Consider the following 72089-nt stretch of genomic DNA (forward strand, 5'->3'; position numbering starts at 1 on the left):
ACACATTTCAAAATCAAAATAAAGGAGGAGGCATGGAGGTGCTTCTGCAGTTATAGTAAAGGGCTCACTGGCCCACATAAAAAGGCTGTATCTCTTGTATTCCTGTTGGGCACTACATAGCATATCAATTAGAGGTAGTTGTATAAACATGCTTTAAGCAAATAAATCAAGCTTCACAAGAAAGCTTCAAATTTCCTTCAGTGCAGTCTCATCAGTGATAATGTTGATAAGATAAAATGCATAATTTATACTCCTGACATTATGTAATAAAGTCCTGATATGTTGCCTTCTGAGACAGCCATACAATGGGCAAGTACATTATGTAACATGCACATATCCTCAGTGCTTAATTTGTAAAAAGAGAAGTGCCAGGGCCCAATATTTTCGAGCACTGCTGTGACACTGTGGGTGGGCAGTTCCCCACCAATGCAATCACCACCCATGACTGCACCCCACCGCATCAACATATTTGGGGTTACACTACTGCTTGCTCCTGCTCATTGCAGTGGCAGAGCCAGGGTGGGGGCAGGATGGACTGCTGATTTGCCTGGGTCCACCAGTGCATGCCCAGTGCACCTCCTACCTTCCCACTGGTACCCTATTGTCTGCCCCCCCTTCACAAAAAGCTGCCATCGCCAATGGCTCATTGTGGTTGACGGATGTACTGACTATCAGCACTTCATAATTAAAGTGAGTCTGTGGTGCCGGGGGTGCTAAACTCTGGCAAACTCTCCCATAATTATGCACTAGATATCTGTCTCCTACATACAACAGTGCTTTCATTTCTTAGACTCTTCCATATTCCAGGAAGCTAAGTCTCATGTCTCTCATCATTATTTGAGTGTGCTGTGATATCCAAGTACATTTCTAGGACTGGAGTCTGTTTGATTCTCTGATACTCTACAGATAGGTGTTTTGGGCACATGTGCCCCAAAGCTCTTTCAGGAACCCCTCCTCTTATGGACCAAAGACCACAGACTTGAGGTATAAACCATAAGTACAAATATTTTCCTAGAGACACGAAACCCAGTTTTGCAAACATGTCCTTGATGTAATTGATCAACAAGATTTTGATTGCATCATGTAAAGTTGAAACATCATGCAGGGCTTCAAAGCAAAGGCTCAGTTCTGGAATATTACATATATGTTGCCAATATAATAAATGGTTTAGTTTGACTGTATATATTACACCATAGATGTTCAATTCAGGTTTCGTAGGAACAGTCAGAGCACTGCTAGGTATACCCAGAAAGTGCTTAAGGAATGTGTTCTCGCTCTAGTCTGCTTCAGCTATGTGGAATGGCCCCAACATTCCCTCCCATAAGGACTGGCTGAGATGGCCTGCATTTTATAGACCTCTTTGTGGGTGAAGAGTGTGTCCACCATATCCCTGAAATAATTAGCAACAAGCATGCCTCTTTGTAGTGACTTCTCATTAACGTTGTCACACTTTTACCAATTTGATCTGCCCATTTTTCTATTTTTAGAAAACATACCCCTACATAATGTTGGGATGCACGTACAGTGTCCCAGCCAGACAAAAAGGTTCAGTATGAGGAAAACCTATTAGAGTGCAAGATCGTGGGCGAGTCAAGGTTGTGCAACGGACAGCGCATACATTGTCTTAGTTAGGTCTGAAACATATTAGATATTCACATAAAGCAACACAGAGAGAGTAGCAAATGTATCAATGTTGTGGTTGCAGAGGTCATAGATAGGGCAGTATTATAGGTGTGGTATTTAGTTAATGTATTGTAGTGACAACGTACAATGTGATGTGCGGGAAGAATTGAAATTAGCGGAAGATGGGGTCAGCAAGGTAGTATGGTAGAAGCAAGATTGGTGTATTAACCTGACAGAAGCACTGCTATTGTTGATATTAATGCCTACTATACGATACACAGTAGAGAACACATGCCTTGGTGTGGAGCCATAGTTCTGGTAGTTCAGCTCCAAAAACAAATCCCCTATCTTATTTCCCAGGAGAGAAGCCAAGGTTAGAGACACCTGTAATGCACAGGTAAGCACTAATTATATGCGGCTGTGGGGCCTGGAAGTGTTGGGAATAGAATGTTAGTTGATAGAAGAGCAGGAAAGGATGCGTCCTTTGAAGGACACATTAATAAAAATAGAGCATGAGGCTCTGTGATGCCAATACGTCAGTCGAAGATTAAGAACACTGCTGCCCTCACCCTATGCCACACAACCCATATCAATTACACATAGACACAAAACTTAAGCAAACAAATCCTCAAAATTCAGACTTGAGAGTGGTACACTGGTCACATTATTCCTGGGCACCTGGGACTGGGAGGAGATAAGCGGGGAGCCATGTCTGCAACGCCTTGTGATTTGGGACAGAAGGAGCAGAGGTGCTGCCAATAAATTTAGCACAAGGTCGGGGGCACAGTTTGGGTGCGCCATAGCATCTGGGTTAATGAGGAAGCCTATTATTTACTCATTTTGTATTGGTTTTATTCCCTGCTGTTTGTGTTGCCATCCTTTTAATTTGACACCCCGACATGATCCCAGACTCTCCGTGAGGTCAGGGGTGCCCCAGCCGTGCATCACCAATCTGCAGCGACCAATCCTGTTCATGACTTAAAGAGAGGTTTGCTGGCACTGAGTTGCCAAAAGGCCTGTTTGCTCTTTGCAGTGTGGCACTGCTCTCAAATTGCACAGGCCATTGATGGGATTGGAGGAGTGTGAAGTGAGTTGATGGGGAGTGAGTGAAGTATGACAAGACCATTGGCTGTAAATATTCATTTTGTATAAGGTCGAATAATGCTATAAGTTTGCTTTATATTATGTGATAAAGATGACAGACAAGTAACAGGAACTTGTCCGATTGTAGAGGAAAGGCAGCGCTCTGGAATAAACTAAGGAGTGAGGTCCATTATATGGATGACCTGGGAACCCTCCACTTGGCACAAAGGGGTTGTGAGGAAGTAAATTGTGGTTTCCCGAGGCAAGGGGAAAGAGGAAGGGCCTACACCATTGTGTAAATAAGTGTGATTCTGTTGTGTAGGTCCATTATTTTGTGGACCTGGGATCGCTTTGCCTGGCAAAAGGTGGCGTAAGGAGGTAAATGTCCTCGTCTCAAAGTGAAGATTGAGGAAGGCTCTAAAGCATTCTGTCTATATATGTGGTTTATTGATGTGTAGTTTAAGGTGTTATTGAATTGTTGTGGTATGTAGTAGTTGTTGTTTTTAGAATGGTGTGGAGATTTGTTTGGGGTATTCAGTGTGTGGTGAGTGTTGCCACAAGGGAAAGGAGGGGTAACTGGAAGGGTGGACAATAGAGTGGGAGCAAGATTAGTACCAATGGATTGGTGTCTAAGAAGTCTGATAGCATTATGTGGTCAGGCTAGGTTACAACATGAGTTCCCTGCTACCACTCAAATATATGTCAACAGCACTTCCGCTGTACCAGGAAAAAATAATTAAAAATCACAAAGAGGGGGTTGTTGATAAGAATCGGGGGATGTATAAGCCCTGCCCGAAGAAGGAACAAATAATGGAGATGTTTTGAGTCTCATGTACACTTAATTGGGGGCAAAATATAAGGGGAAAACATTGAGGAATAGAAAGTAGATTTGCGAGCTCTGGAGAATGGTAGACAATTTGGAAGATGTCCCCAAGGATCCCAAAAGAGGAGAGGTAGTTATACAAGTGCCTTGTGTCATCCCTGCTACTCCCAGTGTCACGCCAGTGCCCTGTAAGCAGCCCTCACCACCCAAAACGCCCACAACCTCCACAGTTCCGCTGACTCTCAGAGGAATGTTACGCCATGCAAGCAGCTGCAGGGTATATTAACCCTAAGTATGTGCCCCATGCAACTCCACGACAGCAAGCGCCCACAATTTATGATAATGTCCTGCATCCCCTTGCAGAGAGTGCCACCCGTGAAACCCATTAGTGATGGAAACTGAAAATAGGGCACAAAGAGATTTAGGAAAGGCACTTCGAAGAACAGAAGCAGAGCTTGTGCGAGTTTAGCAGGAGAGCAAGGAAGAGTGAAGAGTGGCGATAGGTACTGACGAGTGGAGAGTGGGCAATATTTGTTTAGAATTGACAGCCCTGCGATTAGAGTTTTACATGTTGAAATGTGGGATGCTGATCGCAATGATGAAGGATATCGGGGAGGGCGACCGCAAGCAGATAGTTTAGAATTCTAATCCATCCAATCAGATTTTGATGCAGGAGTAGTGGGGGAGGGGGAAGAGTGGGGGACAGATGAAGAGCAGGGAGAATAGGTGCAGCCTAGAGTGATGTTAAGAGTAGAGAGTTTGCGGTGCAAAATATTAAGGGAATGACCAGGTCGTATGACAGTGGAAAAAGGGAATCTAGGGGTGAAGAAGTTATCAGTGAAGCAGGTGGTGACACAGTTTTCATTGTTACCTAAAGGCTCTGGCTGAACATAGCATATGCCCTGCCCACACAAGTATCGAAACAATTTGATGAAGGCGCTGCCCTCGCTTGCCGCAGAAGCGGGAAAGTGCATATATGTGCTCGAGAAACAGTCTGCAGGTATGAAATTGTCAGTAAGAGATAAGAAACACTTGTTTGCCATAGTATTGGAGGATCAAGCAGATGACATTTGGAAGAAAGCAGCATATCCAGGGGTATGAATGGATGGCTACACTCATGACCGGGCACACTTTAACAATTGTCGGGCTAGAGTATGGGCTGCATTGAGAACAGCATACCATGACACTCCAGACATACATTAAATAATGGCACACACTATGAAGGAAGACACAGATCCAGCACAGTACATATTACAGATTCAGGAGATGCAGAAGGCTAAGACAGGTGAATCATGGGAGTAGACACTAGTGATATTTTATCACATGTTATAAAAGGGACTTCCAAAGGAAGTACAGAAGGATTTGGATAAGGTAGTAGGGACTGAAGCAAAGGGATTGGCAGAAATGTAGGCAATTATAGTGCATCATTGTAAAAGGTGGTAGGAAAAGGAAAACAAAGTAGTGGATAATGCGTAGAAGGCTATGGTGTAGTTAGTACAAAATTAATTGACGAAATTGAGTATAGAAGGAACAGTGATTACAGTTTCACGTGTACAGCAGGTGGAACAAAGAATGGCTCTGGTAGAGGTGAGAATGGCACCAGAGTGGACAGATAGAAGGAACAAAGGGTATCTGGAAAACCTAGGTTATCAGGGAGGGTGCCAGGGTGGTTATCAAGGAGGTTGTAGAGGAGGATATATGGGGGAAAGAGGAGGATTTCAAGGGGGTGGTGAGGAACAGGAGGAGGCTTTGGCAGGATGGGGCAGAGTTTCAGTGGATCAGGAATGTGTTGTTCATGTGGGAAAGTGGGTAATTTTGCACACGAATGTAGGAGCAGACAAGTTTATGCATATAATCCCAGAGCATATCCTTGTGGACAGGCAGCAAAAGTTACATATCAAAAGGAGTATTAGATGATGTCCCAAACATTCTGTATGGCATGATGTCTGTGCAAGCACCACAGTAGGTACAACAACCCTGGTATCATTATCTATCAAGCACCCGTACTCCAGCAGATTCAACCTCCAGCACCCAATAATGCACCAGTGTTTGCACTGCAACAGACACAACCGCCAGCCCCACAAGTTGGGACAAACATACTTTGCCTCTCAGCACAGTGACATTGCACACAGGGAAACGTATGGTGGGCACTAACCCTTTCATATTTCCAGGGTCGAACACTTATCCGAACTAGGGCAGCCCACAGAGAGCCCTGACCTGCCCAGTCCTGTAAGTTACTACCGACCCAGAATCACTTATTTTTTTTTGGTTGACAGAGGTGCAACAACCTGATGTATAAAGGAAGGGTGTTTCCCCTTATCAGGAAAAGTAATGGACATGCAGGTAATCTCTGGGGCATTACATTCTGTTCCATTAACAGAAGACTTAACTTTCAAGGTAGGTAACCAATAGGCATTTGCTCCACTATTATTTTCATAGGCGACATTTTTGGGGAAGGGATCTGTTAAGCAAATTGAACATGACCATTTTATCTTGAGAGGGAGGAGTAGTGTGTTCCACACTAGGAATGTGTTACTGTAGGGTCCAGGCAAGAACAAGATCATTGTTCATTGATGGCGCTTCTAGTGGAGTACCTGTGCACCCAGATTTGTTTAGTTGGGTGCCCGGGTGTTAAAAACAAGCCATGCCAGAATTGTTATTTAAGCCAGCAATTGCCCCTAGACCATGTCCCAGGTACTATTATCACATTACATTTGGAGGGGGTGTTGATTGCAGATTACACACTAGTGATCATAGAGACTGACAAATAGGCAGGTGAGTAGCGAACAATTTTGTGTATTGACCCAGCTTAACCATTGAGTGGGGTGTCGGATGGATAGTTGTTTGAAGATGATGACAATGATGTCAAAATGATCTTAGAGGTGTGTGTTCCCTGTCAAATAATGATTCAGCATAGGAATGTCCCATGTACTATAATTATTGCTAAATGCATGTCTGCACATTTACAAGATGACTTGTCACAGATCCCAAGAACTTTATTCATGGACAAGCCTCTTGACGTAAGGCCCTTAAAGAGCATATGAGCAGTACAGTACGTATAAAGTTGAAGTAAGAAGCAGTGTTACATAAAGTGCAACAGTACCCATTGTCCAGAGAAGCAGATGAAGGCATACATTAGATGATTTTTGCACTATGGCAACAGGGCATGATAGTGACCTCAGAGTCACTGGGCCTCATTACGAATAGCACCATGGCTGCCTCCAAACCGGGCTCCATTACCGGGTTCCTTCAATGAGGAATAACCGGGTCATTCCAACATTGGAGGACCCGGTAATTCCTCCTTGAAGGAACCCTTCCCCATTCCCAATTGAGCCCCCATAGGGCTCAATGGGAATCGGGAGGGAGTTAATAACGGGCACATTACGAATGACCCGTTATCACCTCCCTCTTCCCCTCGTGGGACCCGGAAAAGATGTTTGGTTTTACCAGACGTCTGGTCCGTGTCCCGCAAAGGGAACCTCGTAATCGGCGCTCCCGTAATGAAGGGTGCCGGTCCCGTACTGGCACCCTTCATTATGGGAGCGCCACCCTTGTAATGAGGCCCACTGTCTAATACAGCAATATACCCTGTCAAAAAACCAAAGGGGTCCAGTTGTAGGTTAATTCAAGATTTACTCTAAGTGAATAGCATAGTGGATGCAGAGTTCCCACTTGTACTGAATCCCACCACAATTCTTTGCAACATACCAAAAGAGGTAATAAATTTGAAAAATGCTTTCTTTTCTATCCCATTACACCCTGATTCTCAATATCTTATTGTGTTTATTTAATGTGGGCAGAGATTTCAACACAACAGACACCCACGTGTTAGGGAGAATTCTCCAGAATGGCTCTTACATGTGTTTTGCTGTGTGTGTTTAACATTTTCTTGTGTTCATAGGCTGTGGAGCCTCACCTTCTCCATAGGCATCATCTTTTTACTGTGTGTTACACAGCACCTTCAGTGCAGTAACACAGGGTTGTCTTTATCAGACTTCCAAACTGAAACTCCACTTTCTAGAACTGACTGCTGTCTCCCAGAAACATGTAAAGTTGCCATTGACTTTATTAGTCTTTTTAAAATCACAGACACAGTACAAACTATCTTACATAGAGTTCTGGAAAGGGTTAATAGCTATCCCTTTTTGTCTGTTTCTCATGGAACATTGTTTTGTTCCCTTTTCATTAAGATTTAGCTGGTGGCAGTGGTAACTACCATATTTTCCTACTGCGGTTATTTTAAATAGCCTCGGTATTGTTTTAGGCTATCTTAGTAGCCTTGAACTTAAACCCGCTGGACCATATACATTTTTATACGGTTCCGGCTTTCTTTTTGTAAAAGTCTTTCTCGTGTTTTGCTCTGTGCGCCAAACCAGGTTTGATATCTTTGTTCGCCGACCCTTTGCGGGCTTCTGCACAGAAGCCCTCATTAGGCACCTGAATGTCTGAGGGGGACAGGATGTGAGGGAGGGGTTTGAGACTCCCTGCACAGGGTCTCCTTGGAGACCCATGTCACACTCTGGTATGATTGGCTGTGGTGGCTGGCCCGGCGGGACAGCCACCCTGCTGTGTGATTGACAGCCAAGCTGTGTGAATGGGGAAAACTGCATAAAAAGCAGGGGCCTAGGACTGAGAAGGCAGAGTCGCCACTGGATCGAGAGAACCGAAGAGAAACGGACAGAAAAGGACCTCTACCACAACTGAACCTCCCGGTGCAGCTCTGCTGTGGGTCCAAATCTCCAAACTTCGATGACAGGGAAGATCAGCAAGGAATCTTCTCCCCTTGAGCTGGTGGGACCAACCAGTTTGCCAAACTACAAGCCAGGCCTCCCTCCTCTGGTCGAATTTACTGTGCACAGCTGCAGTGAACCGGGTAGCCAGGAGGAACGAACCCTGCTTGGGTTTTAAGGAGCGCACCTTTTATTCATCGCTTTTCTCCGCTGCTAGTTTCTTCCCTGGGCACTCCAGTCTTCCTCCTTCTTGTCAGTCTGACAGTCGCTTCATGAACTGTGAGCCTGCAGGACCTGCCAGGAACATCTTCCTCAGCTACAGCATTCTTCTGCTCTAAAGGTACTGTGCTAACCCGGTTGTTCATTTCGTCCGACCGCGGTAAAAGTGTGTGAAATCTTTCACCAATCTGAGGGCTTGTCATTCTCTATTCTTTTAAGTAACTTTTCATCCGACCAACTTTGTTCTGAACTCTTGGCAAAGACTTAATCGTGAACTAACCTGAATTGTGCGATCCTCTGCAAAGACTTTGGTCCATTGACATTGGCCCTGGCCTCTTGATTTGATTTCTTCACTGTAGTTCCTTTTTTCTAGATTGCCCTGCTTACTTACTTGTTGGTGCTGCTCAACTTCTGTCTAACTTTGTCTTTCCCTCCCTTTTTATTGCTGGAGTGCCATTTTGCGCACACTTCATTTTGAGCCTAACTTGTCCAGAATCTATTGGGTGTGGTTTAGTGTATTAGAATCGTGATTTTTCAACTGCTTGATAATAGTGAAATGTTTAATAACTGATAAATACATGTATATTCTTTTACTCAGAAACCGTGATTCAGTGTTTGTTTGAATCATAGTATTGCTGTCCTTTGTGTAACTATTGATACTGCTCACTTTATTCTTGAGATAAGTCTGGCTGCTCAGTCATCACTATTACTTTACTGTGTAGTACAGGCTTGTACCAAAGGTGAATTTGTACTGCCACTTGTAGTCCTAATCGAGAGTGGTGTTCCCAAAGGGTACTGCATATAGTTCTGCCTAACACACAGGGGTACTGTGAGTCACTTAGTATTTTTAACAGAGTGTTAGACATTGATATGGGCAATATACATGTACTGAGCATAATCATTCAGTATGTAGACAATCATTTAATATGTAGCACCATGGAAGAGATGTGCAAAGCAGATTCTATTACACTATTTCCATTTCTTGTAGAAAAAGGATACAAAGAAGACAAGGAGAACATCCAATATTGTCAGAAAGAGGTTGTGTATTTGGGAAAAACAATATCATCAGTAGGGGAAAGAGTAACTCCAAAAAGAGCTGCTGCAGTGCAGAATACACCACAGCTGACGATAGTTAATTTCTGGTTTTGTTGTAACTACTGTAGAGCTTGGATTTTTGACTATTCTAGTCACACAAAAGACAAACTCTCTCCTGCAGGGTCACAAAGAAACAGAAGAGGAAGGGTTCACTGACATGGACAGGTGAAATGGTGACATGTTTTGCAGAGTTGAAAAATGCTATAAGTAATGTTCCAGGACTGGCATCCCTTGATTACACAAAATCATTTAATTTATTCTCACATTCTAATGGACAAGTAATGACTGCAGTATTGGTTCAACAAACCTCCCTGGGACACAATCCCTTAGCATATTACAGTGGTGTTTTAGCTTTAGTAATGTAGGTCCTATTTCCCTGTTAACAGGCTTCGGCTGCTGCTTTTGAGAAAAGCTCAACCATCACTATGGTGTGCTCAGTTACATTATATGTAGAGCACACTGTGTTTGCAATACTGGAACAATCAAAATCCACATTTAACACACAGAGGCCCCCGCATATGAAGTAATTATGCCCATCCCATCCATTCCCATTGTAAGATGTTTCACAGTGAATCCTGCCACGTTAAATGCTATACCTGTTGAGGAAGGAGAGGATGTGCATGATTGTGTCACTTATGAATGTTCCGAAGATGAATTGGTGTGTTCACAGGAGGATGCACTGGAGGAGAGGGAAGTCCTCTTTTTTGATGGCTCATCGATGATACATCAGGAGACTAGCCAGAGAGACATGGTGGTGTGTCTCATACATTGGGAATATCCAGTTGTTGTTCAAAAAAGATTGGCAACACATTATTCTGCACAGGCAAAATCTTGCCCTGCAAATTATTGCCCGATCTCTATCACTCCCTTCCTGGGCCATCAGTCTGGCTTTAGAGCTGCCAGAAGCACGGAAACTCTCCTGAACATCCGTGAAGATCTGCTCTCCAACCTTGACTCTAACATCCCCTCTGTCCTCATCCTACTTGATCTCTCTTCTGCATTTGACACGGTCAAACCATACCATCCTGCTCATCCGTCTCCGTGACAACATGGGTATCACTGATCAGGCTCTGACCTGGCTGACCTCTTTTCTATCTGATTGACTCTCCCAAGTCAATCTTGGGTCCTTCCTTTCCTCTTTCTCTCTCTCTACCTGTAGTGTTCCCCAGGGGTCTAATATTTCACCCTGGCTATTCAACCAATAACTGGCAAATCTTGCCTATCGCATTGTCATTTTCTGCTCCAATTTTCAGTGCTATGCGGATGACACTCAACTCATTTTCAGGCATCCCTCGGTAATCTCTTCACCTGCTCTCATCTCTGATTGCCTGTATGCCCTTCAAGAGTGGTGTGCCACTAATGATCTCTGCCTGAATGCCAGTAAGACTGAGATACTCCTCATCAGCACACCCTTACCCTCCTTTCCTGCCACCCTCTGACTGGCCTCCCTTGGCCCTCACCTTACAACCACCTGGGGGGCTAAGAACCTCAGGGTCATCTTTGACTCCACGCTTTCCTTTTCTGCCAGCATCTCTGATGTCTCAAAAAAGTCAGACATCCTACTGCGCCTCCTCAGAGGTATTCTGCCTTTACTCTCCTTCCCCCAGAAGCTCACTGTCTCTTCAGCCCTGGTTCTCTCTAGGTTGGATTACTGCAACAGTCTTTTTCTAAATCTTCCTGCTTCTGCTTTATGCCCTTTCAACCCATCCAGAACAAGCCTGCAAGACTTGTCCTTTGCCTCAAGCCCTGGGATCGTATCTCTCCAGTCCTGAAATCTCTTCAGTGGCTGCAAACATTAAATTCAAGACCCTTTTAATAGTCCAAAAGGCCTTCTTGGTCCTGGGTCTAAAATAACTTCAACTTTCCTGCCGTAAACACCTTCCCTCTCAAGCTCTTTGCTCCTCCACCTCCAACTCCCTAGGGGTCAATCGTTTCTCAAAGAAACGAGCTGGGGGTAGATCTCTGTCTTCAGCTGGGGCCTCCCTCTAAAACAGCCTCCCTGCCACTCTCAAACTTGAGGAGAACCATCTCTGGTTTCCGGAAGCACCTCAAGACCTTCCTCTTTGCTTCTGCCTTCACTTCTCTTCTCCCCTCTTGATCTGTTCTGCTTCGGCATCGTGCACCTGGTTACCCTCTGATTTCGGGCCCAGGTACTTGTTCACCCTGCCACGCACCCGCACTGCCTCCTGGCAACCCTTGCACTTGGGTCAGTATCTGTAACCCTAAAGACCCCCCTTTTTTCTGCACTTATCAGACAACCTCTGTCTGCATCTTAAACCTAGCACTTGCCACTTGCTGGCTGCACTACCACTTTGTTGTTATTACTTTCCCTTGCATAGCACTTTCGACTTTTCCTCTGCCTCCTGCACTTCCCCCTCTCTCATGCACTTGCACGTTCTCAATGTCACTGGGTCTAGTAAGATTGTTGTTTTTGTTCTCCCTTGTTCCCCTCCTCTGCCTCGTTGCGCTCTGAAACACCTGTGTATGAGCGTGATACAAATAAAATATCAATATCAGGCAGCAGAGCTCATTGCCTTAATTGAAGCATTGAAGGCATCTCAGGTGTGCTTGGTGACCATTAACTCTGATTCGGCATACATCACCACCACTGTACATTCAGGGTTGTCCAGGTGGAAAAGGAGATTTTTTTTAAGTCCAACCTTACACATGTACATCATCCAGCCTTTTTGGAAAGATTGATGTATGCTTTTTCCAACCCCTTGATAGTAGCAGTGGTTAAATGTGCTGCCCACACCCAGAACATGTATCCAATTTCATCAGCAATGATGCAGCAGACAGGTCCGCCAAATAAGCAGCATATCACAGCAACCAAGCGGTCACAGCGTATCGTGAGTTGACAAATCAGCAGTTACAGTTACCTATTCAATTAACTGCAGAACATATAACACAAATAATTGAGTTGCAGTGACGGGCACCCCAAGAGGAGAAAAATCTGTGGGTAAAGAGGGGCTGCTAGTGGTCCCCGATGGACATGATTTAGAGGCACAATATAACAGGTAGATGGTAATCACACCAGAGTAGCTAATAGTTGCTTTTGAGCAGCTGCACTGCCCAGCACATGTATTGAAACAGCACAACACAGCAGATATTTCAGAGGACTGGTTTGTTCCCAATTTGCAAGAATTTCTCAACATGTTTGTGGCAAACTGCAGAAGGTGCCATCCCTACAACACTGCCCAGACACTCAGGATTATGCGTGGCACATTGACCCATCCCACTGGGCCATTCTGGGAACTTCACATTGACTATGTTGATATTGCTAACAGATGCAATAATTGCCATTACCTTACTGTTGTAGTATGTCCGTTCTCTCATTGGGTTGAGATTGGCCCCTCCACACACCCAGATGCAAAATCTGTGTCACAATTTCTAGTACATGTGGCATTTCCTCATTGGGGGGGGGGGGTGTGAGGTCCTAAAAACTGATAATTAAACTCACTTTTTAAATCATTTCTTTAAGGAGATTGCATCTCTATTGGGAATTCAACATAAGTTGTGATCCATATACCACCTTCAAGCCAATGGGATTGTGGAAAAGATGAGCAGACTTTTTAGGAGCAAACTGTCTAAGTTATGTGTAACGTTAAGCAGGAAATTGTTGCAATGTCTCTCTCTAGCTCTGTTTAGGCTAAGAAAGCAGTCCAGCAAAGACCTCCACTTGTCCTTGCACAATATAGTGATGAGGAGAAGGATGCGCACACCTCTAGGAGTTTCATGTGTATTTGCATGATTTAACCAAACACATTAAAGTGCCCATCCCAACTGGGGCTGGGAGGAGTTAAGGAGGGAGTTGTGTCTGGAATGTCCTGTTAATCGGGACAGAAGGAGCAGAGGTAATGGCAATCAATTTAGTACAATGTTGGGGTGCAGCTCATGTGCTCCAGGGCGTCTTTGTTAATGAGGAAGCGTTTGTCTCATCAAAAGCAGGTTTGGCCTCGTCAAGTTACTGTGATTGTGTCTGGAACAGTAAAGTGCACTTCACGTGATTGTCCCAAATTTATGAACCTATTGATAAGAACCCACCAATCATATACCTGGGTATGATAGTGATGATGTAGGGGACCACATTTCTAGGGGAATGGGGGTAACTTAGATGTTGCCAATCATTCAAGGGATTATAGGGGGATGAGCATGTTCTATAAGTGGTAGAAAATGAGGGTGGTGGGATTATGCTTTACTCATTATTATGCATTGTAATGTTAATTTTCAGAGATTTCATATGAATGGAAATCCTTTGAGATAAAATGAGCTCTGCATCAGTTCCGTTCTGCAGGACTGTCTGGGACCCTTTTCATGTAATACATCTTGCTTTCTGTTGCAAAGAGGTGCAGTGAATATTTTCTCATTTTGGATTGCTTTTATTCCCTTTTTTTTGGTCTGCCACCCTTTCAAAAATGATAGCTGTGAAACTCCTCGACAACAGTCTCCTTAATTGTGTCTTTATATGCCTTGACAACTTGTTCCTAATTTTAGTAATACTAATTGCTAAACCTTTCTCTTGGCATGTGGCAGAATGTTAAATTGTTGCTTTAGGCCAATCAGGGTATTTTTTATTCATGTAGTCTCAGCTGCTAAATTAGAAAAATAAGCCCCATTGTTTGATCCTTGGGAATTAGCTTTGATGTTATTCAATTGAACTGTGATGCCATAAATATATAATGAAAACAACAGAGGGCAATGTTATCAAAACTATGGCATCAGTATTGACCCCCTTTAAAAGCCAAATACATCAAGATAGACTGGAGCATGTGTCATGCCTTCTGAACTTCCTAGGAGCGTCCAGCCCAGGACGTCCCAGTGAAGGGTGGAATAGTGAAGGGTGAAGACAAGCTTTTGAGCAGCCTCTTTGCCTCTTAGCCTATGAGCATTAGCTCTTGCCTTTCTCCCTGTTGCACCTGTGAGTACCCAAAGTTTCCAGATTACTGTGCGGTCTCACTTCACTATGCTACGTACCTATAATGCATTCCCTTCTGCTCTTTCTGCTGCTCTTCCTCCTCACCTTTCCCTATGCATTCTACAATCATGCTACAACTTCCTCCTTTCCTATTCCTATTATAAAACTCCCAACTCGAAACTCCCACTACTCCATTTCTCTTCCACCTCCTTCCAACAAACAAAGCCGATGAGCTACCCATACCTCCTCTTATACCTATCCACATTGATTTTCTTCCTCTGAGACTCAACTTCTCTTCTCTTCCTTACCTCATCAACTGAACATTGCACTCTGAAATGCTCAGTCTGTATGCAACAAAACTTCCTTTATCACTGACTACTTTGACTCCAGCTCTCCTCCCCAGTCTTTCGTACTATCACTGAAACCTGGATTTCTGCATTTGACTCTGGCAGCCCGACACAACTCCAAACTTTCCTTTGTTCACCCTCCTCTACTGAATGACAGAGGTGGAGGTGTTGGACACCTACTCTCTTCCTGTCCCAATGCCTCACAAATCTCCAAAGCCACACCCTCTCCTGCCTCTTTTGAATTCACCTTCTCTAGTATTGCTCTGCCTCACTTGGTTCACATCATCTCCATACATCACTCTCCTGGCCCCACTGGACCATTCCTTGATGACCTTGGGCAACTCCTTGATTCTATTTCCACTAAACATCACCTCATTCTCTTGACTTTAACCTTCCCTCTCAAGCCACTTCACAGAAATCTGAATGTGTCCACAGAAATCTGAACGTCAATATTTTCTTAGTGTCCACTCTATCCATAACGTACCTACCCACACACGGGGTAACTATTTGGATCTCTTATTCATCTCCACCTCTCTCCCATCCACTAATACTACTGTCAGAGAATCAATTTATGATCACTCAATTGTTTCCACCACCATCTCCTTTCCACCCTCTGACCTTTCCTCACCACTTGCTTCACCTATTACTAAAAGGAAATGTAAACCTTCTGCCATTCCCCCTTTCCCTCCAACCTACAGTTCTCACTCTACTCCTTCACACCTGATACCTTTTCCACCAACACTGCCTTCTCCAGCTTTCAATCCCTACTATATGGCTCTTTCTCCTCTCACTTCCCACTGGTTATTTTCACCCTCAGGTCTCAGCATCTTCAACCATGGGCCACCCAATCATAAGCTCTCTGCACAGACATGTCTTGGCTGCTGCGCAAATGGAGGTGTACCCACTCGCATGATGATCTGCAACTCCAGCTCTTCGCCCAGAACTCTCTCAAGTCCACTCTTGATAGAGCTAAATGGGAATTCTACCTAACCCTCATTGACTTTCACTCCAAACATCCTCGCCAGCTACAGGGCGCCCTAACCTACCTCCTCACTCTGTCTAAGTCTATGACCATCAAATCCCACCTCACAGCTAATGACCTAGCTAAATACTTCACTACAGAAATTACCAAAATTAGAGACTCTGCCCTGACCTTCTTCACGCTCCCTCCTCCTACATTTTACACACCGCCTACTGTACCATTATTCTCTTCTTCCATCTCCCATTTTAATCACACTAATTCTGATGAAGTGCTATCTCTATTGATGAAGGCTAACCCATCTTGGGCCCCATAAGACCATCTTGCTCCTCTGCTAGACAGCCCTATTGCACCTATAGTGGCCTCTCACCTCGCTGAACTATTCAACCTGTCCTTCAACACCACTAGCTTGGAAAACAGCCAGTCATTCCTCTTCTAAAAAAGCAAGGGGATGACCCGAACCTACCAGCTAACCTTCACCCTCTGTCTCTCTTTTTGCACTACTCTGTAAGGGATTTCAATCAGGCACACACCCAAGTCTCGCCTAGCATGTAGTGCGCAAATGAAACCCTTGTTTTATTTTTGTCTATAAGTTCAATATTCTGAATGATATACCACTCATATCACACCCTTCTCAAAATACCCACCAGGTCACACTGAACCAGGAATCAAGCTAGTTTGTAAAGGTAAAGATATATGTATTTATTTAATATTCAATCACACATAGCTTTAATATAGATAGATATGGGGCAGCAATCACCAAAAGGGTGACAATACAATTGCGAAACATAAGCAAAGCAATTGAATTCATTTATGAGGAGGCAAAATAGAAAACACAGGGAAAAAGAACAGTTTGTTTTGCACACAGATAGCATTTAGGTTAATGTTCCCCCTGCAAAGTTTTGTTTAAATACAAAGGAGCAATCCTACACCAATGTGAGTAATCAGCAGGTTTTCAGGAATGAAATACAATGTCTAGAGTTATAGGCAATCCTCCCTCCAAAACAAGAGAGAAAACCTTATTTTGGCAAATGACACTTTGAAAATGACAGGTGAAAATGGCTTTGAGAAATGCTGCAAAAGGGTGCAAAAATGCTTAAATGGATAGAAATTCTAAGAAAAGCAACACTAATCAGGTCCTAACATACATGAGCTATAATATAAACAACAATACACACTTGAGTTTAGGATGGGATAGAAAAAGCTTTTTGAAAAGGGGAATAAACACGTGTAAACTTGTGAATTTGGCAAATTCGCAGCAAACTTTTACTATGCCATATTGAAGAAAAACGGGTCAAATACATTGTTAGTTGTGGAGATAGCTAAGGATCTTAGGTATCAGTGTGAGTTGAAATGTCGTTTCTATCTTTAAAACTGAGGCACAAAATTGAAAACAGAAAGTCGCTTTTGAAAATGACAGATGGGTTTGATTACACTATATTATGACTATGAAAAAGAGAATACCACAGATGGATCTTACAGTCACGTGATTAGCGTAACCCGTCCTGTTGTGGATACTCTAATTCTTCCTGGGATTTACTTTAGTTATTCAGAATCACTATGGAGTTATGGTTTTGGAACACAGGTAAGACAATCAGCGCAAGAAGGATTCTAACACTACTGGAGTTCTGAATTAAACATGGGATGGGTTGAGATGGAGATAATACAATGCAGATATACTAAGGGTCACTGTCCTTCCTGCACCTCTATCGGAATTGGATCAGCAAGGCGGTTCTGATCAATTGGACTGCACCTCGGCCTGGAATTGGAAGTGCCTCTTCTGGTTACAGGTTACTGGTTACTGGACACGGTAGATAGCAGGATGCAAGTTTTCAGCGGGTCAGCCTTAGTGGTAGCAAGCCAAGCAGAATCAGAATTAAATCCCTTCAAGTTTGGGATGTTTGCGATTGGGTCAAGCTAGAAATAATTTTGCAATGCCAGAGTCTGGATTCTGTAAAGAAATCTGGATCTTTCAAAGATTCTGGAGTCAGCTACAAGTTGAAGAGTTCTGGAATAAGGTGCTGCACGGATATCTGGATGGGTTCTGAAATCAGTGTGTTCTGGAAGCAGTGTGTCCTTTGTGTAGTGAAACATCTATATTTATACATTACAAATGGCAACCCCCAGTTTATGGTGAGGGCAGAACTTCAAAACACATCCCCATGCCTGTGAGTGGCTTCTGGCGTGTGCTTTGTCCTGGTTGGCAGTCTAAACAGAGCTGTCATCTTATGACAGGATTTAGGAAGTCCCACCTGGATTTTTACCCAAATCATACTTTTGCACAAATGTACATTTCTACCATTATGCACCCTCATAAAATTGTACACATATACTTTATACTCGATTATCTACATTTAAATTCACTTCCCATCTTTGTGAGAGGTGTATTGGTCATTCTATGGATTTTTATCAATTCTACCCATAACACTTTGGATTAATCATTTCTAATTTGATACATCTCCGGGCGCTGATCAGGGGATCATGTACATACAATTTTAAGCTTGCAACATTAATAGTGTTGGCACAATCAGTGTTTTAGTGTATCTTTGGTTCATTATGTAGTAAGAACTCCTACCACATCTTCAACTGTCTAGCATGAGTTCAGATTTATAAGTTTGTATGTTTCACTTGTCCACTTATCTTGGATGTCATGCTAAATGTCATAAAGTTCTAGAGCAAAAACAAGGAATTTCCATTCAAAATCCAGTCCAGCTTTTTTTTCCTTACTTCCAAGAGAGAAAATGGCCAGTCCTTTGAAGTTCACTGAGAAACCTCCACCACATCCAGCCCCTCCTTTAGGAAGATGGGTGTCCAAGCCTTCCTTTGTCCTTGGGTCGGCTAGGAGACAAATGTCTGAGGCTTTCTTTGTTTTCATTATGCGGGAACCATTAATAGCCATTAGCCTTCCTGTTCTCAAGGAACTGTCAAGCAGAGATGTCAGTTTTCCCAGGCCAGGCTATCAGATCAGAATTACATAGTGGATTGGTCCCAGACTGGGCCCTTTGACATTAAAGTTATTTAATTTCCCATATAAAATATAAGCACAGTTTATAAAGGATTTAAACATTTGTAAAGAATTAGCCCTTCAACAACGAAGGCGATTTTTACCATTTTAATCAGGGAATAGAAACAGTTTAAACTGGGTTTGACAGCTAATTTTGTGATGTAGCTGTCATTCAGTGAGGCCTGGATTCCTCTGACTGCCTGGAGAATCCATGATTTCAGCACACTTTCCTTTCAATAATTCACTGGGGAAAATGACTGAATTTAGCGCCAAAACGGACTTTGAAGGTTACCATTGATTAGGAAACTGTATTTAAGAGCATTTTCAGATTTTAGCCCTTCTTTGGCCTTGTTTCAAGTGACAGATGACAGCAGTGATTCCTGTTTTACACCAACTTTGACTGCGTGTGTGGCAGGGTGTGCAGCGTTTTGGTGGTTTTATGCACCATGCACAATTTTTCTGATTTTGCGCGCACAGGGTTATTTTCTCCATTTTTGACAGTTTTCTTTCCCCATTGGAAAAGGGGTGCAGTGTGGCGCAGTGGTGTGGATAAAAATATTCCACAAATCTAAAGTTCCTAAAGGGTTGTGTTGAACCATTGTACCAATTTCTTAGACATTCACAACCTTCGGGAACCCTTACAAGCAGGTTTCCACTCCTGTCAATCAAAAGAAACTGCTCTCATGAATGTGTGCAACTTCATGGCCTCTGATAAATACTCAAACCTATCCTCTATCCTACTTCTCCTTGATCTGTCTGCTGCCTTTGACACTGTTGATCACTCTGATCTCCTTAATACCATCTTCCTTCTTGAGATTTGCGATCAAGCCCCTGCCTGGATTGAATCCTACCTTGCACTGCACCCATTCTCTGTCTCTTGGAGAATGGGTCCCCTCCTCTTTACACTCTACACTTCTTCTCTTGGGTGCTAATGTCCTCCTTTGGGTTCTCGTACCAACTCTTCATGGACAACACCCAAATCCTGTTCTCTTTTCCTGAACTCTCCTCCGATCCCTCTGCCAAAATGTCCAACTGTCTCTCTGCCATTAAATATTGGATGGCTTTGCAATCTCTGATGTTAAACTTTACCAAAACAGAGGTACTCTTCATACCTGCCAAAAGATCTCCGGCATCCCATATAACTTAGTTTGCCTATCCAGTTCCCAACTGACACTCTCCCCTACTCTTCTTCAGCTAGAAACCATACCATCTCTACTTTCATATCCAAAACTGGAACAGCAGCTGACCTCGACCTCCTAAATATTAGGAAAAGCAGGCACCACCTTCCTTTCAAGACCAATAAGCAATTCTTAACAAGTCTTGTCTTCTCTAAACAGGATTACTGTGCCAGCATCCTCTTTGGTCTCTCCAACAAGGCTTTCTGTCCAAGATCATTAACTTTGCTATCAGGACTCTCTTTGGACCCCCTCACTTCACATCAACTTCCTCATATGGTCAACAGGCTGGATAGCTGATGATGCAAAAGAGGGCCAGATTTAAATTTCTTCTTGTGGTTCACAAATCTATCTATGGCAAGGCACCACTGTATGTATCCGCCTCTATACAACTCTATAGGCCTTCTTGTAATCTCTGCTCTGCCTCCTCGACTACCCTTGTGGTTCCTCACACTCCCTGTGCTTCCTCTTGCTTCCGCTCTTTCTCTCTTCTTGCTCCACTTCCATAGAATTCTCTTCTCCAGACATCCAAGAAACAGTGCACACAGATTTGTTCAAAACCAAACTAAAATCCTACCTCCTCGCCTCTGAGTTACCCTCTTAAACTACCTCTCATCTGCCTGCTAGCTAACAATTATTCCTCACCTCTAACCTGCCTCTGTCTCTCACTTCCTGTGTCTCTACTCTAGCACTTCACTTTTCATGGTCATGTCCCGAGCACAGCAAGCCGTACCGGCTACCTGCACTTAAACATGTCCAATTTGTTTGTCCTTAATCTATGTATGTACACTTATGATTTGTCCTCAGTGACAGTTCCATTTACTCCCCTCCACAACCTGTTCAGAATGTTCCTCAAACTGACCCCATTGTAAGAAGCTCACTACTTCCCATCAAATCTGATTTCTTTCCATTGTATGTTCTTTTGTGATCAAAAGAGCAATGTTCATACTCAATGTAAATAAATACATTTACAAAAGGATAACGGGTTAGTATTGAATGTTCACCTCTCAAATATAGATGCACGCGTGGGAGTGCTACATGCAGTTTTGGACCTAAACAACATAATGCACTGCCCGCTAACAAGTCTCATATATAAAATCTCCACCACAGTTGACAGTTGGAATGAAATATCACATTTGCAGAGACCGAGTATTATCCGAATGAGCAAGAGAAAGCTGAGATGACGTCCCTCGACAATCCTGGCTTGAGGTGCTGAATGAATTGTCAGAGTGCCGTCTATACTTTGACCATGGTGGAATATGTGGATATTTTCCAGCTGGCTTGTGCAGTGTTCCCTCTCTGCTTACGGCCCATCATAGTAATGCAGTCACCTACCCAGAGAGAGTCACTGCTGCATCGCACTTGCTCCTGATACGTGGATTAGAACTGAATGGTCTCTATGGCTAACAGAACCTATGCAATTTCACGGCATGGTAATGCCCGGGCAATGGGCAGATAATGACTATTGGAAGAAGACGCCGCGCAGAAGACATAGTGAAAGGGCTCATGCTGAATTGAACAGACTTTTTACTCTGACGGACAGTTGCCACTACCCCATTGAAAGACTCGAGCATGATGTGAATGTTGTGCTTGTTCCTCAGACTGAGGGACATGAATAGTCTTGGCCTGCAGAATGGAAAATCCAAATGTGCCTTATGTGCACAATTCATTCTGACAGGTCTTCCTTATTACCACAACGATTTGATCATTTCATAGATTTGCTGACCCAGATGCAGAAGTTTGACAACATTCTAAACTAAAAAAAAATATATGTTTTACAAGTGCCATAAAAAGCTGAGAAGAATGCTTTCAAGTTAGCTCATACAGTGTCCATTCTGTACCCCGAGTGATATATTGGGCTATTTCACCAAAAGCATATCTTCGTACAGATCGACAAAGGTGGGCAATCTATATATTCAACATGAAAGCCACAATAGTTGCATTTTCATGTGCTGACATTGATGCAGAACGAGCCACACTGATGTGTTCTATATATAAAAAGATATAAAGAAGTCCATGTTGCTAGAAAGTATTACAATTGATGCCAATAAAGGAAAAACAAAATGATTAACCCAATGAGAAAATTGCTGCAATGATGAACATTTATTTGCTAACCATGATTAAACATTTGAGACATGGGGCCTCGTTACGGGTCCAGCAGTAAGAAATCGTAATTACCGGCATGCCGGTGCTAGTGTGTCCGTGAAGTATAACTCAACTAACAGAAACAATGGCTGATTCCGTGTTGGGGTTCACATGCATTCCAGGATGCCGGATACGGTGGTACCAGCATGCTGGTAATAACACCAAACATCCCCCAAAATGCACACCACCACCCTCGATGCTGGTGACTCCGAATCTGGCATCACGCTCCCAGGTCCAACGGGACCGGTAACAATGGTGCCGCTATTAACGTGACCTGAGATAAAGTGTTAGCCGGAAACTGGAAATGGAGCGGCGGCCATTAATAAAACACAATCCATTACAATCCTCAGAGCACAGGACTCACACCCATATCCTGATCACTGATATTGCCAAATTAAGGATACCTGCAACCCAGAGGCACAAGCCACGCTTTGGCGAAGCAGAACTGAACATGTTGGCAAAGTGAGTTGGTGCTGCGGAGGCCGGAGGCATGACATCCGAGGAGACTGGTGAATACATGTATCCCCGATGTCACATCAAGCTCCCTGTCCACCCTGCACAAACTAGAGTTTCAAAATACGTCAAGTGCATTGTGAACAACACCAATACAGTCCCGTCGGCCCCCGCTGCAACCTGGTTACACACAACAACATACACCTTCACCCCAAACCTCACTCATACCCCATTCACACATACAACATATCACAGGCACCCTTTATTGCCATCATAGCACCTACACCACCCACAAATGACCAGCGTCACACACCAAGGAAACATGTGACTCTCTCGTCCCATTCTGCCCAACCCATGATGACAAATGTCCACTGATGCAGTAAGTGCCACAGTCAGCAGGCACATGGGGACCACATCCATTGCAAAACCCTCCACAACAAAATATCATACAGCTTGTGTGCCGCACCCTTAACACCCTAACAAGAAATCACACGTACACCACAACAGTTTCTCCGGCACTGCACACACCATGTAGGCACATCCCATCCACCCGCACAGTATCCATGACACACGCATGTGTGCACCATGCCATGTCCCCCACCATGTCCCTGACAAAGTACTGTCACCAAAATTCCAAAGCATTAATGCCTGTCTCATCAATCCACACGCATCACTGATGCCCTGCCTTTCTGACTCCCTGAGGCACATCATCTGTCAATGAGGATGGCCAGCCCAATACATCAAGGGGCACCAGGCGTCGACTCCGAAGGACCACCACCACCTCAACCCAGGACACCACAGCCTCAACAGGCAGACGTCCAACTGCTACCCTAGCTGCATCCATCCAGCAACCACATGCCCCTGTGGCCCCCCACCAATGCCACTGTAAGCCACTGTATCCCCTCCACCACTTCAAGCCCCTGTGGCAGCTCCACCCCCTGCCAATGCAGGCCCCTGTGGCACCTCTACCATTGCAGGCCCATGTGGCACCACCACCCCTGCTACTACAGGCCCCTGTGGTACCTCCACCACTGCTACTGCAGGCCCCTGTGGCACCTCCACACCACCTCCACCACTGCAAGCCACTGTGTCAACGCCACCACTTCCACCACAGGGCCATGTGGCACCTCCACCATTGCCACAGTAGGCCCCTGTGGCACCTCCACCACTGCATGCCCCTGTGGCACCTCCACTACTGCCACAATGCCATGCATATGGGTTTTTGGAGAGAACTCAGCGGGCGAGGGTGGTCTTGAAACTGGCGACACAGACCAGAGCATTGATGAGGCCCTACCCTTCAGCCCCATTGGCCCAATGAGCCCTCAACCTCCACCCTTCCAAAATGTGAGGGATATAGAAGGCCGTCTAACCAGGATGGAGCAACGGCAGGATGCACAAACATCCCTTGTGCAGCAGCACCTTCAGGAGGCACAGGTAATGCGAGAGAGCATGCAGGCCAGTTGCAGACGAAATGCACAGGCACTTGGTCGATGCACAAGTGCCATAGTCCAAATGTCATAGAGGGTCTGGGAGGGCAACAGCATGATGTCTTCAATCGCTGAAACTATGGCCATGCTGCTCCAGGCTTTCCTGGATGGATGGCCCCTGGCCCTACCAACCGCTCCATCAACAAGCACAACATGAGGGAGTTCAGTGCAGAGCAGGCCAAGGCAGCGCTCCATATGGCTGTCTCGCCCTGTACACAGTCGCACACCAGAGCCTGTTACCGGCATTGCAACTTAGACTATGCCGGTCCTGAAAGAAGTGCCAGTACGGAACTACCGACAACGCTATTTCCGGACAGGCATACTTATGTCTGATTTGGAATTTCCCTGCACTGGTAAGGACAGGAAATAAGGCGCAATTAAGGGTCTGAAAAGGGACAGGATTTCCTAATACATGTAACAATTATACTAAGTAGAAAATCAAAAATATCATGAATTATGTGTGTAAGCAAAAAAAGGAGGGAGCTATGAATATTGAATACTGAATGAATATGTTAATTTTTTCGATGAACACTGGGGCAGCTTGTCACGAATAGGACAGCGCCACAGCCATGAATACAGATAGGATGAATCTGACCCATGAGAAGCCAGGATTGGCTGGCAGCAATTGCACAAGACCAGAAGGCTGTGTGGTGTGATGCAAACCCCTGTTCAGAACATAGCCACAGCTAGTGATGCAAAAAAGTGACACCTCATATAAAAAGGCGAGGCTTGGTTTTGACTGAGAAAAGGAGGGGATGTCACATGAAATATTAACTACCAAGATGTGACTGATTAGTTTAATTTAATTTAATTTAATATTTATTGTGCTATAGTTTAAACAACAAACTTTACACAAATTTAACATTAAATAGCATAATAAAATACTGACGTGTTTCCAATATAATTTTTAAATACACATAATTTACAATACAAAATTCTAAAAAACAAATGATTCATGTTATTCACAGATATATATACATTTCATACCTTCCATCTAAGAATTACCTTCATAAAACCTATTCCTCTACAGAGTTATACCCAGTCTTCTTTCAATTTGTAACCAGATAGTATACAGAGCTATTAATAAACGTAGACCATTAGAGTTGAGGCAATGGTGCCAAAACAGGGCTTCCCCAATATGTGTGGTTTCATGCACATAGCTACCAAGAAGGGGAATAAACGTATCAGTCATCTCCAAGCACTCAGTTAACAAATGTTTTGCAGTCTCCAACTGCTTATGTGCTTTACATAATCGACAGATACGTTCCTCGACGGCCATCCTATCTTTTCTCCCAGTGTTGTTTAAGGTAGGTAGCTGTTCTAGGCAAAGCAGTAATATGAACCGTCTAAGTCTAATAGATGGACAGATATTCAAGTATCTCTGGGGTTTCCTAAATTCAAATAGTCTATATTGCACAAACTGGTAGCTGCTCAGACTCTTAAGATGTTCAAAATTCTCCAGCCAATCCCAGAGATCAATATGTTTGCTCAATGCTCTATTTACTTTGTCTGAGTATATACCATCTCTGGATTGCCAGCCTATTTCAGAGAGCAAATTGTTCATCCGATCTACAATTGTGGTGGTCGAGCCTTCCTTTTTTATTTCTTGGTGTACCACAGTTAATATATCATTACTAGTATCACGAGTCATTCTGATATATAATGCGGCTCTCTTCTTTAACACCAATGCCTTTAGAGAGGTTAGACCCAATTCTAATCTAATGATGGCCACCGGGATAGAGGGAGATAGACCAAGCACACGTCACCAAAATTTACCCTCTAAGATCTGTAGCCATCTAAGGTCAGTCTCTAATAGAGCTTCCAGGCCATATATTATTGCCGGGGCGAACACCTGTATGTAAAGTTGCCTTATACCCCATAAAGTGAAACCGCTATGGCTGATCGTAAGTCTATAAAATAAGGCAGTCAACTGTGCAGCTTTAATACAGCGTATTTGTTGACATGCCAGGTAATCCCCAGTATTTTCAAAGTCAATGCCTAAATAGCAGTATCGAGGGACATATGAGATGTTCATTATCCCTACTGTGAGTTGCACGCGGGAGACCTTTTTTTTTGTATATCTCATAATTTTTGTTTTCCCTAAATTAATGCTTAGGCCATTCTCTTCGGCGTATTTCCATAATGCGACCGCAGATCTTCGCATCCCGCCGATGGTATGGTCAAATATCACCAGATCGTCGGCATATGCTAGTACTGGGCAGCTAGCTTCCCCAATTTTCGGCGGGCAGTTTCTCACCTTATTTAATACATCAGAGATGTCATAAGTATATAGATTATATATTAAAGGAGCCGTTACGCATCCTTGCTTAACACCCCTGTTTTGTATAACCTATTGGGTTGTGTGGCCTTCTTGGTCTAATTTCAATTTAACTGAATTATTTGAATGTAAGAGTTTTAGATAGTATATTAGGCCATCAGGACAGCCCATTGTATACAGTTTATTCCATAACTGACTACGGGGTATGGAATCAAACGCCGCTGTAAAGTCTATATATAATGCATAGAGCGGGGCCGATCCAATACGTAAGGCTCTGGTTCGCAGAATATCCATGATCATGATGTTATGGGCAGTGGAGTAGCCTTGTCTAAACCCACTTTGGAATCTAGACAATACTCCTTTGCCTTCTGCCCAGGCTTGTAACTCATTGAGCAAAAGTGAGGCAAATATCTTTCCAGTAGCATCAAGCATAGAAAGCAACCTATAGTTGCCTGGGTCGAGTCTATCACCCTTTTTAAAAACTGGAATTAATATTGCCGTCTGCCATGAATAGGGTATTTTACCTGTCTTTAATATTTTCTGAAACAGGATATTTAGCAAACTTGCCCAAAACTCTGGGTATACTTTCATGACAGCATTAGCCAAACCATTGGGTCCCGGTGCTCTTGATGATTTTAACTCTTTGATTTTATTCAAGATGAGCTCGTACGTTACGGAAAATGGGGCCTCACAAGGCGGCCTGCCTAGTATTGTCGTTTCCTCACCCACCATATTTCTGTTTTCAAGAAATGTGACCCACACTCTTGCTTCAATGGGGTAACCAATGTTCCTCTCTGTGTACCCTGAGCCTCACTCAAGAGAGACCATATGTTTCGGGTCTTCTTTTCACATATGGTCTTCACTCATTTTTGCCAAGTAAGAACCTTGTCCGCCCTTTTTTTCTCCTTAATGGTCGATCTATATCTATTTTTAATCGCTCTAATTGTCTGATTGTAGGCTTCCCCAGGGGCCATTGATTTCTTAGCTCTGCGAAGCTCAGCTCTACAGTTACGCTTCATGTCTCTAATTATTTTATCGAATGGTAGTTTATTCCCCACACTGCTTGTCATACACCCCATAGGGGCCAAAGCATGTTTGCCTGAGAAATCATAGATCCAGTCTTCTATGGAGTTGATGGACATATCATTAAATTTGTGTAGCTCTTTAAACACTACTCTTCCCAGAGTTTCTACCGCAAGAGCGATATTCTTATCTGACCAGGAGATCCTGGTTCCTGTCTTATTGACTTTTACAATACCCATATTGCTAACTGAGGGCTGTTTTCGAGGAATATTCATCGTACATTTTAATGCAGCACGATCGCTCCAAACATTGGGCATAATTATCAAGTCAACAATCAGCTCTTGAAACTCTGGACATATATATATGTAGTCCAACGTGCTGCTAGCAGCACCGTTGGACCAAGTGTATTGTCCAGGGTAATCACTAGCTGTTCTGCCATTAAGCATTATCATGTCCCAGGATTCAAACAGGGGTTCCCAGGTACTGCCCTCAATATCTTTTTTGTTGTGGACCATGATACCCTTCTCTTTCAATTTAGAATTCTGCATTTTACACACCCGTCCTCTCATATGGCAATTGAAATCACCCACAACCATTACTCCCAAATTAGTAGCTGCAGGTGTCCAATTTGCCAACACATCCTGTAATGAGTCTTTCAAATGTTCGCTTAATGTTGCTCCAGGTGGGTTGTAAAGATTTACCAACAAGAAAGAAAACAAATAATCTATATCATCAAATATCACTTCGACTGCGAGTAAATTACTTTCACTGTTCGAGCCAATCTGCCTGGAGCGCAAGGTATTAGCCACTCCTGTCACCAATCCACCAAATGGCCTGCCTTTGTCACCTCTTTTGGCAGCAGCGTGAAACAGCCTATACCCATCTAATACCAAAGGGTCCAATGTCCAAGTCAATTGTAGGCAGAAACAGCTAGATTTATCAAACAATTTCGTAGAGCCCTCTGGTGTGAGTAAATGCATAAAACCCCGACAATTCCAAGATACAACAGATAGATCTCATGGTTTCCTTAAGATCTCAGGAAGGGCGTCAGCCAACCATTTCAAAACCTGTTGGACATCAGATGCTTCTATTTTTTTAACATTCTGTATGTTGGGGCAGGGTACTGTATCCAGAACAACGGCAACCTCTTCCTCCCGGCAGCTGGGATCAATTTCATTTAAGTCAACATCCACTTCCACGTCAACTGATTTTAATTCCTCTTTGTACTTTCTTAACAGATCCGCCGTGGCTACAAATTTACAGTGAATGGCTGAGACATTAGGGTTCGGTCCTTTAAAAGGTTCGACAAATTGAAAGTCATCTGAAATTAGCACCCGCAGTTGAGGGACAGAATATAATCGTGTCAAAAACTCTGATCGCGATAGCCATTTATTAGCCTTACTCTGATATAGATTTTTAATCAAGCATATTCGACTGCCTTTCTTCTCATTCTTATTGTCCGAAGTGACCCTTACTTCAAGAGGTAGATCTTCCTGCATTATCGGTTGACTAGTTGCCGTAGCTGTATCTATTACACTGCTATGGCTCGCCTCCATCTCTTCCACAATCTCTACGCTTTCTTCATGATCCACTGACCGTCCCTCTTCGGGGAGTAGCCAGCTGGTCAAATATCCATCTCGAGCTGCCTTTCTTTTCTTGGCTCTTGCAACTCTTTTCCTACTCTTCTTGGTAGTCATTCCCCTCTCATTCTTCTCTGTCGGTGTTAGTTGTGTGGCTTTGGCTCTTTTGCCCTTGTTTGTTTTTCTTGCTAAGCGCTTCTGTTTTTTGGAGAAGAATGGATCGGCTCTGTCTGATTCCACGTTGATCTCCAAATCCTGTTGCTTATCAATCTCTCTTGTTACATGAATTGCCTCAGATAGATTTGCCTCCACATCTTCGACCAATATCGTTCTCTCCTTATTTCCCCTGAGGAGGATGTCCATATTGGCTAGAATCCACCCCGACATTTTCAGCAAGATCTTAAGTGCAAACTGCAGCGAGGCTACCGATGCCTGAATCTCCACAATTTCGGCTAGCCCTGTACTAGATTTATCTATACGGTCAATTATTTCATCAGGATCATCTTCCATTGAGGCTAATGCCAGGTTAGGAGATACGGAGAGTCTCTCTAATCGCTCTCTGACCGTAGGAGTCCCTGAAAGTATGTTCATAGATTTATCTATCGGTAGACTGCTGTTATTATTGAATCTTACTTCAGGTTGTGGTGTCATGTTTCTCTGAATGTTTAGACATAAGTTATTGTCAATATCTTCGAAATTGGATATACTCAGTAAAGGATTTTCTCGTTGGTCAGGTGTAACTTCTTCAATTGTAGTAGAGTTTATTTCTCGTGGGGGAAAAAAGGAAGTAATCACACCTTGATTGTTCGAAGAGCTTTTATTTGTTTTTACTTTGGGCATCAGATTATCCATCTCAGCCTTCTTGTTAGCGGGACCCCAAGCGACTGTTCTTGACTTGGTCTTCCTTAAGTTGTACACAGGATGGTTCAGGTTCCTGTCTGATTGCATTAGAGACGTCTCAAGAGGACTCTCTACGAGTACCCAAACCACTCGCTTTGACAACTCACAATTAGCAGGGTTCAATCCACTTTATTTTCCAGCAAGTATACTGTTGTTGTTCAATCTCTGGATCAAAGGCTACAGTCCCCAGTCTCCAGATATTATCAGTTAGAGTTAATAATAGTGCGCTGACTGTTCCGGTAGATATACCTAGCTCCGGACTGTTAGTGTATTACGCTAATTATTTGCTAAATTGGACTAGATAGCCTCAGTCGGCTAGATTCGATGTTACTTCCTACTCCATATTCATCTCCAAGGTTGTGGACAGACAGGCCCTGTACACCAAAGTTTCACCAGTGGGAAGTTACTCGAGGCCACCAACAATCACTCAGCCAACCGGGCAAGCAGCCAGGACTCAGATCGCGTTTTGTAGTTATAGTCCTGCCTTTTGGACTACGCCAAATATTAATCCCGGCACTTGCGTACTTCCTCTCCCATCTCTAGTGTCCATTCTTCATGGTACTGATTAGCTTCACCTATATCTCTTGTATAAACAAGACACTACATAGGTGCACGCCGCTACTAAATACTGGTAAGGAGAACAAACAGCCGCGTCAGACCGCACCTCCACCCGGCGTGTACAATATTGCGCTGCGCGAGACCGCTTCCGGCACCCCAAGGAGTATATTTATGTGCCAGACAACTGGCGTTTGAGAAAGAGTCGAAGGGAGCAGTAATTTGTAGCCACGACCGGAGTGGCCAGTAACCCAACCAGCCACAGTCCGGCCGCGGGATTCCACCCCCGAGGTCAACCCTGGCTCATATATTCCCTACGCCCCGTCTGGTCTACTGCCTAGTAGGGCCGGCCACAACACTGTTCCCCAGTATGTTAAGGGAACTCACCCACCGCTCAACTGCGGCTCAACTGCGTCCTCGTGGCTCTGCAGCCCCACTCCACTGCAGTGCTCGCCAAGCAACCAGAACAGAACAGCACCTTAGAGGATCCAGACGAGCCCCGAATCCAAGCCGTATCGGCCGCCTGGCCACATTCCGCTCCACGCTCGCTCGGCTACCACCTCGCTCCACTGAGGTTAGAGGAAAGGACCTACAGGGGTGTGTCAAGCCGCACCTCACGTACGTGCTCGCGTATGAACGTATGAGTGTATGGAGGCCGCTTCCGACACAATAATGGACTTTTGGAAAGAAAGGGGAAAGCAGGTTGTTGAGACAATTAGGCATGTTGTTGACTGATTAGGCATGGCAAAGTGGTCCACCATGGTTGGGGACTGTGTTACATGGTAGTGGAATTGTGTTAGCAGGAGATGTGGTGCTGTTGACCAAGTAACTAAAGTCAAGGAATGCTCTACTACAAAGTGCGCTGTTTGAATGAGTGTGAAGTTCATTCATCGCCATACTTTGTTTCGATGAATTTTACTGCTGAATATTTTGTTTTGAAAAAAATGATGAAAAAATATAGGCAGGGGAGAGTATATAAGGGGCAAGGGAGTGGGAAATAGGGTTTAAATTATACAGGAAGGGGATCTTGGGGGCCCCAAAAATAAAAAATAAACATTTCAATGAGTTTAAAAAAACTCAGGAAAAAGCTAATCGAAGAATAATCTGGCAATGAGGGAACATAGAACCGTTTGAATGTAGCTGGCTATATGCATCCCTTGCTTAATGCATCATTCTGATTGTGTAAGACCCTATAAACACACCCAAAAAATAAATCTCAACTCGGAAGTCAATTATTCTTAATGGGGAGACTCTGCCGGCTTTCCGTGTTCATTTTTCGAAAGCTGTATGCAAATACATCTCTCTCTGTTTTCTACTGCTGTTTTAACCCGAGTTTTAGAGTCATTTGCCAATTTGACAATGTTCAAAGTGCTCTGTGCTACGAATCCAGAGCCTAGTGGGGGTCATTTAATTGCATGCAGGGGACGAGTAACCCTTTCACTTTCGTGTTGCTGGTTCCCTGCATGGAATAATGTTCAACACTCTCAAAGTGGGGTGTAAAAGTAAATAGTAAAGCAAAGCAAAATTAACTTTTCTCTTTACTTTTACTCTCCACTTTGGGGGAAATAGAACACCACCTGCCAATTTGCTTCTCAGGAAACGGTTTATGATGGATTCCCTGGAATCCGTCTGCTCATTAGAAGGTGTAATGTGAAGTGTATTCCATCGGAATCCATTCGTTGTACGCCTGAATGAGAATCTCGTGCAAGCGTAAAACGAATTGCTTTCCTGGGACGGAGTTGGAAAGCAAAGCAGAAGGGCTGGCTCCGCTTTGCTTCCCTCCCAGGCCTCAGGAGAGCTGTGAGATGAAGTGGAGCGAGAAAGGAAAGCATAAAATGCTTGTATACTTTCTTTTTACACACCACTACAGTCTATATTACGAAATGACTTCCAGTGTGTTTTGCAGAACTTTAATGAAACGGAGCATTCAATGCGTGTCCCCTTTAAATTGCACAATTTTACAACTAGATTCCACTTGCTAAATTGCATAAACTTGTGAAATATTATTCGAAGTGAAAACGTTTTCTAATCAATACCCTTTAGAAAATATCATGTCACCCTACAGAGTAGGATGTGACATTCATCTGAGTTACATAGTGTGCTACAGAGCAGGGTTTTGCTACCACTTACTACTGTACAACCATAGGAATACATTCTATTCAGAGGTGACATTTTCCCCATATGGGATTCTCATCTGGCACACGCTACTTACTATACGTAAAATGTTACACTCCTTACTCTAGCCCTTATTCAGCCCTCCCACTAAGGACTCTGAAGCACTTCAATCTGGGGTGTTCCCATTATTGCTGTACCTCATGCATGTAGCCTGCTGATTGGACAAGCAACGAACTCTTGACTATTCCCTGCACTGTTAATTTGCAGCACGTTTTATAGAACCACCAGGTTCAAGGTATCGCTCGCCTTCAGCCATTTCCCGCCCCTAGCAGCATACTACAGTGATCTGCAAGTGCCACGGTCCGAAAATGACCCCCTTCTGTGTATTTTGACCTCTGACCGCTTGGGGTGCCACGAGGCACTACTCATTGCAGATGATAAATACATTAATAGTCTGGGGCCTGCTGAGTACAAGGCATTTTTAAATTCTCAACTAAATGTGATAAAGTATTACTCGGTGGTTATGTTTTAAACTGGTGACAGCATCTCAAAAGCACAGATGGGCCGTCTTTCCAATAGAGCAGAAGTCATTTTCACTAAAGGCTGATGTGATGTATGGTATGGTAATGTTTATCTGTAAAGCGCCTATACACAAAGCAAGTGTTTCAGGGTGCTCAAGGAGGGAGGGAACAAGGGGAAAAGAACAACAGCCATTCAGAGCCCTTGAATTTTTGAATGATACACGTCTACACAGGCAGAGTAAGTGCATATAATACAATTAACAGTGTAGATAACAGTAAATAGGTCTGACGATGATTCTGCAGATTGTCCAAGTGCATAGAGGTGCAACCATGCAAGGAGGGGCGACAGGGAGGATAGATAGATGATCTTCAAGGCATGGTCCATTCAGATCGTGCAACTGCACATGCAGTGCAGGAGAGGGGGGGCACGTGCAGGGTGGTTGGGGTCCAAGTGCACCCAGTCAGTCAGAAACTGGGGTAAGGGCTGAGAGATGCCACTCTTATGGGTTATTGGCCAAGTGCAGTAGCTAGGAGGCAAGTGCAGGCCCGGAGGCAAGTGTGAGAGGACTTGCGAGGGTGGCAGGGACCTGTGAGACTCTGAGGTACACCTGGAGGCCAGACAGCAAGCTGTGGGAGAGAAGGAGGTACAAAGGGATAGAGCAGAGGGAGAGGTTATAGGGTAGAGGGAGAGAGAAGGAAGAGGAGAAGAGGAATGTCTTAAGGAGTTTCCGGACTTAAGGAGATCAGGCTTAAGACGGAGGGAGGCAGAGAGGATATTCCAGAGGGAGGCCCCGGCAGAGGATAAAGATCTCCCTCTAAATCTCTGCTTGGGGAACCGTCTCCCTCGCAGAAGGTTGGAGGTAGATGAAATTTGAGTAGAGAAGGAGAGAGTGGAGTCGAAGATGACCCCGAGGTTTTTTGACTCGCAGGTGGGTGCGGGCACAGGGCCAAGTGAGGCCGGCCAGAGTGAGAGTGGGCAAGCGGGAGCAGGAATCCGAATGTGAACGATCTAGATATAGACATTGTATGCTAGCAGTGCAGCATTGTTTAAAACATTGCTATAGTTTATTTATTTTTAAAGACAAGATTAAACAAGCGTAGGTATGATGGCAACGTCTCTAAGAGGTAATTTACAGGCATCCTCTTTCCCTAGGATTTCATGAAACAAACTCGTCATTTTAAACGTGCCACACAGCCAGTGGACATTTGACCAGCAGCCATTAATATTATCATTTTGAGAAGCGTTGTCTTCTAGCCTCACCAGAATTAAACATATTATTAGCATCATAATCGCTCACTAGGAAAAACAACCATCTGTTTTTTTTCTTTTAGTTTTTCTCTATCTTTAACACATCTTGACATCGTTAAACACCTGTTCATTAAAATGTCAAGAAAAATAAACTGGCAACAGGTGGCTCGAATAAAAATAGCCTTTTTTTTAAAGCTATACATTTAATGACTTCAGAATTGGAAACAACAATTTTCGAATTACAAGTTAATACTGTTTTGTCTTTTAAACAAATATTTTCCAATCGTATGGCTCACTAGTGGCGTGTGTACAGGAGAGAAGTTTAACGTGAAGTGAGCCATCGTGAATGGATGGGTTGCATCCGGACCCTTTCTTGCGATTCTTCGAAAGATCATTGGCCCCATTTACAAAATGTTTAGTGCAGTGCAAAGTTACTTTGTGGCCTAAAAGAACACTGTGTCATGCTAAAAAAACAATTTCCGATAAACAGATTGGACTTTGAGCTGACCCTTCCCAGTTAGCATTCTCCTCAAGAACTTTGCGTGGGAGGCGCCGTAAGGACCAATGCAAAAAAAAAAGAAAGGCAGCAGAATACAGTAAACTAGGAACAAGAGGAAGAAAATAGGTGTGAGGAGTGTGGCACCATGGAAAAAACAAACACGCAGCATCAAGCGATAAGTAAACGGTGGCAGAAGCTATTGTGCAATCAGGTTGACTGCAAAGGAGAACGATCATCCGGCAATCTTTCCACCACGGTTACCTGTCACAAAGCACAAAGCGCAATGAAAGCTCATGCTTAAAAGTGCACTGCACCCCCAATGAACATCTGATTGCCAGAATGCTGGATCCTGCATTACTAGCACTGATATTACTACATGGAAGGAGGAGGAGAAAGAGCAGGAGAAGGAGGAGGGTCAGAATATTCCCATGCAAACAACATTATTTGGTTTGTCAGATGAGGAGGTACATGGAAGATACCGCTTCCCTCCCCATGTCATCCAAGACCTGGTCTGGGAGTAGGAGAATGACCTTGTATCACCAACAATGTGCTCACAGGCTATACCACCACTGGCCAAAGTGCTATCAGACTTACACTTCCTGGCCAGAGAATAATTCCAGCATATCACAGTCATTTTGTGTGGTATATAACAGCCCACACAATCAAGGTGCTTCCAGTTTTTGGGCTTCATTCAATGCATTTGAACACTTTCCACAGGTTCTGGGAGCCACCGACGCACCCACATAGTGCTGCAACCACCTCCAGACACAGAGCACATTTATCGCAACAGGAAACATTGGCATTCTATCAATGTGCAGGTGATCGGTGATGCCAAGGGATACATTATTCATGTCAATGCCAACTACAGAGGATACACACGATAGCTACATCTTATGCCATCCACCCACATACCAGACCATTGCACAAGGAACCTTTGGAAGCAGCTGGCTCATGGGTGAGTATATACTATCAGTCGCACACAAGAAGTCATATGACACAGAGAAACAGAAGAAATGACAATACGTGCAATAAATAACCATTTACGCCTTTGCAGGGGAAAGTGCCTACCTGCTGTCAGCATTCATTTTGACACTGATTAGGAATCCAGCCACCCCAGGTGAGCCGGTCTACAACACAGCACACATAGCCATTAGGGGCATAGTGGAGTTCCCCTTTGCAGTACTTAAGTCACACTTCCGCACCCTTGACCATTCAGGTGGCATATTTGTATATGCACAACCCTTTAGTATGCTTGTTGTGTCCTGGAAAATATTGCCACATGTTGTGGCATAGCAGTATAGGTGCAGGAGGGCTTTTGCCCTCATCCACATGCACCATCCATTCCCTTAGCAGGCCAAAGGGCATAAGAATAGGCCACCCACAACCAGGTAGTACAATCCTACTTCACATTAATTACAACCCCTGTGGAACACACACAGTAAAGTCACATCCCCCTAATGGCCTTCAATGATGCAATTGGGCCATTCCAGCTTGCACATAACAACAACCTGAGACTATTCCTACAAAAAGTGTCCCATAACATTAAAAGTACACTGCAACCTCATTGATATCCTTAACATAAAGCGCACACACCATTTCCACACTCATGTCAAGTTGGAAGAGAATTGTCCTTGTCACATGCCCAAAAGAATGATATAGCAAAGCCAGCCCCTGGTTTGATGGCTCCATCACATTTATTCTCCTGAGTTCCTTGCATCTAGTGGAAAAAATAATGGCTCACCTGACTGCCATATTGTACCTGGATCCCTTTGCACCATTGCAGCTGGCCTGCTAACTACAACTCACCAGTGCATTTACGTGCTCCAGCAATGATGATAATCACAAGCTTCCCACCAACCCCCCCATGAATGCCTCTGATACCCTCATGCAGATGCACACCAAATCTCCAAGAAAGCTATCTAGCCACTCAATGGATAAACACACATAAAGAAGTATGCAATGTTGCAAACCCCTCACTATTAACAGCCCCTGTTCATATCCATGGGATTACAGCAGTAACATTATACATGTTACATGAGAAAGACAATTAGGCCTTCGACACCTGTACTTCACGAGCAATGTACTGCGTACTTCACATATCTACATTCATTCTTGTCATTTGGATCATCTCCCTACATGGATTGTGAGAGTCAGGTGTTTTGCGTGTCCATGCATCATGGACAGGGTGGACTGTGAGACAGAAGGTGCCATGAAAATAATGTTCAAAGTGTCCCCATATCACACTTCTACAACAAGTCCAATCCTATTCCCATGAACAAATGTGGAAATACAACAGAAAAGAGGAACAGGGTGCAGAGGCCTTCCAGTAAATTACTAGACTCTGCTATAGGCCAGTCCACCCCTGATTATGGAATGGCTACTTGACATAACACATGTCAGGAGACGAATTGCAAGGTTGACATGACAGGAGTGCAAATGTAATGCCTCACAAGAAAGAAGCTACTTCATCAGCCCTCACCAAAAACATGTGAACAGGTACATCCCGGGCAGACTGGCTCCAAGCAGCAAGTCTTGGAGGTGTAACCAGTAACACAAAGCACATGCATAGCTGATCAAGGACACATGTACACACACAATTGAGTAGGACAACTCACATATTCAGTTGCAGTGACCATCACCCAATCATCACTGTATTACATTATGTATTCAAACACTGTGTGTGCCACATCATGCCACTATTGGGATGCATATTTCACCAGCCATGAAAATTAATGACAGCGCAAAGACTTCCCTGTGGGTACAGTTGTTGTGCTATGAACCCCTCACCAGCTCCACCTGACACAGGGCCTTCACATTAGTGCTAGGAGGTTCAGTGTCCAGCAGAGGGAATGGGGTCCTCTCAGGTGGTGTGGGCACTGGATGAGAGAAGATTTCTGAAAAGACATTGCACATTTGATTTCGACCAGATAAAAGAGTCTGTCTGACAGACTGCTCATATCCACACCAATGATGAATGGAATGTTCAACTGCATGTGAGAGGCTGCAGCAGTCCACAAGACCATGTCAGTTGACCCCACTGAGTATGGCCACATGTCCAGTCCCCCAGCTCGAATACCATGAGCAGCTGATACACTGCCCTCGAGAGCTCAATGGCCTTGACATGAAGCCCAAAAGAAATGATACAGTCCACTCTGGACAAGAACAAAGAAAATACAGACCACCTTTCATGGCGGTACAAGGAAAAAATAACAATTGAAAAATCAATCCTCCCTGGAGGGGGCAGGAAGAATAAATTAAGGAGAAAAATTAATGTGCCTCCCATGGGCTCATGACACCAGGGTGAATGAAGGAGGGGTGTTGATGGCAAGAAGATAGGGATGTGTGGGGTCATGGCCAATGGCATCACCTGTGTGGGTCACGTGGAACCCCATTCCTGTGGTAGATCCTGGAATGGTGCACTATGACCACACAGTGCCAAAGCCATTGGCTACAGCCACTCGTGAGAGCGATGTGTGCATGAGGACCACAATTGCTACAAGGTCCTGGTGATGGATGTCACGAGTGGCCAAAGAGTCATTATGCATGCTGGCCCTTCATATCTCCAACTGTATAATGAGAGATTGTCTCAATAAATCAATTTCTTGGCAGTGGATGTCCCTTGTGGCAAACATTTCATCATGCAGATATTGCCTCAAGGAATCTGTGTCTTGACTGCAGGATTCTCTCGAGGCCAACATCTCCACATGCAGGGTTTCCTTCAAGGTGTTCATCTCCTGCTACTGGTAGTCCCTTGAAGCCAATAACTCATGATATGATATGATATTTTATTTGTATCGCGCTCGTACACAAGTGTTTCAGAGTACGACTAGGCAAGGGAGGGGAACAGGGGAGAACACAACACAACAATAACAACCATCTTACTAGGCCCAGTGACATTGAGAACGCGCAAGTGCATGGGAATGGAAAAAGGGAAAAAGTGCATGGAAGGGGGATAGTGGAAAGTACAGAGCAGAGGAGAGCAGATAAATAATAATAACTAAAAAATAAATAGAAAATGGGGGCAATAAACTCATCATGCAAGGATTGTCTCATAGCTGAACTATCGTCATGAATTGCCTGCCTCAGTTGTTGCATATCCTCTCTCCACTCCTGTCGCAATAGGCGTAGTTCAGCATTTGAGGAGATGGCATTTTCTGTCAGGTGATGGAGGTCCCAGGCCATCTGCTGCAGGACCTCCACCCTTGGCCTCTTGCACGCAGCAATTCCTCCTTCCACTCAAAGTGTCCATCAGGCACACATCCACCACATATGCAGGTTCTACCAAGCCAGGATGCTGGAGCCCGGCTCGTCACAGTGAGTGCACTGTCATTGGCTGGTGATATACCACCCTCTGACTGACACAAGCCTCTGCTGCTGCCTCCATGATGGGTGAAGGCAATCTAGCAGACACTGAGACCACCATTGCCACAGGACTTCCTACTGCTAGGCCCAGGGTTTCCTGGCTTTCCTCGTCCGAATCAGGAGCCTCAAGGAACTCAAGCAGCTCCATGGCATTTGGGCAACTCCGTGCTGTACCCTCCACCAGGTCCCCCAGTATCCCCTCCACATCAAAGTCGGCAGCATCAGCAGAAGATTTGTCAGGGATGCTGATGATAGCCTGTAACACAAGGGCTTTCTCACCAGGCACAGCACACTGGGCTGCACTGATGGACAGTTGTGCCACATCCTCCTCCTCCTCCCCTTCCTCATCCACTGAGTCCTCACCTGCACAAAGTCAGACAACAATATTAAGAGACCTAACTACTTGGCTGAACATGCATATAGGAATTCTAATGCATACAAACATAAAGGAGCCAGCTACACATACATTAAACATTGAAACCGGGAATTCTGAAATGTCAAAGGCACTAACATCTATTGCTCTGTGTGATCATGTCAGTGCATATTAGGCAATGCATCAAGCCATGGATTGGAGGAGCAGATGACCATACATACATACATATATGTTTAAGAGTGGAAGGTCTAACAGTAGACAGATGAAGGTCCATGCTTCATTGCTCAGTCATTTCTCTACTTCAACCATGCCAACTTGCAACGTGTGGAAGTATCACATTTTCTCCTGCTGACCAAAGCTGCATGTAGGCATTTCTGTTGCCAAAATCCCCCTGATCCCCTTCGCCACTTTGTCTAAGGCCAGATTTGTGGTTACCCACGCTCACATGTATCTTAGCAATGTGTGTGACGAGTGCAACATGGATAGGACCAGTGTGCACTTGCATGATCACTGAATAATTGACACGCCAAATGTGGAATGAATATCACTCAAACATCTTTTGGCCAACCACTTCAACTTCTGTCTGCAACATAAACTCATGTAACATCAGATTGACAATGTTGCTCGTCCATATTTGCTGGCCACCAAGGACAGTGAAAGGATAACTCTGACATTGTCCCCTGCTTGGTGTTATTACAACTGAGTGAACATTTGTGTTCACAATGAACTCTCCACAAGCATGACACTCTTAGTGGGGCAAGTGAGGCCATTGCCACATATAGGTGTATTGGCATTGCTTAAAAAATCCTGTATACAGTAATATGTGCTGCAAGATCAATATCAACCGCAAACATAATTCAAGCATCCACATTCGAGGATGGACTACATGTAATTGAAGTGACCATGGATGCATTAATTGATTTTGAAGGATACTGTGAATTGTTCAGCCTTATGGACAGTAATGGCGCCCTCCTTGGTTACCTTATTCAAAGAAATTGGTTAATTTTAACAGAAAATGCTGCAACCTAGGGTCTCCTCAGAGGCTGACTTGGGCTATGTTAACATGAAATCAACATATTTTTGTCACAGGGTTGCGCTTTTTCACTAAATAAAGAAGTCAATTCAAATTTGGAATCTCAAAAAAGAGGTTGGTTTAATGTTCAAAAAGAAAGATTTGTGTTGTGTATAAAAGGAATAAACAGTTTTGGGCAGTGCGGTTGAAATTCACTAACTGTCAAGAAATAATTTACACAAAATATGACTCAAAATAAAGCTATAAATCCAATCTCAAGATCCATTCTTCACCTTATAGTTATTGCTTGTTTTCAAACCTCTTGGGTTTCTTGTTTGAGTTCCCAAATAATATCACTTGAAGTCCTTGTTATTTGATTGATTTGCGTTTGTGTGAGATCCCAAATGATGTCACTTGAATTCGTTATGATTTAATTGGTTTGAGTTTGTTAATTCCAAATATCCTTGTTGATTTGGGATCTTAGTTCCAAACCTCAACACTTGTTTCCCCACTCGGGTCCATGAGTGGTTCTTCAGGAGGTAGATTGGTCTACTTGCCAATCCAATTTGTGATGTTCCAATTTTTGATTTGTAATGTTCCAGCTTCAACTAGAATTCCACTAGAATTCCATGAATTGACTTCAAAATTGAATCAAATTTGAATTGACTTCTTTATTTAGTGAAAAAAATGCAACTCTGGGATACAAATATTTTTATTTCATGGTTGCGAATGACCCCAGCCAACTCTACCACAACATTTGATAGCATATACTGTGTAGATGAATGCATATATAAAATGCACACATGCACTTACCTGATAGGGCTGTACAGTTGTCCATAACTCCCACGTCAATCACCTGCTCACTGCTGATAAGGCCATTGACAACCTCTTCAAACACAGTCAGCTCATCCACATGTGGTAATCCGCCTCCAGTTGCCTGGGCAGAAGCCACATTGCTTCCAAGCTTCTCCTTGGTCTGTCACATGAGGTCCCCTATCCTCTTGTGGGCCTCTTCTGCAGTGTGCCTCTCTACCCGAAAGACATTGATATGATCTTTGACTTCCTGTCACATCCTCCATCAGTGGGTCTCAGAAAGGGTACTTATGTCTGCCAACATAATCAGTGAGGATTTTAGCTCCTGGTCTGTAATGCACATTTTCCTGTGTGGCCCCATCTCCTTGACCTGTACCTCTTTGTGGGGTGCTGCCTGTTCCTACTCTGCAGGTTGGCCCCTCTTGGTCCTAGTGGCCCTTGGTGGTAAAGGGGTACCTGTAGGCTCATCACCACACTCAGCAACTGAGGCTTCTTCTACCCTCTTCACAGTCCTCATCCTCTTCCTCTCTGCAGAGACCTGGCACTCATGGTGCAAGCAGCATTCACAGCAATAAACCCACACATTTTGGTTTAAAATCTGCGTTGTCCCACCTAAGTATCACTGTCTCCATGCATGCAAAGTAATCCATGTTGTACCCCATAAATATCTCTGTCTCTGCATATGAAAGGGTGGGCCCACAATTTACAGTGTTGAGTGTGTAAGCCTGATGCATGCAGCATGGAATTTCAGTCCATAGAGCCCTTTTTCTGGTTTTGTCACTACTTCATTATGCGTGGAGTGTAGACACCTGTGCTCTGATGTAACTCCCGCCTTGTGCCATATATTTCCTCATCTAGTCTTATTTTATCTCCACACCTCAACATCTCCTGCTGCCCGGTAGTGTGTCACTGCCTGCTGACCACTGATACTGCCTTGGAGTACCTTGTATTCCTCCTTAGCCAGTCATTCTCAGTCCTCCTGTCAGGATCTGTGACCACCTCATCTGCCATATAAGGACTTCCACACCTCAATCAAATACCACAGCTATGCAGAATGCAGAATCAGGGCCCAGCTACACCCTACCAACCTCAGGTGCACCATGTCCGAAACATTGACCAGAATACCCAATGTGAGACTGAGGTCTGTAAACTTCTCAGCTGGAGAAGTTGGAATACTGGGTGATCAGGTCTTGGGCAATTATGATGCTCTCTTTGTGCCGCAGAAGCAACCTGGAACGTGTGGCAGTCAACAGATCTGGGTGGACAACAATGATGGCAGTCCATACACTGGACCATTCAAAGGAGTGCTGGGATAAATTCAGAAACCAGAGCTAGATGAAGGGGGCCCTTGAGGCAGGTGCGTCTGTGAGGGGGCACCATGCAGTCCACCATCTGATGTCACCCCTTCACCCCTGGATTCTGTCGAATATCAACCCAGTAGTCCATGGCCAGGTCCTTGACCGGCAGCCACATATTCAGGCCATTGGAGAGTACTCACAGGGTCTACATTTCCACGGATTTGGTATGTCCTACATGGGTATTAGAGAAAGAAAGGGTTTGCTCTCAAACTGCGCACACACATAGAATAATAAGCAATTGCAAATTAAATGAGTGGTTTTAATCAGAATTGGTGCAGCCTGACACGTGTTTCGAGCTTCCCGCTCTTCTACTGAGGCTGCTTGTGCAAAATTATAAAACATTGATGTACAACGAAAACATTTGTTAAGCATGATTCAATAGCAAAACAAACCAGTCCCCAGACCCAGGGCAAGGAGGCAGTTAGGGTTTGCCAAACCAACACATTGAGTATATGGTTTAAAGTAACAGACAGTTGCAACGAATGCACATATCAAATCAACCCAATTCAAAGAAAGAAAATGAAAACACAAAAAGTGCGTAATTCGGTGGAAAAAACATAACACATTATAAAACAATGAAAAGAGGGAGGAGAGAGAAAAAAGACAAAAGAACAACAAAATTATTCAGTGAGAGAAGATGCTCATGGTAATCAGCCAGAAATACATGTATAAGGCCACTGACTGTTAAAATTGTACCTTAATCTTGGCTAGTGTGTATTTTGAATACTAGAGAAAAATGCAAAATTAAAAAATGTTTTATCAAGTGGCAACTTAATGAATCGAATACGATAAAAAAAGAGGGGTTGCAAATATGTTGCGTCATAGAAAATTGTTTTAATATTATATATATAGTTTTATCCCACTTACCAAAGGTAGAAGTTGAGTAATCTGACAAAGTTAGGCGTGGGCTCCCTATAAAGCAAAAGACGGGATGGCTATTTATGTAGGAATCTGACTGACTAGATTTCCACCTAGCAGTCATTTGAAAATAAAGAAATGACATACCATTATTTTGCAGTTGCACGAATGAATTTTCAGTAAATTATTATCTTGCTGCAGCACGGGCAGGAAACGAAGAATGCAGGTGCGGCAAGAGCCAAAGAAAACAAAGCAACAAGAGGTCAATTAGCTAATTGAGTGGTTTATCTCTGTGGACATCTGAAGCAGCAAGAATTCTTGCTGGAAGGGTCCGTGTACAAATTGTCAACGTTGACTCACCAGTACTTTCACTGCTATGTGGGGAACTGGAGCCAAACGGGAACCCTCTGTGTGCCGAGTATAACTCGGAGATGTGAGGGAAGCAACAGTGAAAACGCCCATGCACAGGCGAGTCACCACAGAGTTAATGGGAAAACAAAAGCGCCATGATGGACTAGTGTAGATATCATGTAAAGGAAATCATTAAGGCTACTCCATATAGACAAGGATATGTTTGAGGTGTGCGTATGCCGGAAATAAATTGCGCATGGTAAATGCACAAATAGAATTGGAATTACAAAAAAAAAAAAAAAAAATAAATAAATAAATAAATAAATAAAAAAAAATTTTAAAAAAAATTGCGAGACAGAAGGACATAGATCCGGAAGACATTAGTTAATTAATTGGAGTATGAAGTCACTTGAGCTGTCCACGGATGGCAGTAGTGTATTTTAAAACACCTGTGCCTGCATCTATAATAAAGAGTGTTGCATGTGCTGAAAAAGATGCTAAATAAAGGAAGTGCGCCTCGACCTGACTGGATATGCAAGGATTGTGTTAAAACGGTTGCGCCCATGCTAGCAAGTGTATTCATTAAAAAAAAAAAAAAAAAAAAAGGGGGGGGCGCTGCACCCGGGTAGATAGCATGATAGTTGAGTAATGACATGTAGATAGCGGCTGATTACCATTGACATCCATACAAATAATCGGTACCTAATGGCATGACATGTGCGAAGACCTTAAAAAACACACGTGTACCATAACTTTTAAACAACATGTAATCACAAAAAGACAGATAGTTCATGGTCTGTGTTCAGGCCAAACTCTACAGTACGGTATTGACAAATCAATCGGGCTTCCAATTGTCTAAGTTTGAGTATCTGGTTGCCTCCACGTTGTGGAAGTGACACCTTCATCATCCCAGCAAATTTGATCATTGTCTTGTTATCCATTTGATGGGATCTTTGCCAATGCAAAGCTAGGGGATATTTGGAGTCAGATTGAGTAATTGAGTACAGATGTTCCCTGATACGAATTTTCAGCGGGCGTATTGTACTGCCAATATAGAATAGGCCGCAGACACATTTAATACAGTAAATGCAGAATTTCGAATTACAATTAATAAAAGACAAAATCTTATGTGTACCTAAGTGTCCGAAGTCGATGGAGGTAGTCTCCAGTGCATGTGAACACGTGGAGCAGCCCCCACACTTGTAAAAACCAGGGCGTGGGGGCTGGTGTAACCAAGTATGTTGCTTGGGTGGGATTGACATGAATGAAGGAGAAAGTATGTTCTTGAGGTTGTTTGCCTTAGTATAGATAAAACTTGGTGAGTTGTCCACCCAAGGAGTAATATCACGATCAAGTTGTAGGATGTGCCAATGCCGTTTGATTATATTGTAAAGCAGCGAACTATCCGAATTAAATCTAGTAATAAATTTGAGTTTCTGAGAATGAACAGTCTCGTTCCTTATTTTCGGAGTGAGTAGATTGCATCTCTTCATGGTCCGTACATCATGTTCTGCTTTTACTACTGAGCGTACGTCATAGCCTCTAGCTATAAACCTTTGGCGTATCAATGAACATTCCTGGTCGAAGTCTTTCGTAAGCAGACAATTCCGTCTTGCCCGAATGAATTCGCCTTTGGGTATATTGGAAACTACAGTTTTCCTATGACAGCTAGTAGCATGCAGAACTGCATTCACGGATGTAGATTTTCTAAAAGTTTTAGTTACAAACTGATTATCTGAGATACTGATAGTAAGTTCTAAGAAATTAACACATATGGGGCTATACGTGTGTGTAAATTGAATGCCCCAATTGTTGGAATTGAGATAAGCAACAAATTCATTTAAAAGCTCAATAGAACCATTCCAAACCAAAAGCACATCATCGATATAACGTTTCCACATGTGAATATGTGGCGTGAAAAGCTGGTTAGAGAAAACGAGTTGTTGTTCATAATTATGCATGAAAATGTTAGCTAACGCTGGGGCATAACTTGCCCCCATTGCAACTCCGATCAACTGTCTGTAGTAAGTATTATTGAAAAGAAATACATTGTTGGTAAGGGCAACAGATAGTAAATCTTTGATCATTTCGATATGTTCGAAAAACGAGGCTGAATGAGCACGAAAGATAAAGTCTATACTGCTGATTGCTTGCTGATGATTAATGGATGTGTAAAGCGCTTTTACATCAAGTGTAACCAGGACAACATTAGGTAACATAGGCAGTTGGTTAAGCATCTGGAGAATGTGCATTGTGTCACGAATGAAAGTAGGTATGTTGTTGACTAATGGTGAAATGCATTCATTGATGTACAGGGAGGTGGGCTCCAGGATACCACCACCTCCACTCAGTATAGGTCTCCCTTCTGGTATTTTAACAAACGGTTTGTGAATTTTTGGCAGGAAATAAGCAGTTGGCATTGTTGGCCCATCAACAATTAAAAATTGTCTTTCCACATCGGTTAACAGGCCTGCTGTAAGCCATTTGTCCACCACTAATTTGATTGTTGCACGGAGGGAGGTCGTAGGGTTACCAGGTAAAATTTCGTAACATCCAGGAGAATCAAGGTGGGCGAGGCCCATTGTGATGTAGTCTACTTTGTCCAGAATCACAACATTGCCTCCCTTATCTGCCTCCTTTATGATAATCGTATCAATTGAAGCCAGAGTGTGCAGAGCTTGTTGTTCTTTGATAGAGAGGTTAAATCTCGTGTTCTTTTGTTTGACAGAGTCTTGTAATTTGTGGATGTCATTGGTTACGACTTGGTGGAAAGTATCAATCAAGTTATCTTTAGGAAATACAGGAGTGAACTTCGATTTGTTTGATAATTCTTTTATTTTCAAAGTTTGTTGTTCAATATTGAGGTCATGCATCAAGTTCATTATATTCATGTTCGGGTCTGATCCATATTCATCAATAGACATGAGTACATGAGTGCTCAACATGGTTTGTAATGTGATGTCAGATGGTTGTGGTTCTTGGGGCTTACTTGTATAAAGCTTAACTTGTGTAGCGAAAAATTTCTTTAGTTTTAATTTACGAACAAATTTGAATAAATCAATATGAATTTGAACATATTCATTGAGACCAGTAGGCGCAAAAGAGAGCCCTCGGTTAAGGACTGAACGTTCGTCAGAGGAGAGCGAATAACTACTCAAGTTATGAATTAAATCTATCTGATTTGATTCCTGAGAGTCTGTTGGTATGATGCCCGGGTGACTCTGCGTTGGGCGATCGGGGCGTTTGCGCCTGGTTGGTTGGCCGCCCCTTGTGCCCCTGGGCTTGGGTCTGGGGTTGAAATATTGACGGGTGGAGGTAATTGAAATCGAACCTGTTTGGCCGCAGCTAATGCGGCTTGGCGGTTGCCTTTTTTGTACCTGCGTATTTGTTCTAAAAAAGGCGTGGGCAGAATAATGGGTATTTGTTCCCCTTCTCTGGACTCGGTAGCATCAGAGAGATTAGGCTCAGAAGTAGCAATACCTGTTTCCGAATTAGTCTCAGAAGATGGTTTGTCACTGTCGCTATCGACTTCAGAGCTAGCAAGGGATGAAGCCAGACTACTCGTACGGGAGCGAGATACTTGATCATATTTAGGTTGATAAGTATATACCCTGTTATCACGGTAATCTCTATCATCTCGTGAGAATTTCCGTGATTTGCGTAGTTTGACTTCATCCTGATGTTTGCGTAAACGAGTATATAAAGTTTTATAGTTCTTGTCGATCGTAGTGCTGGGTGCATCATAGAGAGCAATTTCTTCTTTCAAACTATCGATTTGGACGACAATTCTGGCATGTTCTCTTTTAGCATGTTCAATAAGTAACTTGAGCATATTATTGGAACTGGTGGATAGGTTGCTTTCCCAGTCCGTGGCGAGGTCATTATCTAAGGGGTCTTCAAAGTCCGGAAGAATTAATATACGTAGGCCTCTAGGTATTTTATTTTCTTGTAAATAATGGGTAAGGGTAGTCTTTTCCCAAAATTTGTTGATCTCTCTGATGCTAAGGCGTTCAAGCTTAATAAATTTAGATCGTAAGTCCTCTACTTCAGAGGTCATCCTTTTGAAAGGGTTCAATGTCGAGCCCCTAGGGGCAAATAGAGCCTTAATATCATCATCTCTAGTTAGAATGTATTCAGCTGTTACAGCCATAGTGGTGATAGAAATAGTGATGCCGAATAGAGCTGCTGTGTCACTAGGCCTAACGGGTTTGAAGAAAAAGTGGCAGAAAAGGCCAGCAGGATACAGCGCATAGAACGGTAACTTATGTGGCTGTGATAGGGCTGCGGCTGAGAGCTTGAGTAGGAGCCTGCCAAATTCCCACTGGAAATTGGAATTAGAGAAAGAAAGGGTTTGCTCTCAAACTGCGCACACACATAGAATAATAAGCAATTGCAAATTAAATGAGTGGTTTTAATCAGAATTGGTGCAGCCTGACACGTGTTTCGAGCTTCCCGCTCTTCTACTGAGGCTGCTTGTGCAAAATTATAAAACATTGATGTACAACGAAAACATTTGTTAAGCATGATTCAATAGCAAAACAAACCAGTCCCCAGACCCAGGGCAAGGAGGCAGTTAGGGTTTGCCAAACCAACACATTGAGTATATGGTTTAAAGTAACAGACAGTTGCAACGAATGCACATATCAAATCAACCCAATTCAAAGAAAGAAAATGAAAACACAAAAAGTGCGTAATTCGGTGGAAAAAACATAACACATTATAAAACAATGAAAAGAGGGATGAGAGAGAAAAAAGACAAAAGAACAACAAAATTATTCAGTGAGAGAAGATGCTCATGGTAATCAGCCAGAAATACATGTATAAGGCCACTGACTGTTAAAATTGTACCTTAATCTTGGCTAGTGTGTATTTTGAATACTAGAGAAAAATGCAAAATTAAAAAATGTTTTATCAAGTGGCAACTTAATGAATCGAATATGCATGACTTGATCAAGTTAGTGCTTTCCACAGCATGTGTTGTGCACTATCCTTAAATGGCATGCAGCCTCATTCTGAGGCTGGAAATATGTACTGGCACACATCCTTGTAGTGGACAGATGTAGGTATGTGCTCAGCCAGCCTCTGGTGACAAACTATGCTCGTTTGCATGCACTGTGAGATTCTGACAGGCTTGGTTACTGGATTGAATTCTTGGGGGCATGTAGGGTGCATTCATGCACACTCTTATATGGGTTGTTCTATTGATCATAATGATTGCATCATTGCCAATCAGTAGCTGAGAGTGATACATGTGTATGAATGTGTGTTCATGGCAATGTCTTGTATTTGACTCTTCAGATCTACATTGTGACCTGTCAGGCCATTGAATGAGGGGGCATACATGGCATATCACCATGCATTTGTTTGTGATGGGAGAAAGAACATTGGTGTTCGATCCTCCGCAATGGGTGCATGTTTCTAGCTTTCATGTTGGACTATCAGGGGTGCATGTTTGTAGATCTGGTTGAGTGGAGGTGTGCCTATGCCGCTATGGGCACATGTGACCAGGTGCTGTTTCCATCGCCCTGCCTGCAGGATGCACTTGGGTGACCCTTCATTGTGATGTGCACAGTTGTTGTCATGTATATACAGTAAGACATAAATGGGCTATGTTCACATTTGCATGTCCCATCATTGTGACGTGTCCTATAGCCTTCAGTTGTGAGACTGAAAACTGTCACATTTCCGAACATGGGCCTGTGTGTGTGAGGCAGCTGTTTGATGACTGATGCTGATGGCATGATACGGATGCACTTGGGAAGAGTATACATGCAATCATACTTATTGATCCATATGTTCTTTGTTCCCTTTTCCACAGTTGCAGTGGCTGTAAAAGAGGGTACTAGCTGTGATGCGGAGCTACATTCAATGGGCAAGGCTTCCAGGTGCAGGAGCAGAACCCAGGTATGCCCAGTTATATCCATATCCTTTGAGGGCAAAATGCCTGGGGAGCAACCCAATCCGATGGCAAGTCTGCTGAGGAGGGGGCCCAGAATTCCTTCTTTGTTGTTGGCACCTCAGAAGCTGAGGGACAGGGTGGTGGTTGTGACATTACCATATAGGGGCCCCAAGTCATGGAGATCTCATTGATGGTGTCTGGGTTGATGGAGGAAAAGTAGGAGGAGGAGGCAATTGCACGCCTGCCCACAGTGTTAGGTGGGGTTACTGAGTGGGATTTGCAGGTTGCACCTCTGGCTCTGAGACAGGAGCTGTGCAGTCACCTGGGGAGGGGGTCAGCACAACCTCCTGTCCCAGGGCCCTCTGCTGTAGCACTACCCACCTTCACTGATGCCTACACCCAGGCAAAGCCCATACTTCTGGCCAATATGATCATCTGGGGTACGACTGCTGATGAGTGTCTTGAGGTGGCAGGCATATGCGTGATGCTGCTCAAGCAACTCATGAGCTGCTCGTAGAGCATCATGGGCAGATGGGCCATCTCTTGTCCCAACTGGCAGCAGCACTGCTTTCCAGTGGCCACTTTGTACAGGTCACTGTAATGTCCCCCACCTCATCTGTGCCCCAGTCACCTTTACTGATGCATTCATGTCAGCTAACACCACTGCCTCCTGTGCCCCTGTCTCACCATTGGCCTGTCTGGATGTGCCTGTGTGCCTGGTAAAGGTGGAAGTCCGTACCATTGCAGATCAGGTGTCACTGAGCATGCCCAGGAACATATAGGTGAACAGTCTGCAGAGGAATAGCAGGCAGTCAATGGTAATGCAGGTGCTGTACTTCCCTAATGCAGACTGTCATTCAGTCAGAAGGAGTACCTGCAATGAAGACACATTGCCAGGCAACAGGAGATGTTGTAATTGAGGAGGCAAATCGTTGAAGGCATTGCAAGCAGGAGGAGACAAGGTTGTGCACACATGCTGCAAGTGAGGCAGGAGGCACAATGGCATTTGCAGACACCAGTGTCCTTGCATGTCGGAGTGATGAGGCAGCAGGAGCAAGAGAGCTAGTCGGAACATGAGACAGCAATTTCCTGGGCCAGGGTCGAGGTTGCGGAGAGGTTGCTGCAGACACGGGCTGCCATCCTGGAGGATTCTTGCATGGCAGTGAAGGAGATTGAGTCTCGAATGGGGGAGGCCCTACAAGGCCTCTGGGAAACAACAGAGGCCCTTCTTCATGTGGGGGATGTGAATGGAGACTTGACCTTGTCTCAGTCATTGTCTGGGATAGGCATGGACTAGCCTGCTGACTCAAGAATATAGTAAACTAGTTGAAGGTTTATTTTCGTTTTATTCATTTATTCACAGAAACATTTTCTTTTACAATCCCTGTACATCGTTTTGTGTCAATACATTTGTGTTTTATTGTTCAACATCACTGTTTGCTGTCTCTTTGTGCCATGTGCATAATGTCTTAGCTTGCTTGTGTATGCATGCTTTTGTGATTCTTTCTCCATATGATCTCCAACTAAGCATTTCCTATGGCTGTCATGTGTGTTTGGCCACGCCACACTCTGTGGGTCATATTGGCACTGGCCTATTTTATGTGGGACATGTGTGCATGCTTCATGTGACTGTAATCTTTAGTGTGATGCCTTCAGGGCCAATGTACATATGTGGACAATGGTAGATGTGGGGAAATGACATTGGAGTTGCACGTGATTCACATCTATCTTTGTCATACACATCTGTTGCTTGGCTACTTCCATGCCTTACAGAACAGGCATTTTGGTCATTAAGGGACATGGTGTGTGTGAGTTTGTCAACCATGTATGCTGTGGTTGACATGGCACTTCCTAGCTACATGTGTTGATGGGTGTTGAGTTATGTTGAGGGTCGTTTGAGTTAGGCATGGTGGCATTTCTTTGTTTGACTTTCCCATATGGCCAGGTCGACATGTGTTTCACAAGTAGGGAAGGGGCCATAGAAAGGGTGGGGGTAGCAAGGGATGGTTGCTGATGCCATGCATTGTGCTGGGGCATTGCATGTTTGCTGTCGGTGTATCAGGTTGTTTGTTTGTTTGTTTATTTATTTGTTATGCGCACCAAACCCATAGGTAAGAGGGCACAGCAGTATGAAAATGCAAAGCTTACATAGTTACAAATATACACCAAGTACAGCAACTTACAGCAATTACATAAATTACATAAATATAGAGTATACAGAATGTGCAAATATATACAGAAGTAGGCTGGCCTTTATAGTTACAAGAATAAGTCATGAGCAGTGTGCATAAATACGCAGTGCATAGTCATATCCTCCGTATATCAGTAAGGCTTTCAAGTAAACCAATGTAGCGGGCATAGAAAGGTCAAAGGCTAGGGGTCTGTAGCGATAATGTGTTTTATGACATTTTTTCTGAAATGTAAGTAGGGTTGGTTAGCTCTCAGGTCTTGAGGAAAATAGTTCCACCATTTAGCAGCCTTTACAGGGAAGCTATTGCCACCAATAGTGGTACGCTTGTATTTAGGTAAGGTCAGACAATTAGCATTACCAGTTCTGGTTGGTCTGTGAGCGATTCTTCTCTGAAGTTTGGCTGTCAGGTAAGTGGGGGGCTGCGGTATTGAGAGCTTTATGAGTCAATGATAGCATCTTCAACTGTATTTTATTGGCCGTGGATAACCATTTGTAAAGGCGTCTAAGAGGGGAAATGTGGGTTCTTTTGTTTATGTCTAAGGCTGCTCTTAGGGCATTATTTTGTAAAGTTTGGATCTTGTGAATAGTCGTTTTATTGGCACCACTGTAAAGAGCATTACAGTAGTCAATTCTGGATAGTATTAAGGCTCTAGCTAGGGTCAAACAGCTGTCATCAGAGAGGAATGGCTTGCCAGCTCTGAGTAGTTTGCACGTGTAAGCCATGGAGGAAGTTAAAGAGTTGATCTGTTTATCAAATGACAATGTAGAATCTAAGTAGAAGCCAAGGGTATTTACCTCCTTGGAGACTTAAATGGAATTCCTGCCAATATTGAATGAGGAGAATTCCTCACCTCATTTTTTAATGTTGGCCTGTGAGCCCAAAATTATCAGCTCGGTCTTATCACCATTCAAGCATTGGCCATGAGTGGCCATCCATGCTTGGATGATAAGATATACTTTGTTCACCAACTCCGTGTCCTTACTGTGATCCCCAGAAAGCGGAAGGAGAATCTGGGTATCATCTGCGTAATTAGTGTAGGTAATACCAAGATGGTCCAGATCATCAAACAAGGGTTTGGTGAAGATATTGTAGAGAGTTGGTAACACGCAAGAGCCTTGAGGGACCCCGCACAAAATGAGGGTTGGGTCGGCGGCTGCCGAGGGAGAGAAGACTCTCATCGTTCTCTCGCTCAAGAAGGATTTAATCCAATTGATAGCTTCCGGTGAGAAATGGGCAGCAGAGTCAAGGTATCGGCAGAGGACTTTGTGGTTGACCAGATCGAATGCGGCTGAGAGATCAAGTAGGAGCAGAAGTACTGTTTTTCCATTGTCTCTCAGCTCATCTATCTGGGTCTTTAAATCAATTAAGGCTGTTTCTGTTCTCTGTAACGGGAGGAAGCCAGATTGTCTGTTGCCAAGGATTTTATGCTGTTCAAGATGTTTTTGAATTTGTTTGTAGGCAGCTTTATCCAGTATTTTGAATAGAAATGGGACTGTGGTAATGGGCCAGTAATTGGTAGGGATGAGTGGGTCTAGGGTCTGTTTCTTGAGGAGGGGGAGCACCCAAGACTGTTTAAAGTTGGCAGGGATAGTACCTGTGGCAAAGGAGGCGTTAATCAGATTGGTGATGAATGGCGATAATTCTCTGGCAGCATCTTTTATTAGTTGCGCTGGGCAGATGTCACCTTTGCAATTAGAAGGCTTAGTGACAGGATGATGTTTTCTACTTCCAGGGTAGACATTTTGGAAAAGTTTAAAATATTATTGTGGGCCAGTGGTGAAGCACTGGTCGCGGGACTATTCGGCGAGTGCTGTCGGTTCAACATTTCTTTTTTTTGCTGAATTTTATTTTGGAGCGTGACAATTTTATTGGCTAGTGCCTGTTGGATGTCTGTACACTAATATTTATCTTTAGTACAAGTGTCAGGTGTAGCTATTTGGGACTCAAGTTCTTTAAGTATGGAAAAGAGTTATATCATGCTAGAATTGGATTTAGCAATGCGCTCATCGTAGGAATTGTGTTTTGCCCGGCAGATTTCCTTCTTATAATGTGAGGAGAGTGAGGTTAGTTTAGTTTTGTTCTCACTGGAAGGGCAAAGTCTCCAATTAGTTTCGCTTTTTCTTTTTAAAGTGCAAAGGTCTTTACATTGTGGCGTAAACCATTTGTTTAAGTGGGCCATAGGTTTGCTGGGTCTGAGTTTTAGAAGTGCAATTCTGTCCAGAGTAGTGAGCATAATATTATTAAATTCTTGAACTAGGATACTGGGATCAAGATTTTCTGACAGTGAGTTGAGGGTGGGAAGGATAGCAGGGATGATTTTCTCTGCTATGATACTTTTTTATTTCTGGTTAAACAGGGTGGCGCTACTAGGAGAGCCAATGGGGTGAATCTTTCAGTAGATAGGTGGAAGGACACCAGTGAGTGGTCTGTCCAAGAGAGTGGCAGGATGGATGAAATAGTAACTGTACAATTGTAATCTGCTATAGAGTCCAATATTCTCCCTTTTTGGTGAGTGGGTTTGTTAACTTTTTGGAATAGACCTAATACCTTGATTGTTTTGGCTATATCTGTGGCGTTTTTGTCCGTTTGGTCCATAAAGCCTAGGTTGAAGTCCCCTAATAAAAGTATTTGCAAGGGCAGTTTAAGGTTATTGGTAAGTATATTGTGCAAGTCCTCCTCAAAGGTACCAAGTGGACCAGGCGGTCTGTATATTAGGTGAATGGTGAGTGTTTGTGAGTTGTTTATCTGGAATTTGACAGAGAGAGCTTCACAATATTGTAGCTGATATGTAGGGGCTAGTTGTAGGCATAGCAATGTTTTAGAGATAATGGCAATGCCACCTCCTCGGGTGTTATTGTGGTCTTGTCTGGCTATAGTGTAACCGTCGGGAATAGCTAGCATGAGTGAAGGTCCTGCTGCGCTATGGAGCCATGTTTCCATAATCACAGGGAAGTTCTGATTGCCTTCTGTGATTAGGTCATGTCAGTGGCGTGTGTGACGAGTGATCTTACATTGAGAAGTGCTCCTTTGAGGGGGGGTCTCAGTAGTTGCCTTGTCTAGGGCAGATTTGTCAGAGTTAATTTCACGTGATTTAAGCTTGTGGTTATTGTTTTGAGGGACATTCATAACCAAGGTGGATAGTGACGCTGACAGATTTTCATGACAAGGTGTTAGATGAAGCTTAAGGTTAGTTTTAAGGTTAGTGTTCGGAAGGGATCTTCTCAGGGGTTTGTGTAATTTGGACAATCTGGCGCAGAGTCTATCATTTCTCATAGTCGTGGCACAGGGTAAGGAGGCATGGGTTGCTGTTACATAGGCCCTGTTATGTATAGGTTGGCTCATGCTAGCAAAGTTTTCTTACTGTATTTGTTAAGGTAAGCTGGCTGAGGTTCAAAGGAGGTGCTAGTGGGAACTGCTCAAAATGTACTTGACTTGTAAGGTTAGTGTGACTGCTAGCCATCAGAGTACATTACAGTAATGCTAGGATTATCATCTTTCCAATTGCAATGTCACAAAGAGTATGGTCCAGCATATGGGGCACATGGGTAGCGGTGCCGCTTGGACATTCGCCGATTGGGTAGATTCAGCTTGTCCAGGTTTTAGCGGATAGGTAGATTTAATTAATCTAAGTTTTCAGAACTAGGCACAGTCAGCTTGGCTAAGATTACTCAAAATAGGCAAATTCAATCTATTTAACAAATATTCATAGAAGTAGACAGATTCGATTTGGTTAGGATTGCACAAAATTGGCAGGTTCAATTAAGCAGAAGTGTTCATAGCAATAGGCAAATTCGATTTGGCTAGGATTGCACAAAATAGGCAGTATATGGGTTGGGTGAATATGTTTTGGATTGTGTCTATGGTGGTGGTGAAGTGGGGAGACATTTAGAGATGGGAGGTATGTTTCATGATGATTTTGTCTCTTTTTGAGGATGGGTACTCATTCGTTTTGGTGTGTGCCTGGATGTTGCAGAGAGCAGGGAGGGCTGGAGTATCTGTTGGCAGCTCATTCACCTCTGCCCATTCACTTCTCAATGCTTAATTGTCTTGTACATTGTGTTCCTTCATGCTGATTATTGGTGGCCGGGTTTAGACCGTGAAGTTGAGAAGACAGTTGGTGGATGTGTAGATTGTGAAAAGTCTGGAAAAAACATATCTGTGGTGTTGCAGCCGTTGAGAGGAGTCGAAAGTCCAAAGGGTGTCTGGCAAGATCTGGCCATGGATGTCTTAGGCCCGGTAGATATGGGTAGTAGTCGTGGTAGATTTGTGCTGGTTTTGGTGGATATGTTCTCACGATGGACGGAGTTCAAAATAATGAGGGATGTCAAAGGACAGTCTATAGTGGCATTCTTGGAAGACATTTTTGAGAGGGAAGGGTTACCTAGGAGCATGTTGACAGATAATGGTCCACAGTTCACTGGGGGCATCTTTCAGGAGTACATGTACAAGTGTGATATTAAACATAAAAAGACAGCACTATATTACCCTCAAGCCAATGGTATGCTTGAGAGGGTTAACCGCTGTATAATGGAGGGTATTAGGGGGGCAAGTGCATGTGGTTTAGACAGGAAGGTTGTGGTCAAGGACAGAATGTATGCTTTGCGGATGGCTCCTAATACTGAAACAGGGGTTAGCCCATTTGAATTAATGAAAGGCCAGAGGGGCAACACTTTATTGTCTCCGGCTTGGTTAGGTCGGGCGAGAGAAACTGAGAAGGTGGTAGATGAAGTAAAAAGAAGAATGGATGAGCAAAAAAGAAAATGGGTCAAGAAAATTAACGAGAAGTTTCCAAGAAGGAGGACGGTTGTTGAAGTTGGTGATCTAGTCAGAATCAGAAAAGCTGTTATCGCAAAGAAAGGTGATCCTCTGTATTCGGATCCAGTTAGGGTTGCTCATGTTTTCAAGGGTGCTGTTAAATTGGAAAGTGGACAGGTGTGGATTTTATCAAGAGTAGCCAAGGTAAAGAGATGAAATGCATATATATTATCTTTCAAGTTTTTAATATTTTTTTTTCGTGTGTATCATTTAAAATATATCTGTATATAGTTTTTTTATTTCGATAAGGGAGGGGGGTGTGTTATGGTGATGTCTTAGCATACTCTTCTATTATTGTGCTGAGTGGAACTCTGGTGAGTGATGCTATGACATGATGCTATGACATGTAAGTTCTGGAGCATTGCTTATAGAATGTTATTGCTTGACTAACCAGTCAGTTGATGTTACACTGTGGAGATGGTTGGGGCTCTCTACTACCCAGTCTTCCTTATAAGCAATAAACCATCTGTCTAACTCATGTCGCTTGGTTCTTTGCTTCTACACTACCACAGGTGTGTAGGTATCCCTTTGGCACTTGCTTGTCCACATGGCGGTGCTTACACTTCGTAAACAGGTATAGCTTATTGGCATTGGGATGACGAGAAGGGATGTGGTCTCACTCTGATTCGCTGGGCCACAACTCACATGTGAACAATGTCGCTTGAACATCAAGGGACCAAAGTGCCGCTGCAGAGACAGTATGGTTGGGTTTTGTTGTGCAGCTGTGTGTGCTACAAGGGGAAGTCATGGGAGGGGTGAATTTCCTAGATTCACCAGCATTGCTTCTAAGTGATCATATTGGAGGAGGATGTCTGCTAGGTGTACTTCATAGGCGACACACACCAGAGAAGTTGAGGAAGGTTTGTGTTCCACAGTGAACTGGCCCATGGTTGGTCAGGATGCATAGCAGGCTAGTGTGGGTACTGGGACAAGGGTGGTCTTGTGTGTGATGCTTTAATGGAGGGGACTGTGGTGCAGGTTAGTGGGGGTACTGGGAGGAGGGTGGACCTCTGGGTTCTGCCTTAATGTAGGAGGCTGGCACGCAAGTTGGTGTGTGCACAAGGATAAGGGCTTACTTCTGGGTGTTGTCTTAATGTAGGGGGCTAGGGTGCAGGTGACTGTGAATACTGGGACATGGGTGGATGTGTGGATGCTGCCTTAATGTAGGGGGCTGGGGCACAGGGTATTGTGGGCACTGGGACAAAGGCTGACTTGTGGGTGCTGTCTTAATGTAGGAAGTTAGGGGTCAGGTTAGTGTGGGGACTGGGATGAGGGTGGACATGTGGGTGCTGCCTTAATATAGGCATCTGTGGTGTAGATTAGTGTGAGTACTGCAATGAGGGTGGATTTGTGGGTGCTACCTTAATGTAGGTGGCTGGGGTTCAGGTTAGTGGGGGTACTTGGAGGAGGATGGACTTGTAGGTCCAGCCTTAAGGTAGGGGCCTGGGGAGCATGTTAGTAGGGTACTCGGACAAGGGCCAACTTGTGAGTACTCTTTAATGTAGGGGACTGGGTGAAGGTTAGTGAGGTACTGGGACGTGGACTTGTCGGTCGCAGGAGAGCAGTGGAAGTAATGGTAATTGCTGGTAAGTGATCCGTGATTACTTTTTCCGTGGGTCCAGCACAAAAGTTGTTTGACAGTGCTATGTTCTGTTTGTAATGAGGGCGTGTTGTGGGCGTTCTGGGATGTTCTCATTTTTCTTTGTGCTGCATGTTTCTGTGCACATTGAAATCCATGAATCAACTCCCAGTGCTGTGAAATTGGTCCATGCATTGTTATTGCTTGCGATAACTACTTAGCACAGACTGTGGGATCTATTGACCCACTCAACATCATGGCCTCACATCACTGAGCTGCCTGTGTGCAAGAAACAGTAACCTGGCTGTGCTGGCTCCTGTGTGTACCAGGACCTCAAAACTACTTTTGGCAGCAACAACAGAAAAATGGCTGTACCATTTTGCCTCACACACTTCGGGCAAAATGGAACAAGGGGACACACTGAAAAATAGGCCAGTGTGTTCTGAAACATATATGGAATCACGTGAAAAGGAAAACCTGCTGTTGCTGAAAAAGCCAAAATCCCCTTCAAAATGAAACCATGTTCACCCTTTCAAAATGCTGCTTTGATGCCAATTTCATCTGTCATTCTGAAACCGCTGTGAGTAAAAAGGCCCAGTTAAAACTAACTCTCAGAGAAATCAAAAGCAACTTAATTTTCACTCGCACGGGAAACACGCATTTATTTCTTGACACAATGGCCCTCATTAGGACCTTGGCGGAGGACCATGGCGCTATTAGCACCATGGTCCATGGCGCTAAGCTGCCAACTCCGCCATGGTGGTTGGCCGACTTACCGCCCCATTCCGACCTTGGCGGGGCGGTAAGTCCCCAATCCCCATTTACCCTTCCCCATTCCCATTTTTGGCCCCATAGGGCATAATGGGAGTGGGGAAGGCGTTAATTACGCCACCGTAAATTACGGTGGCGTAATTAACAACAAGGTCCCTTAGCGCCATGGATTTTAACGCCTGCTAAAAGCAGGCGTTAAAATCACCATGGCGCTGAGGGAACTCGTACTCAGGCGGTAAGGGGCGGCATGGTTTACGCCGGCGTAAACCCCTTACCGCCTGGGTCCTAATGAGGCCCAATGTATCCAGGCCCAGCAGTTCAAAGAGACTTTTTACCCTCTGAGCCAGGTCAAGGAGAACTGTATCTGTACTTTAGATAAGAGTCCTGCTGCAAGGAAAATGACTACAGCTGCCAACACAGTGGCAATCTGAGGATCTGCAAACCGAATTAAAGTAAGATATTAAACAGTTTAAACACATAGGCTGGAGTTACAGGCTCTTAGAAACCTGTAATTCCAGTTGCCAGCTATGAAACTCCTCCTAGGAAGGGAGATACACCCTAAATCTAGGACACTTAGGTGTGAAGTACCAGCTTGAAAAACTTTGAATGGGATAGGACAATGACAGGTCACATGCTCATCAGACATTCGTCTTTGCTACAGGCTGGGACAATAGCAGTCCTGGAACACTCACCTGTCAAGTGTTAAAGGGCAATAAAACCTTCAATTAAGCCTGGAAATCCCCTTGCCTGGAAGGAAATGACAGCTGCTTGCATTTGAAGGAAAAAAAAACAGGATCAAGTAACAAAGGGGCTGCCTTTTGGTGCCAGAGACTATATTATAAAGAAACATTAAAGACTCTTATTGCTGTAGCAAGAATTAGCAGAAATGTAAAGGTTTGCAGTGTTAAATCTAATTTTGTGTACCATCTTTAAAAACTTGGTAGAACTCATTGCTGCATGGGGAACAGAAGTTACTAAATGTGACAGATTCCCAAGAAAGTATTAATGTGGCAAACATAAGATTTTGTACATACATCCCTGGGGACAATACGGATTTGTGTATAAAATTGGGGAATTGTGGGCCACATCTTTAATGTGTAAAATTACCAAAAAGTGTCAGAAAGACGAGACAATGTTGCACAGACTGGATGATTGGACTAATGTGTGCTGCACAAAATATGCAACCTGTGTATCTTATTTAATAAGAGGTGGCAACTGCATAAATATCTGTTTTTGGCAAAATTGGGTTTTCAGTAAAGGAAATGTGGGAGTTTCTAGATACAATATAAATCACCTCATAAACATGACATCACTTTTGTGATATCCAACCAATTGTGAGCAAGGCGGAGACTATGCCCTTGCCCAATCCTATTGTTAGGGGGGTGGGTAGTGAATCCTGCCCCTGTCATATCCTGTAATGATGCCATTTGGCATTATAAATAAGGGCCCCTGACTAGCACTCAAGACACACTGATTTCTGATTCCTACACCAGCTTCATGTTCCTGTCTGTTTCTGTCTTCATCTTGCATCTATCCATCTAAACTCCAGATCCCAACCACAATGCCAAGCAATAGCTGATCCTGCTTCAGCTAGGCCTTAATTCTAAAATAATCTACATAACCAAGGAAAGTGCTGTGGTGTTTTGGGGAAGCATCCTAAATTTACCTGTTTGTCCAGCTGCCCTGTGCTAGACCAGACCCGTTTGGCAACCAGAAGCACTTACTGTCCAAATCCCAAACTAAACGTGGACTGTGAGTATCAATAAGAACCATAGAAACATAGTAAAGCTTGCCTTGCTTTATTCCATCCCAATCTCTAAGTCATCCTATCTTTATTTTGATAATTGTAATATTGTCATAATCATTCTTGATACCCTGCTTTGATTCCTTGTGCTAGCGCCAATATCTTTAATAATTTTGTCTTGCGAAATCCTAAACCCTTAGTCCTCCCTCGGGTAATCGGACTGGGTCCACCAGGGTGGGCGCGGAGGTGCTAGGGTTGATTCCGCAGATCAACTCCAGAGCTTACTGTATCTCAAGCTGGTAGCCTAGCCTGAATGCCCTAGCATAAAGTAAAACTGTCCTTGTCAAAATTGACTTCTGTTCCTTTTTCGTGCCTTTATTTTCCAAAAACGCACCTCACTAGATCTTGCATAACTCACTCAATTTAACAGCTAGAGACCTCATTTCACTTTCGTATTGTACCTAGGATCCATAGCTATTAAAAACCATTTTGGTCAATTCAGTCCGGATTTGCAAAGTGTTTAATTTTACAATGTGTAATTTTGTTTATAAACGGTTTTCAATCTTCCTTTCAATTTCGAAATGGTATGCTTTTGCTCAATCCATTGCTTGTGATTGTTAATATCTTTCCAGTGTTGCTCCAGTAAAGAATTGTTTTTGTTTCAAGAGTTTTAGACACATGCATTGTTTACTCATCCATTTCCGATTGTCATTTTAGCATTGCCAGGTTTTAAATCCGTTTTTCTCTCTTGTTTGGGCAGGGAAAGTCAGATTTCTATTCTGTTTCTTGTTGCTCATTCCTGATTACCTGCTGATTCTGTTTATCTCCTTCAAATTTATTGTTTGTGGGTTGAGGGAACATTGCAGGGGGAAATTCTAACTCCACTGCTATCTTACCTAAAATCAAAAGTGCTCGTATTCCCTGGTGTTTTGTAGGTGTGTCAATAGAAGCTTAAACTAAGTGTATTGCTTTCATTCATATTGTTCTTAGCACCCCATTGGTGATTGCTACCCCATATATTAAAACATGTGTGATTTTCTTGAATTTCTAAATAAATAAATAAAGATTAACTTTACCTACCAGCCTGGTTCCTGCTCCATTGTGACCTGCGGTATTTGAAAAGGGGGTGTGATATGAGTGGTGTATCTCTCAAATATTGAACCTATGTATATAATAAAATAAGCATTTCAGTTGTGTGCTGCATACTAGGCTGAGACCAGGGTGTATCACCTGATTGAAATCCTTTACAGGATTTAGCACATTAATTGTAAATTATACCCCATGACCTGTTTGACACAGTCCATTAATTTGTTAATGGCAATGAAAACATCACAAGGAGGTCTGTTACAGTAATGATTTGACACGCAAGCATGCATGTCCCCTCACTGGAAATACCATTTCAGTTTCTCAAAAGAAGCCATCTCTTTTTTCCGTCCTACACTGGAGAGAACAAATCTTCTCCCTAACTTAAAAGGACATTCACTACCCCTTCCCAAAGTTATTTTGAGTAAAACCATATGCAGCCCAGAGAAAATATTCATATTTTCTTTTTGTGTGGAATTTGCTTTATGTCAGTGTGTAGGAATGGCCGATTATGTATGGCGATATTCATTAGTTCCGATTCACCCAGTTTCTCATAGCCCTTACTAAATTAATGCCCCCTGTCTTTCGAGACTGAAACCAAGGATTTTCTCTAAACTTTGCATAATTCAGCCACACTCGCTAAGAGTAGGATACAACTCTGCTCCTCTTTGTCTCCTACCTGTGTTTTTAGTATTTCGCGAAATGGAGGCAGAAGAACACACAGGTAGATTTAAAGATATAGAGGACATAGACCGGACAGCTGGACTAAGGGCAATGAATATTAGCAAACATAATCAGCCATTATCATGTGTTTAAATGAAGATATACACCACAGTATCAGATATACTTGCACCATGTAAACCAGCGACAATGTACTAGCTAGGAGAAATCCATGCTTGAACAGCACCTCACTTAGTACCCAGATGAATGCTGCTTGATCCCAATGTCTGAGAGGGAGCAATGTCCTGAATGCTTCAATGCTCCAGGAAAGTAACCATATCTTAATCTAGTATTGGCATAATGAACTTGAATTTAAGCCCTGAGTTTGCCCCGGATGCAGATCTCTGCTGAGTGGGAGAAGAAGGTACACTATTGGAGCAAACCCGATAGTGTTATGAAACAATTATTATCTCCACCAACGCCACCCAAAATGAGAAGATAGACCCATTGACAACCACTGCTATTCTTCAAGGTAGACGCATAGAGTATAATGATGCAGTGTTCTATTAATGATCCTAACAGCACACAGTTTAAATATTCTCACCACTAAACTGTTTCAACTGTAGCAAATAAGATTACCATACCATACAATGTTCGTATGCAGCACATTGCTCCCACTCTCTGTGCCCCACAGGAGGCTATGCCAGCTTGAGCTGGAGGCTTTCCGAGATGCTGTTCAGGGTTCTAAATAAAAAAAAAAACTGGATCCTCAGCTCCTTTGCAAAATGGCCCCTGCAACCCTCATTGAATGAGCACCAGTGCAGCACTACACCAAGTCCCCACCTCTGCACCCTCCGATTGGTCACTGGATCCTGAAAAGGGCTCTCATGACATCCACCCTCAGGTAGACCAAGTGCTGACCCTTATCGAACGCCTGCATCCAAGGACCCAGAAACCTGTATATGCCTGCCTAGGCTAAGGAGGCTACGAGCCTCGCCTGAGTATTTGCCCCCATACCACTGCTTGCCACCGCTTGTACCAGCAACCTGTTTTTTACGAAAAATGTTGCCTAAGCATAGCGCAGTCCAACCCACCAGATTTTTCTCACTGCTGTTACCGCCCCTTATATTCAATCATGGCCGAGAACAATCATCATCGCTATAACACCACACCAACCCAGGAAACTGGACCCCTGCCAATTCAAACTCATGGCTTCCCAATTTACCTGCCTAGGCTTCACCAGACATGCTCCCCTCCCCTCCAAACACAAACTGTGCCCCCTTTCCACCTAACTCCCTCCCAACAATGATCAACAGAAACATTTGTTTGTGTGCACACACAACAGCGCCTATCGCCACCAAGAGCGACCAAAAGCCACCATGCACCTATCTTTCAGTTACATGTCTTTATACCAAAATATTTTGTAAAGAATTAACATATATTGAATATTTTATAACAAAACATTTTATAGAGAATGTACTTTTTTTGGGGGGGGTTGACCCAAACCCCTGTTTCCCACCCCTAAAAACCCACCACAACGTTTCCCAAAAATACGTACCCTTTACCCCACCCCTAAATGAATTCTCTATCAAATGTTTTGTTATAAAATACTTGATATGCGTTCATTCTTTATAAAATATTCAATATAAAGACTGCATACCCTCTCTTTCTCATCCTAAACCAGCTCCCAGCCACCTGATAACGGGTACTCCATCCCAGTAATAACTTGCTGCATCACCCCTCCCACCACTCAAATGCACACTAATCAATGCCAGATCTATCCCAGCACATGCCCTAGACATACTTGACCTCATTACCTCTAATAACCTATACCATCTTTGCCATCTCTAAAACTTGGCACCACACCGCGGCCGGACCAGCCTTATCTATCACTGTCCACCTTGGCTACACCATCCTCCACAAAGATAGACCTAATAGTAGAGGAAGGGGTGTAGCCTTGATCTTCAAAGAGTCTTTCCCATCAGTGAACTTTCCACCATTCCACTGCCCAATTGCAACATCCTATCCACCAAATGTACACTTTTGCACACCATTACCATCACCATTCACCTCATATGTCTTCCCCCAGGCCCACACCTATACTTCGAAGAGGACCTTCTTCAAGTCCTCTCCGCAATCCTGAAGACCACCTCCAAATATGTAGTTTTTGGAGGTTTTAACCTAGGCTTCAATGACAAGAAAGACAAAAGTGCTTCCTCCTTAGCCAATCTTAGCCAATGCCCTTTGAGCTCTGTTTCTCGTTCAACAAATATCAGCACCCACACATATCCATGGTTGCATGCTGGATTGGCTTGCAGCTATCAATTGCCACACATCAATTCTTTCTAACTACCAACTACCCCAGTCCTTGGTCAGACCATCACATCATCTCCCTGTTAGGAAAGATTTCATGATTGTAGGTACTTTTCCTTCCATGTGGCAACCCCCAAACTTTTTGCTGTTGTTTTACACCCTGATATAGACTTTGCCGGAGAAGTGCAGCCTTCCGCCGCACTCCTCTGGGCTTTCGCTCCATTCTTACGTGGAAATTGATATGCCCTTACGACAGTCAGTGCCGGGAGCCTTTGAACTCTGGATAAGAGGAGGCTGGAAACCACTACCATGTCGATCCCCTGAGTTCTCACGAACAAAGGATAAGGAGCCAAGTATCCTGCAACTAAGAAGCTGATTCGAGGAATCACTGGTGACCCGCTGAAGGTTTGGCACCCTGCACTGCGGTCGTCCTGTGAGACCCCTCTGCCTCTGATCGAACGAGAAGGCCTGTACTGGCACTTCAACCCTTTAGAATAGTGGGAACAACTATTCTCGGCATCTTCACCAAATCCTGTACGTAAGCCTTCGGAAGCGTCCCTGTGCCATCCAGTGGACTGACCAGCCAACACAGGAACCTTGCTCTGTCACCGCCATCTGGCTCACTGCTAATCCCGTGTCCTCGGCACTCTCACATGATTCGTACACTTGGCATTCCCAGGTCTGAAGTGAGACGTGTGCTTTGGGACCGGAATACATGCGGTTGCCAAGTTGCCGTGCTGTGGTAACAAACCTGTGCATGTGCGCTGCATTTGGGACACCCTCGACCCTGACTCCTGCTGTCGCGGAATCTACACGGCGTCGAGACATCCTGCTGATCGCATCTGAACCTGCCAGTACTGAAACGGAACCGGAGAAGCCTGGGCCTGCCTGCATCGGGGACCGGTGAGTAGTCAATACCCTAACCGGTCGCCCTCCCGCAGGAGCCTGTGGCTCTCCACCGCTGTCGTAAACAGCAACCCTTTTCCGCACTCGCGCCCTGCTTCTGCCCACAAGTGGAGGCCGCGCTTGAGTAGCAGGGAACTGTTCATCATCGTTTTGTCTTCATAGGGCTCGGACTTCCTTCTAGTTAGGTGGCCTCTGATGTCGAACTGGGTCTAACGATTACTTGCACTGCCTGTTTTCCTCCCCATCTAGGTGGTCTGCATATTTCATGCTTCTAACTCTTTAGACCCCTTGGTCTTGTATATATATTGTATTGCTTGTGATGTGTTGGTTTGTTTCCTATGGTCGCTGTTACAAAGGCCTTGTAATAAATGTGTCTATATTTTTAATATAACACCTGTCTGGATTAATTTGTAAGTGTCCTTGCTTTGTGTGCTCATTGCAGGCTTTCAGTCACCCTCACCCCTCTTGAGACCTAATCTTGACCGCCGCCATCGCTACCCTGATTGGTCTGGCTTGTCCAGAGATTACCCTGTTCCGAGAAACTAGGCTGGCCTTCTGAACCTCTGCCCCTCCAGGACAGAGTTCAGAAATCCATCTTAACACTCCCTCACCATACCAACCTCCAAAACCCCCATAAATATCTCTGTCGCCATGCCACCTGCACTATCGTGTAGACTATGCAAACTTACAAAAGAACGCCTTCTCCCATTGCTTGGTGACCTCAAACCAGTCCCAGCCTCTCACATCATCCCTTCCATCCTAGTTGATCAGTACAATGATGGCATCACGCACACAGTCAACACACTCACGCCTCTGGCTAAACCATCTGCACACAACAAGTCCTGGTTTACCTGTGATCTGAGAACTAACCGATCCAAGAAACATGCCACTGAGGCTAGATGGTGGAAAGCTCCTTCTGATGCCAACAAAGACCTCTTCTCCACTACAGCAAATGAGTACAAACAAGGCAGACTTAGCGCCAAAGCTAGCACTTACAACACTAGAAGGACCAGCGCCAAGTCTAACATGTGTGCATTTTTCATTATTATGGAATACCCTACTTCACCCCCATCCAACATTACCAAGGATGTGGCCTGGTGCACCAAAATTCAAGCTGCTTGTATGGACAAAATTGCCACACTACAGCAGAAAACCTGGTTCAAGCAAGCCTGTATCAGAAACAAACCCTAACTCGCTCACACTATCCCACAACCCGACACACTGACCACCCGACCACCCTTTCATTTCCACCGCATATCTGAGCAAGATGTAGCCCTCATCATTAAAAGCCTCAAAACCACTCACTATAAAGGTGACATCTGTCCAGCCTTAGTCATCAAGGAATGCACAGAGGCTCTCACCCCTATCATAACTGTTTTCATCAACACCTCATTTATCTACTGCTCTGTTACCACCAACCTTAAGGAAGCGTGGATCCTTCCTCCACTCACAAAATCATCCCTGGACCCCACTATCCCTACCAACTCCCATCCAATAACCACTTTCCCCTTCATCCTAAAGATAGTGGACCATGTAGCCTACCTCTAGATTCAAAACTACCTCGAACTCAACCACATCCTCGGCACTCGCCAGTCGGGATTCCGCCTTGACCATGGAACTGAATCAGCATTACTCGATCTAAAAAAGCAGCAGGACGACATCAAGGAGACAAGCAAATTGGCTCTTCTACTAATACTAGACCTCTCTGCAGCATTCAACCTCATTGACCACAAAATCCTTTGCCAACATCTTACTACTGCTGCCAAATTCTTGCCACAAGCAACCAAATGGATCACCTCCTTCCTTGCAGACAGAACCACCAAAGTCTTTGCCGAAGACGCTGCAGCCCCCCCCCCCCCTCACCAGTCTTCTGCTGCATACCACAAGGCTCCTGCATCAACCCAACACTATACAATATATATAGCAAACCCCTCTTTGACCACCTGGACACCATCTGTATTTCTTACACAAACTATGCAGATGAAACACACATCCTTCTACGCCTCACTGGAGTTTCTATTCAGAACTCTGCCACTCTCAAATCTGTCTACAAGATCATTCAGACCTGGATGTTATCCTATCAGCTTTGCCTGAACAACGATAACATGGAAATTCTTCTTATCGGTCAACAAACTAGACCCCGCGTACTGCTCCTTTATGATTGATTATGATTGATGTCACTTCTATCCCTGTTTCTCCCACAGTAAAACACTTGGGGTCTACCTTGAGACTACCCTTGACTTAAAGTGTCAAGTCAGGGCCATTGCCTCCTCAACCGCCCACACTACAAATCTCATTAACAAAAGCAGACCTTTTCTCTCCGCCACCAGCTGCCTCACCATTGAACGAGCACCATAGGCTCTAGGATTGACTATTGTAATGCCCTCTTCACAGACACCTCATAGCGGAACATCAATAAACTACACTAAGTCAAAACAATGCCCTATGCACTGCACTTAATCTCTTCAAACTGGAGCACATCTCAGCTGTCAGAACAGGGGTGCACTGGCTTCCAATTTGTGGACGCATCATATTCAAAACTCTCTTCATTAGTCACCAATGCATCTCCATTTCTACACTTCCCTACTTATCATGAAGACTTGAAAAAGATTACTCTTCAAGGCCTACCCGCATTGTTCACTGCCACCTCCTTATCATTCCAAGATTCAAGTGCACTAGAGCAGGTGGTGCCAGCATGCCTGTCATTGCAGCTAAACTCTTGAATTCCTTGCCTGCATCCCTGTGATTCGAACCATCATATTGGTCCTTCAGAAAACAACAAAAAAATGGACTCTTTGTCTAGCAGCCCTCATCCTCCTACTTCATCCTTACTTCTACCTCTAAGTTATATATCTTGTAACTAGTGCCTAGATGCCCTTGGGTTAAGCGGGCTTCTACAAATGCAAAAATAAATAATTAAATACATTTAGTGATACCAAGTGTCGACTGAAACAAACAGTGATGGGGACTGGTCACATAACAATGCCAAGTACCAGTGTATTTGAACAAACCTGAAAGATAAGGATAAAGTGACACATTAAATGTTAGTTATCATTATCAAAAACAACAATTTTGGAAAGACCCAGGCATTTTTTATTCTAATCCACTATTTAGAATAAGATAATAGCCATCTTTGGAGGACTCACACATGAATCCATATAATTAATAGTAGAGACCCATTCAGTACAAGAAGATTGAAATGCTGTTTAAGAAACCAAGAGCAATTTATCCTGTTGAAGCTATTAACAGTCAAATGCATGAGGATAGTCTGACCACCCTAATATAGCATACACCCAACATAGATGTGCTTTTCTTGTCCCATTGGGCCTCATTTATAAACATGTTTTCCATGGGGCTTTACCCTGTTAAAGCATGTTTGTAAATCAGGCCCTTTGTGTGCTTTCCCAATAGATCTGTCGAAGAGAAGTAACAATGCAAGGGGAGAGGGTGACGCTTGTTGGTCCATAATTAGTATGCCAGTATTTGAGGGTTCTTACATATTAAACTAGCTGTCAACCTCAAATATGCTACATGTCATGAATGCGAACATGCCACAGTGAGCTTGAGAACAGTGTACCACCTTTTGATGGAACTAATAGAAGTGCAATCTTACATATATATTGTGTTGAACATTGATAATACGGCCTACTATATAAATCCTGAACTATTCAATACTGAAAGGGACCACTACAGAAGTGAGAGTCCTCAATATTGACTGAACAGACCCAATAAGCCAAACCATTCACACATCCCTCTATGAAACAACCCCCGAACAACCAGGATGTGGGACACTTGTTGAAGCAAGACTCCCTTGGGACCCATCCATTCGTTCACCCCAGATGAGCATTCGCATATTCAATTCATGGTGAAAATGTGCCCCGTCAGCTCACTTTGCAGTAAGGACTGCTATTAGCTTTTAAACCTCTACATCATATATATGCTTCTCATCTTTGCTTTGATGCTGTCATAAGGGAATAGGTAAGAAAGCTAAGAATGTTCTTGGGGGTGACCAATATGTGACTTATCGCCAGTCAAAGCGAGGAGGCAACTGAACATGGACAGGTGTCAGAAAAAAAGCACATATACATAGGTCAGGCCCGTATGTTCATGTGGTTTGTGATATAGCTAGATTTCTGAAAGGGCTTGGCATAAGAGCCATACATGATTAATTGGTGCAGCCTGATCGATAAAAGGTGAAGCACTGTTTAGTTATGTGGTTGCCAGTAAGGCGCATAAGGTTGTGTTATTTAGTTATGATTTTCTGTTTGATTATTTGATCATAATGTCAAATTGTGTGTCAGGTGTTTTAAATAATTAGTTGTCTATATATTTATATAATTCTGTAATTATTATCGAAGCTTTTTGGTTATTTTTTTGTTTGTGGCCTTATTTATAAAGGCCCATATTTACCATGTGATTGTCTTGATGATTTTGTGTCACTGTTGTTAGCGTTAATGGAATGTTAAAGTGATCATGATAATGAAGATGATGATATATTAGCCCATTGATAGTCCATGTCAGTATACACATCAGTGAGAAGGGTTCCATGAAGGTCTCGCGATTTGTTTTGTTGTTTAATGGCCACTTCACTGAATTATTTTGCCGTGTTTACAAATTTGTTTTACCAGAGAAAGCGGGGGAGGCCCCCTAAACTCTCCCTTCTATCTACCCTTCTAGCTACCACACCCAAACAAACCATATATGGTAAAAAAACGTTGAAATAAATAGGCAAAAATGCAGTCAGTAAAGATGTCATTCAGTAAAAGTGGGTTATATTCTGAGAAGGAGACACATGTCACTTTCTTCTTTTGCCAGGTATTTTGTGGAAAAGGGTCAGAATGGGCCTCATTGTAAGTATGCTGGTCCTGAAACAAGGAGGCCAGTAAGCTCACTGCACCCTTGTTTCCGGACCGGCAAACTACGTGTTTGGCTGCCATAGCTGCTGTTCCCAACAGGTCTGACCCTGCCGGGTGCAGTGGTCACAGTAGGCAAATCCTTCCTGGAAGCACCGGCACCGTTAGCAACAATACCACTGCTTCTGTGTCCCCACTCCCATAGAGTCCCATAGCCACACTTCATAAAGTCTCTTTCAAACTTTCTCGCCGATGTGCGCATACTACGTGTGGCATATTTCACCCAAACTGAAAAGGAATCGGTTTCTTTACTCGATGAGCATAACCTTGAAATAAAACACGGTGGGCTTATACTTATGCCCTTTTCTGTTACTATGGATGTTTTCTACATGGGGCATTTGTTCATTGCAGATGAGCGAATGACTGTTCTGTCAAATCTTAGGGTTCTTTCCGGATTACTGATGGAAATACTATTGTTCTTATAATTCTGTTTACAACCTCTTCTTCAATATGTTTTGTTTCTTTAGATGTAATTTATTCACAATGATGAGAAACATTTTGGCAGATGCATGACCAATACATGTACTACAACCCTTTAAGGAACAGGCTGTGCACATGACTGATTCCTTTATATGGCTTAATTGTAGGAGGTGTAGCCTTTTTTTTTTTTTACTCTTTGGATGTTTTATAGGATTAATACAACACAAAAAAAGTGTGTTCACCACTTGAGGGTATCAGTGTTATGTTGACTCACTTGCTAGGTGATGGGTCTAAGCTATTAAGGCATGTCCTCCCTGAATCAGTCCTATCTCCTAGTGTTATAATATTGCTTTGTTGAAAATCAGGAGAGAAATGGCAATATGTTATCTTTTGACAAAATGTTCTTTGAGAATCAATGGAACACTGAAGGATAAGTGAACACTTACGGCCCGATTCATGGAAATACTGCATGTGTAATCCCGTTTGTCGATTCATGGAATCCAATGTGCAGGATATTCCTTGGACGTGTGTGGATTTCGTGCAAGTTCAGCGAGTGGCCGAGTGTCTTGTACGACATAGCATGCAGAGCCTGGGCAAGGGCTGCGCAGAGGACAGAGTAGGGGGTGGAAATCGAAAAATGAGGAACAACATGGGAAAAAGTGGGTGTTACAAGGGGCACACCGCAGGCAGTGCATAGCACACCCACAAATGCGCACGGCAAAGTGTATTCATATATGTGACCGTGCAACCTCTCGCTTGCAAAATGCCTATACAAATTCCTCGATCTCTCTGCCATCCGGCGTACGGACACTTGTGCATAGGATTTGCAACATGAAGGTGAGTTTGCATGTCGGATTTAGGGGTGCATG

This window comes from Ambystoma mexicanum, chromosome 4p (assembly GCF_040938575.1).
Source record: "Ambystoma mexicanum isolate Mex_15411 chromosome 4p, UKY_AmexF1_1, whole genome shotgun sequence".
NCBI classification, from domain to species: domain Eukaryota; kingdom Metazoa; phylum Chordata; class Amphibia; order Caudata; family Ambystomatidae; genus Ambystoma; species Ambystoma mexicanum.